This window comes from Anguilla rostrata, chromosome 7 (genome assembly GCF_018555375.3).
Source record: "Anguilla rostrata isolate EN2019 chromosome 7, ASM1855537v3, whole genome shotgun sequence".
Lineage (NCBI taxonomy): Eukaryota > Metazoa > Chordata > Actinopteri > Anguilliformes > Anguillidae > Anguilla > Anguilla rostrata.
Window position 1 is genome coordinate 53980443 of NC_057939.1, and position 72089 is coordinate 54052531.

Consider the following 72089-nt stretch of genomic DNA (forward strand, 5'->3'; position numbering starts at 1 on the left):
GACAGACGCTCATTTCTCTAAATTGTGGAAAATTGACCAGGAAACCTCTTGAGCAGGGTGCTGACGGGGGTTTACGATCATTCGCACACGTGCAATTACCTTTGACATCACAGGGCTGTCAAAGGCCTCTCGCCATGTACAGTACTCATCTTCGATTCCAAAGACAGTCACGTGAACTTTAATTCTATTCTGAATGTTCCGACGTCTACATGTATGTTCAGTAGTGTCACACTTCATAAAAAAAGCCCCTGTAGTCAATTGTCAGTTATCAGTACCTGACAAACCGCCCTGTTGCTATTTTGTCTGTGCCACATCTTTGTCATTTTTAGCTCCAACCTGAAGTGAGATGATATTTCAGGAATAGCTGGGGCCCTTTCCATATGAGATCAGGCATTTACATTTTTAAATCAGGTCCTTGTGACTTGACATATTATTCTGGATTTATGGACTATTCCAGGCTTTGACGCAATCAGGCATAGTGGCAGCTCATACTGTTCTGACATCATATATAAATCAGCTACCAATTCAGAAGTAGAATGTGCAGTTTCATTGAGACAAACTTACATGTACAGTATGTGTGTGTGTGTGTGTGTGTGTGTGTGAACACCGATCTATAAAGTCCTATATCAGCTGTGTGTCAGGAGCACAATTGCATCTTTGTCAGGGTCTGTCAATACATTTCATTATAATTCTTTGTGGTAGAGAACCCCAATCCAATTCTAATTACTTGGCTGATAATAGGAACTGAAAGATACGCTAATCAAGACTGCCACCTTGTTATTATCCTCTCTCCCGTTCACCAGTTAGCGAAAAACAGATATTAATACCCAGAGTGACAGAGGGATTGAATTCCTCAAAAATGCGTAAAATTCACAGAAATAAAATGACTGCTGTCATTAAAAAAAAAAAAAAAAAAATCTAATATGGCCCATTCATATTTCACAAGCATGCTATGAGATGTGACATTGGTAATATGTTTCAGATAACAGCCAGGTTGGATGGAAATATATTCTTAGATAAAAGCATATTCATAAATATTGCAACAGGCTAGCTATCTATTCGCACTAATAAGAAACGCACATCAAACTGAATGGTAATTTCATGCCAAATATCCTTGTCCAACCAGTTTTACTCAGCAAGTGAAATAGCAGTAAAGAAATTTGATTGATAAATATTCAATAAATTAATTTTAGAAGTAGTCCAACTACTGACAATGCAGCATTGCTCTGAAATATTGAATATGACAGATCAATTTTACATTAGTGATCTAATATTAGAGTGGCATATGAGAACATTGAATGTTTATTTTAATTGCATGTCTTTTATTCAGTCGGTGGATGGGGAGTGGGGGTCAAAAAAAAATGTCAGACGGTTCATGCTGGTTTCATAATTATCTCCCGATAGCATTTTGTACCTGAATTCCTTGTCTTGCGTTGGTTCAAGTGGAAGTGATCGCATGCACACGCAATGTGTGAATGTAATGTAGACAGTGTCTTTCTGCATAAGAGCTGTCAACATCTGTTTCGAAGAGTGTTTGCAAGAGGTTATATGCAGTAGAATTCAATTATTTATTTCTGCGTTTAGTGTGATATGGTTGTTGGCGCTTGAGGTGAACGTTGGATGTTCTCAGATCGCTGGGCGATTCATCTGAGCTCATCTGGCAAGTTCCAGTACTTCAATAATTCAACCGGGACAGTAATTAATTGGCAATTAATGGAATTTTGGTAATTAAGCGGACAAATGAACAAAATGACAATGGGTAGGCCGCGAAGAGGGATGCGGAAACGTTCTGTTTTAATAACTCCACATGAATGCAGTTTGAGGCTTAATGGATGGTCCATGGATTGTGTGCCCTCGAATTAGAATACAAATGAATCAGCGTGGAATACGTTATTCATCAAAGACAAGCTCGAGAAAATCAATTTACGGCAACCATTGTTCTGTGACCAAGCCACAAAGTAGACACCAGGCACTTTCATAATTACCCATATTTGCATAACTTAAATGCACACACACACACACACACACATCACTTGATGGCACATCGGAACTTATGATAGCTGTATATGAAGTTTCCCCTTAGTTCTCAAACATTTTAATTAAATTGTAATCTAACAGCAAATTTAAAATTATATAACATAATGTGTTTATAAATATAAACTCCCTTGATAGAATTTTAGATCATCAACATGTTTGATTACCCCTTGCTTTCCTGTCTTGCCTTGTGGTTTCAATTAATGAAAGACATTCACATTAATGCATTCCTGGGACCTATTCCACAAGTAGAAAACTACAGTTTTACTACAGTAGATTGCTGCTTTGTCCTTCATCACCTATGTTGCTCTCAACTTAAAAAAAAAAAACAATAATGAGTTTGATGCCACATATTATTTATCCTTATTTATTTTTCTTATATTCTTACTGCTAACCTACAGCTCACATTTCTACATATCAGCAAATTTTACAGCAGTAAATACATTTGAGAGGATTATTTTTATCGACCCGCTGCAATATTTTGGAAGGAGAAATAAAGTCTTGTGGCGTGCATGTAATTCAGTTGTTTGGCACCAATCACTTTTCATGCCATTGGTGAAGTGTATACTGTCTGAAACGAAGAACAGTGCCTCATGAGTAGACAAAACCTGTTAAATGAATTACAGCACATAAAAGTATTGTCTGGCTCTTATTTGAATTTCCTTCCTCCCAGAAGTGTAATTAAGAGTCCATTTTTTTTAATTGCATTGTTGCTGTAGAGAATACTGTACCATTAATTTTCCATTCCTCCAATACACTGGGATACCCACCTGGATTAAGAGTAAACAGCCTAAGATTGTACAGGATGTGTGTGTGTGTGATATTATTAAAAATCAATTAGCTTTTCTGCAAGAGTAGTGAAGATGGCTAGTTCCACTCATCCACTGTTATCACAGGTAGTAATCTGCATTTGCAAAAAGATGGGCCTGTTTGGTTGCTAGGTGACCTCTTTCATCTCTTTTGAGTGGCGTCATACAGCATGCAGCACATTGACTCTTAAAGATATTTCTGTCATCTTTCCTGCCAGGCTATTTCATTCACTCTCCCACTTATTTTTAATAGGAGCTGCAGGCACTCATACATTAAGGTACGTGCATTTAAAAAACTATCTTTCTTCTTTTTTTTTTTTTACAATGAGATGCTCGTTACCCTACATCTATCGTAGAACCAATGGCATGCTGCTCATTTCTATAGCCCATTACTAAGGAGAGGTCGACAAGCAACAACAAAGGAAGATTTGGGGTCATTACCCCGGCAACGTGATAGGATGACGTGGTTGTCTCTCAGAGATAGCGTCATCGGCGTGGCCTACTGACCTGGTTCCAGGGAGGCTCCACCAGAGAAGAACAAACAAGGAGATAGTGAAGGATATGGAATCAGACGTGAAATTCAGAACACAAGGTAAAGGGAGAAGAGGCATTGGTGTTTGATAAGACTAGGTAGCATATATTAAAATAATATGCGAGCTGTGCCAGAAAAAAAAATGGACATAAGTTCCATTCAATTATTAAATTATAATAATGGAATTAGAAAGTACTACTAATCATTATTCTTTTACTGATTATATTTCTGAATTACAAATTATGAATTCAACAGCCTATATATTAGTTGATATAATAATTTTTTAGCTCAACAGCATTAATTAAATTAATAATTCCATTTAAACTGTACCACAAGAATGCCAATACCACAGACTTGTATGAGACACTGACCCCACTTTAGAATGCAAGTTGTTTGGCACACACACTCCAGGATAGTTGTTTATGCAGCAGGTGCGTCAAGAAACGGCTCAGAGGCAGGAAGAGGACCCTGAGAATACATTTTAAATATTCCAGAACTATCTATTTGGTCCCCAGGTTCATCATGCAGTTTAATAAGCAAAATGTCTTGGTACTCACTGGAGGTCACGATTCACCTGACCTTCGGTAGCCCCAGGGCTAGTAGATGCAAAACAACCCCATCAAATATCCACCATATTTCACTCAGGTACGGTGTCCTCTTCAACACAACTGTCCTTCACCTTAACGCCAAACCCGCCGCTAGTGTCGTTTTCAGAAAGCGCAATTTTAACCTGAGCACAGCAACCAGTTCCAATCAGATGCAATACCAGGTAGAACACTTTTATTGATAATACACACACACACGCACACACTCACACCCCATATATAACAGAGTACATGTGAGTTCAATAGGAACCATATGTGTATTCTGTTGAAGTTTATTTCACGCTGAACATTTGACTTTGTTTGCAAGTATGTTTCGTTAGTTATTTTTGTTGTTGTTGATGTCTTAATACCTGAAGACTGAATATGTCCCCTTAATCAGAATATTTCATTCACGAACAGCGTGATCTTTCCCTCTGATTATACATTTCAGGAGTTATTTATTTCCCAATGTGATTATAATTATGACGCATTCATTCAATTTTTTTTTTCACAAAACAACAAGCCAATGTATCTATTCTTGATTGAAAGGCAGCGGGAAATCTTCCCACATACTGATGTGTTGTGGTCTCAAAGGAAGCATGGAAACTGGAAGTGTCAATGTGAAAAACACGCTGAGGTATTCGCAAGCCAAATAGTTGAATGTATTTAACAAGGCTTTATTCATTAAAAGGTTTCACCCTAGATAATAGCGCCTTTTCAAACTCGGGTGTGATTCATCAAACAGAAAAGACAGGGAGAAAACTCAAGTCAAACCTTCGCTATACAAATGTTTAAAATGGCCGTAAACCATACTATAAAGATGGCACTCAATCAATTATGTGGAGCAATAAAATGCATTAAATATTATTTTTTAATTTCTCCCACCAGAATATTTGATGGAGCAGATCTTCCCAGAGTGTCTGTTGTGCTTCAGACTATAATATTTGCTTTGTTTTCCTGAAACACTAGGACATCCTTTTTCAATGAAGTGCATGAAAAATCTTTTCTGAAGGGACCTTTTTGAATTTCAGATTTCTTTTTTTAACAGTCATCCAGTCTTAGCAATTTTATTTTTTTTAAGTTACGAAAGTGGAGAAATTATAAAGAAAGTAAAATTGCTAGCGATTACAACTACCTGACGTAAGACAAAATTGCAGCACTAAAAAGCAATCCGGAGCAACCTTTATGTGCGAAGTTCCATCTAATCTACCGTGTGTCAGGCCACTTCTCAAAGGGCAAGAGTGAAATGATGAATGAAAGTGCTTTCATTTTAATTTACAGCAGCTTTATCTCAAGTTCCTCAAAGAAAAGGTTTTTTTTTTTTTGCTCTGTCTTAACATTTTTAAAAAAAATGTTCAGGATGTACAATTTTACCATGACTTTCAGGCAGCGAATGCATCGGTGTATTTAATCATTGGTAGTGCACACACAGCAAGTGCATGTTCAGATCTGCAGGGGAATGGAACGCGTTGTGGGTGTACACCTTTGACAAGATTTGTCTTTATGGAGAGTGAAAATATATGATTTTAATGCTGGCCTACTCATTAAAAAAATAAGCACACCAATGCCTCATTAAAGAAAACGTAAAGAAAATAAAGTTGTTGATTGTTGGGGCATCTCCTGTTCAGAATACTCATAATGGTTCACACTTGCCAATGTGGAGAGGGCCACCTAGTGGTGAAGACTGCACATAAACAACATTATAAGCTCATATGATCCACTGCATTGCATTGACATTTACTAATCTCAGTGATGAAATGGCATAGTATTGATTCGCTCTTGTATTGTCATATCTTTGGTTTTGTGTTGCTGTGTCTGTCTTGATTTTCCACTTTCCCACCACACCATAACATGCTGACTGATTCTCACGCACAAACTGCAGTCACTTCCTCTGTCTAGTGTCTGAATTCAAGGAGAACACATGGCAAAAAAGGGAACTCAAATAACTGAGGATTGGTGTAAGTCTATTTTAAGCCTTTTTGCACACACACACACGCACGCAAGCACGCACGCAAGCACGCACGCCCGCACGCACACACACACAAACTGAAAGAAGGCCTGCAATAATTAATCTTAAACTTCTTTCTGATGACCAGTTTAAAATCAATTCTGACACATGGATTGTTATGTTTAGTCATGTATGAACTTATGGCTAAATTAATAGCTTAAGTCTAGTTTAAAATAACAGACAAAAGATGCAGTCATCTCCTCAAACCGACCTTCACCACCTGTTCATGAAGTCACCGTTTGCATTGACTGTGATTTTTAGAGTCGCTGCTGCCCTACAAAATTGAAAGTGAAGCATAAAAAAAAAAATCCTCTCATGGCAAGCGGAACATTTCAGGTTGCGGTCTTTTAAGTCCATCGCCTTTTAAGGGCCCGGGGACGGCACTGAATCGCGGCTTTCGCTGGGCCGCGATACCCACAGATTCAGACACGTATTCAGCTGGGAGCTGCACTTTAATGTCGAGAGCAGAGACAGCTGGTGTCCTGATCCATAAAATCCACTCTTTTCATGTCCCCCCCCCCCTCAGGTGAGGTGAGCTGATGGTCCGTGTTGAACTTCAAAGGCCGTAGGTAGCGGCAGCGCGCTCTCCAAATCCGAATCGGCGGCTGCGAATTTCATTCAGCGAGACGTACGCCACAGGGGACGAAAAAAAAGATAAAATGTGAACGTCCTGGGCAGGCCCATAATGCCTGTGATAAAGTCACTGTATTTTAAGCTGAGCTACATTACCTTGTCTGGCAGTGTGTGACCTAACCCCATCCACTGCTGCAGCTGCTTGGAGTACCAACAGCTGCATTTTACTTCCTATCATTTTCTTTTTTTTTTTTTGGGTGGCTAAAACGTATCAATAACATCTGTCGCAAAATGAACAGGTGGTTTAGAACAATCTACTTAAAACCTAATGCATTAAATTATGGAGATGTCTCAAAACAATTATCCAAAACTCAGTAAAGAAAACGACCAGTCATTTCCAGATTCTGGATAGAAATGAGACGGCAATGTTTGGCATTGCCGAGATCTTAATATCACGTTCACACTCACTTTTACTTTTTAAACGGTATAATCTGTGTCTGTACCCGTCTTTCTCAGACCATAGACTTCTATTTTCAGCCCTGACACCGCGCAGCAAGATTGGATTTGCAGGGAACGGTCCTCACCAAACCTAACGCAGACTTCTGCTGAGTCGGCAACGGAACATAGCAGTTTTCTGACAGATCCTCAGCAAAATCACTCGAGGCCAATTGGAAAACAGTTATGTCATAGACCAGAATCACAGGGATTATCAGACAGCTGGAGCAGTTTCCCTTTTTAATTGTAGTATACACCTGCATGTGGTAAATTAGTATGTGTACCCAACATGCTAGTAATTTGTTATATTTACCACATTTGGTAAATTGCTATTTTCTCTTTAATCTGGTAATTGTATAAAAATAAAATAAAATAAATAAATAAAAACTCTCCCAGAAAGGAAAATCAGGCTCAATGATATTAAAATTTCAGCTTTTTGAGCCATGGGACAGTGAATGCATTCAGCTGCTGGTCTTCCCTACAGGTGACTGCCTTCGAGCTGGCCACAGCCAAGAACCACGTCACCTCTTTTTTTTTTCTGAGGGAAATGAATAAACAGTACTTAAACGCCGCAACACAGAAGCTTCAATTACGATGCAGAACTCGAAACGTGTCGTGGCTTAAACGGATCCAGGTGAATTATTGTTTTTTTTGGCACAAAGGCCTATGATGCACTGCCTTACGCTCACGACGATGACAGCAACTGGTGAGCTGTTGTTGTTGCGCAGTCTCCCCTAGCACTGCGTCGGCGACCTGGCCGGAGACAGCAGTCTGTATAAGCACGTAGGAGACCGAGGAGTCTGGGAGTACCGCGTACAGCGCCACCGCCATCATTTTGCGGCCGCGCGTTATTGAGAGAGAGATTTGACCGTTTATCGTCCCACAATGCAGTGTGCCACGATGAGGACCTTCAGGCACAAGGGAGTGACCGCGTGGGACTCCAGCACGGTGAGGAAAGTGCGGGTGGCAGTGAGCGTCATCCTTTGTGATGGCGGTATTGTCACCTGAACATTTGGGTTATGAATGGGAATACCTGAACATTTACCTGTGTGCAAATTACAAACTGAGCGCGAGAGATGTAACTACCGACACAGATCAGCCCTGCGAGGACGAGTCGAGGATTATTCCTAATTACAGGCGTTCATCTTGTTCATTTAATGGTGCACAGATATATGAAATTACATTCAATGCAATACAATGCGAATAAGATATCATGTTTACAAAAAAATGTAAAAATTTAATCACTGTATATGAATAAACATCCTGCATCCAAGATGTAAGAGAACTACTGTACCTTGTATAGTACAGAGCTGTAAGGGCTGATGGTGGTTTGGGCGAGCATATTCCTGTTAGTGTAGCTGATACATAAAATTTGCCAAACTCCACAAATCTTTTCCTATATTATAAATAGGTAGACGTGTCTGTCATAATGCAAGTTCCCTTTTAGATGGAGTGGTCAGAGTCAGCAGACTCATAGCTGAAGCTCATGAGTCTGTTGTTACAGTAGAGAGCTTAAGCTTGGTTTGTCATATTTCTTTAGCTTTGAGAAAGGCTAAAGAAAGGTGATCAGGCCCTCTTCCTAATTCAGGAAAACCAGAACTCGTCCTTCAGGATTACATTATTATTTGATTTCGTCAGGAAGAATTGCACAAACTGTAAGGTATTTGAATCCTCTAATAACTGGAATAGTTAGGATAATTAACATTTTTGTCTTTTATAACCGCTGTGCAACGTCATCCATATTTTTAATTGGTAATGGAGCTCAATCAAGTAAGAACAGTGAATGTCGATAAAGTTTATTCAAACCTCAGCTTTTACAGTGTCAATGTACAGTACAGCATGTGCGGTTGCAGTGTTAGACACCGTAGGTGTGCGGCACACAAAAGTATTATTAGTCTGTGGTGTGTTTGACTGCATGTCACACGTGTAAACTATAATAAAGTGGTTAATACTAGGGTTTTACAGGAGCGACCTTTGCATAGTCAGGTTTTAATACTGTATTTTCTGATGCCAACAATCTTACAGGGTGGCACAGCTGTCTGTGACAGGGCTTATGCTTTGATTTTTCAATAGCCAGTTATTACAATCATATACATTGCGTAGCTGACTTAGTCACGAAAAAGTGCAGCTTCTATGACACTGACGGACAGCGTCTTAGTTAAACAAAATCCGCCTCCCCGTTTGGGACATGGGCCACCTTGCCCAAATCAACTCCAGTGTTTCTGTGACTTTTACAGAGCCTAGTTTCCGCTGAGGGACTGACGAAGAGGGCAGGAGAACTGAAGAGAGGAACCATGAAAGGCGATGCCAAACCTTGGGATCCGACGGAGGAGAACGAGGCTGAGCCAAAGGTATAAATTCAGAGCTCAAATTTGTGTTACGGTGTTTGAACATTTGAGAAGATTGTGGGCACTTTTTGTGGAATTTAGGAATTAATTTTTTTGAAAAGTTTATTTTGTTTAACAAGGGTTTGGATTGTTAAATTGAGTCTAAAAAAGGTACACATCTGTCTATGAACAGCAATGCATTTCAAACACTCAGGGAACAGGTAGTGTTTTGTAAACATTGCTTCAGAAGCATGATTTCTTTATTTTTATAAGCATGTAATTGTTGAGGGTTGGTACAATATCTTTCCTAAGACTCATATTCTGATAAAGTTATCCAGGAAGAATTTAATCGAATAGACAGTTTATTGGTTCACTGGCTCTGTATTTTTAACAGCACATGGAGGAGAAGCAGGTTGAAATAGCAGAAAAGACATCAGGGAGGCCCAGTATGGTCAAGGAGAACTGCGACCTGGAAAGAAACACTCAGGGTACACAGACCAGCACTGAACACAGCACAGGTTGTGCCAAACTCCATGAGTCCTGCCTTTGTCCACCAAGGGGCCTACTTGCCTCCATCATAACCAAAGGTAATGTACCAGGTTCAGGGGAGTTTGAATAGTTGGGAAATACTGTTCTTGATAAAAACAAATATTATCATGTTTTGTGTGGGAATATGGTGAGAGCACCTAGTGCATGCTCAGTGTAATAGGTTTCATTGTCAATAAAGAACATATTATGAAGGAAGATGTCGCCATCTTGTGGTCAGGTGGTACAACATTTAAGTCTCTGTGGGGACCTTATGATTATTTTAAAAGACTGTATTAATTATAGCACCAATAATAATAATAATAATAATAATAATCATCATCATCATCATCATCATCATCAACTCATAATCAACTCTATGGTGATTGTACATTCTCCCTGTGTCCACTTGGGTTTCCTCCCACAGTTCAAAGACTCTAAATTGCCCATAGGTGTGTGTCCTGTAATAAATTGGCAACCTGTCCAGGGCGTATTCTTGCCTCTCTTCCAATGCATGCTGGGATAGGCTCCAGCACCCCCTCATGACCATGACCAGGAATAAGCGGGTGTAGATAATGGCTATTATTTTCATTAATCATAAAAATAATATCAGCGCATGTCCTTGACATATTGTGTTCCTCGCAGTGACAATGGGTGTGGTGCTCTTCGGGGTGGTCTGGTCGGTCACGGAGAAGGAGTGCCTGCCCGGGGGGAACATGTTCGGCATCGTGGTGCTGTTCATCTGTGCCGTGTGCGGGGGGAAGCTGGTGGGGCTGATCCAGTTCCCCACGCTGCCCCCCTTCCCTCCCCTCCTTGGTAAGAACCTTACCCGCCTATTAGAAATGATCTGATAATGAAAGGCCTATCTTCACTTTAATAATATAAAACTAATAAAATAATAACATGATAATAATTCTTACCAACAAATAATTGTTGGTAACAAAAAACATTAAATGTGAACTGAAACAATTATCTATGATTACTTTGACCTTTATTTCCACATAATTTCTATTGGTAAAAAAATCCCTTTTTTTTTCTCCATGACCAAGTTTCCATTTCTAAATTTCCATTGTAAAACTAATCTCTTGAATTGAGCTGATAGTGGCTGTTCTCAAAATGAGCATGCACATGATGTACACTGTGGTACAGTACATTTACATTTCATATTTATCACGATGATTATGGCCTTCACTACGGCTCAAAGTCCTCCTCGCTGTTTGTTGTACTGTATATGCCTGCTGCTGCCTCTCTGATCCGACTGACACTGGAACTTTGTACCTGCCCGGGCACAGCTGCCCGGCTTTGCCACCCCCGGTGCCATTCTCACCCCCCCATGTAAACACCTCTGCCTCTGCCATGGGGGTTTCAACCAGGGCTGGCCATGTGACAAAATGAGACTTAAACAAAATGACACAAAGATGAGACCAAAAATTTGTAATGTATAAGTGTGCTGGGTTCAAAAAAGTATTTCATGTATAAATATTACGATATGCCCCTCATATATTTATGAGCCTGTAACTCTCCCTGATGATTCAGTTATCAGCACACATGGTCTTTTACTATGTGCTGTATGTGATAACTTCATGTTTAGTTCCCTTTTCCTTTTTTTGTTTTATGTAATGGGCACACTGGCATAGGTTGGCAGCATGCCACGCACATTTTAAAAAATGTTGACCATCTCCTGAAATTGCTTTTATTCATATAAGAAACAACATCAATACTGATGAGAGAGCATTTGACTTGAGGTGATCAGTGAACTCACTACCCAGAATGCTGAAATACAGTGGATTATGTGAAAAATAAGTATACTAATATTTAGTGCACTTTTAGTAGACAGAAGCATAACATCCCTTTCTACCTGCATTCCCAATATGTCCTGTCCAGCCACAAAACAGACGGATTGTATGGGGATTCCATTTCAAAGCCTATTAGCATATATTAATGTCTATCTAAACCACAGTATTGCTACATAAATACAATTATGCTATTTATTAAATACAATTAACAGTAATACAGACTAACAGAAACAGTGAAATATTATTGGATTTAAACCTACCCAGATGTCCTGGTGAGGATCTTCTAGATTTTTTCCCAAAAGGCACTTCATCGTTCTACCTACATCGTTCGACACAACCAAACAAGAAATGCTATCAGTATTTTTTTTTTTTTTGGAAACACCCTGTCATGCGCAGATTAACAGATAAGTGGGGGAAGCGCTCTGTGTTCAGGTGATGTCATATGTGCTCGCAGGAATGCTATTGGCCGGGATTCTCCTGCGCAACATCCCCGTGGTCACCGACGCCGTCCACATCGATGTCCGATGGTCGTCGGCCCTGCGGAACATCGCCCTCGCCATCATCCTGACCAGAGCTGGACTGGGCCTCAACGCCTCGGTACCATGCGCGCTTTTATCAGTGGAGCATCTTGATTGCGTTTCCACTATCTTTACTCTATATGCGCGCAATAGCATTTATATCAAACGATGCATAGCCGACATCAGTATACACCAGATATGAGGTTCATCAAAGTGTCTGTCAAATCTGTCTGTAAAATCCAAGGCTAATGTCGGCTCATTTTAACGGAACACTGCAGTTAAAATTTCCACTTGTGGTAGCCTGGAGACTTACAGCGTGTCTTGCTCATGACGTGGAGCTCGTAGGAACTGAGCCTTTTTTCCCCACAGGCTCTGAAGAAGCTGAAAGCCGTCTGTCTGCGCGTGGCGGTCGGGCCGTGCTCCTTAGAAGCCTGCACCGTGGCGGTTCTGTCCCACCTCATGATGGGCCTCCCCTGGATCTGGAGCTTCATCCTCGGGTAAACAGGGGGCCTTTTTGAAGGAAGTTAGAAGCAATGTTTTTAAATACATGTATGACTGCGCTGCGCTGTTGCCAGGTGGAAATAATATTCAGGAACTGAATCTGTTATGACACATTATTTTCCATGTGAGCACATATGACAAATAACCATAAGTAGAATTATATATTTTTTAACGTAGAACATCCTAGTGCTGGTTTGGACAATGCAATTCAACCTAGAACATCACATTTCTAGGAAAAAGACCCTTTTGGGTGCAACATAAATACTAGCAAGCACTGGGATTTAGAGCCATAATGTTCATCTAGAACAGCATCATTTTGACAGAGCTCAGCATGTCCTGTCCTCCAGGTTTGTGCTGAGCGCAGTGTCCCCTGCCGTGGTGGTCCCCTCCATGCTTCTCCTGCAGAAGGACGGGTACGGGGTGGACAAGGGCATCCCTACCCTGCTAATGGCTGCTGGGAGCTTCGACGACATCCTGGCCATTACCGGCTTCGCCACCTGCCTGGGAATGGCATTTGCCACAGGTAATGCTGTCCTTCTTCTTCTTCTTCTTCTTCTGCATCTTCTTCTACTTATTATTCTTTTTCTTCTTATGATTATTATTGCAAAACAGTTAAACTTCCTATAATTCATTGTGGTGCACTATTCTCTAAGTACGCCCTCTAGTGGCAGTATGTATAGAAAGTCAGTAAATTGCAATCTAGACATAAAGATTAACTGTTAAAATAATGGAGGAACAGCCAACTGATATAATTTACACCGGTTTTAAAATGTACTGCTTTAATTAATGTAATTCCATCCTTAGACAGCCATGTTAAACTTACGTATAAAGGACAAAAATAAGACGTCACAATCTACATGAATTCCCATGTAACGTATTACTGTTAAGACGCATTAATGACAGTTTTGTTTCACTAAATGTAAATAGAAATATATGTAAAAAGAACAGGGTGAGTCTGATAAAGTTAATGCAATGTACATAAATCATCCAAGTTCCTCTTTTATATATATGGCTCTACTGTAGACAGTGACTACGTGATGTGCAGTCTTGTTGAACTTGTCAGATTGAAAATTATTTGCCTCCAAGAAGATTGTCGTCATATTTATATTACTGTCTGTACTTAATGTGTAATGAATCCCATGTTCATCAGTCCATCCGTCCAGTTCATTCAGTCATTCATTTAGTGCAGCTACTGTAAAGGACAAAATCAGTAATGTTATGCTTAAGTGTCATGCCACTACGATGTACTACAAAGTTAATTAGAAACACTCATACCATAAAGAGGATTCAATAAGCTTTCATGCAGCATGTGAACTTATATTAGAATTCCCCTCATGTGCTTTTTTCTTGTGTAATGAGTACTTTCTTTCGCACAGGGTCCACCTGGTATAACCTGGGAAAGGGCGTTCTGGAGGTGGTTGGGGGGATGGCTGCAGGGGCGGTCCTTGGGATATTTATGAGATTCTTCCCCAGTAAAGACCAAGTAAGAGAATAATCAATCAATCAATCAATCAGTCATTCAACCAGTCACTCTGTCAATCGCTAATAGTGCTGGTATGACCTGTAACACGTTAGATCTGCCACGGATACTCCCTTGCATGTGTCTCCTTTATCTTGTTTACACATGAAGTGTGAAGATTTTTAAACCGATTGTCACAAAGTGAATCGAGGTATTCCTTGTCTTGATTGCTATGCAATAAAATTCAAATATGCTTTTTATGGATTCTTTTCATGGCTCTCTCTCTAACAATAATAATAGTAAACATATTCGCAAGAAAGAAACAATTAACGTTAATTAAGGTGTGAAGAACATAACAAAAAATACATTACATTTATTCTGATATAAACAAATATGTATAGTACCGGTTTTTAAAAAAAGACTAATTATAGAAAATGACCTTTTTAAACAAAAAAAAGGAAAAAATATATTACATTTATTCTGATATCAACAAATATGTATAGTACCGGTTTTTAAAAAAAGACTAATTATAGAAAATGACCTTTTTAAACAAAAAAAGGAAAAAACTAAATATGTATTTTCTCTCTCTCTCTAGGAAGACCTGGTGATGAAAAGGTGCGGGCTGCTCCTGGGCCTGTCTATCTTCGCCGTGTTCGGAAGCCGTGTTGCTGGTCTCTCCGGGGCGGGGGGGCTGTCCACCCTGGTAATGGCCTTCCTAGCGGGCCTGGCCTGGGGAGAGTTAAAGGTCAGTCTGTCTTTTTCAGCAGGATGCGGGATTCACCGTCATAATTCTGAGGCAATATTTCCTTTGGTTTGGTCTAGTCGGACTTCGACAGGGGTGGGAGAGGAAAGGCGTATATGTTTCTGGCTTTCAACTTCTGCTCTTATTTATTATACCAGTCCTGTGTTCCAACTGAAACATCATTATTGTTGTATAATCTATGGTTAAACTAGCATAAGGGTGTTCAGCTAATTAGCTAAGTTGGCCTGTCTGTAATTGGTGGCAATGAAAATGTGCATACACACTGGACCCTGCTGGAAAAAAATCCCCGCCCCTTGGTTTTGAAAGGTCTTCCAGAGGCCTTCTCTCAAAACCCATGAATAAAACGGAAACGTAGTGTAGCCCTTCTCCCCATGCCTGTTATTGGCCTTCTCAGGCTCCTGTGGCAGCGGTCGTTGGGTTATCCTGGGAAATCTTCCAGCCGCTGCTCTTCGGCCTTATCGGAGCTGAAATCACAGTGTCCACACTGGACCCCAGTACCGTGTGTGAGTACCCATAAACCCCAAAAAATCTTACATTGTTCCAATGACCTGTTATGAAAACACACATAATTATTTTTATAAATAAACTTTAATATTATTTTAACATTCAGTCACTTGAGTTAAAATGGATGCATATGGTGTATATGGCCTTTAAATGGTGTCTAGCTAAGCACCATGCATTCTAACCTCATAATGTATGGAGCTTTGTATGGAGCTTTCTGAATCTCTCATTATAATTTTTAAATTTATTTTTACTTTATTAATTTTCCTTTTTTTCTATTCTTGAAAAAATATATGTGATTTAAATAAATAAATAAATACTAACAGTGACTTTGAGCCACAATCATGCTTCTTAAACTTACTTTCATATTAATGTTCTTGATGTGGTTCCAGTAATAATATATTGCTTATATCAATGATCTCAGATATAAATAATATATGTTATTAATGACTGTATCATAATGTAAATACTGCATATTGTAGATGGTCAGACAGCATTTGAAAAGGTGAATAAATGGGTTCCTCTTTTATAGGATTTGTGTATTCTTTTTATATCTCTCCTTTAATGATTATAGACTTCGGTGTAATTTCGTAGTCTAAAGTCTGAGTCTTTAAGGATTTATAATACAGTTGTAATATGCTTTCTTAAGCCCCAATAACCATACCATATTCCACAAATAGCCACAGTAATCAGTAGCCTCAGTACATTAGCCTCAGCATGATTGCTTGTCCTGCATCCTTCTCTCTCAGGGCTGGGTCTGGCTGCTCTGGGCATTGGCTTGGTCGTGCGCATTCTCTTCACCTACTGCATGGTGCTGTTTGCAGGATTTAATTTAAAGGAGAAAATCTTCATCGCCCTGGCTTGGCTGCCTAAGGCCACTGTACAGGTACAAACTGTTGAAATACGCTGCCCACTTTATTCATTTGTATCACACACATCAAAAATAAGTAAACAACCTGGGTGGAAGGGGGGTATATAAAAACAGCAATAAAAAATAATAAAATAGAAATGAAAACATTAAGACATAATGAATGAATCAAACATTAATACTCAATGAAAAGGCCCAGAACATAACTTGGTAGTCACTTGGGTATACTGATTAGTGCTTTTTAAATACTACCGGATAGCCAGTGATGACATTGAGCTGACCTTTTCATTATGAAAAAGATAGCTGCCACTGATATTAAACACTGTCCTCCAGTTTTAAAGGCTCATGACTTTTTCTGAACGTGGGTAATGTCCCATGGCCAGTTTGCTTTGGGACATTTACAGTAGGTGACCTTCTTTGTCCAGGCAGCCATAGGATCAACAGCGCTGGACATGGCCCGGAGCAAAGGGGACCCCGTCCTGGAGAAGTACGGCATGACGGTGCTAACGGTGGCGGTCCTGGCCATACTGGTGACCGCGCCCATCGGGGCCCTGGGCATCGGGCTGGCGGGGTCCAGACTGCTGCAGAAACACAAAGACCGCGCCTCGGGAACCGCCCAGACCGAGGGTGAGCAGCCACGCCCAGTTACCTCCTCTCTCACAGTATCCCAGACCAAAAAGCTATGTTTTAAACTGAGAGTAAGAATGCTGACAAAAAAGGGTGGATATAATATCACGGAAGCAATTTCCAACCCGCAAATTTGCTAAATCCTACTGTAGGCTCAACCTGCCAAAATGTAAATGTTACTTGGGTATTGTACATGTAATTGTACACTACTATTTCGTTTTTTAACCATATTTATTCAATTTATCCAAGAGAAGGGTATTATAGCCGTCAGCATGGAAAAATGTAGTGCTTAAAAAAATTCTACTTCCTTGTTGTTGTTTTCTTAGTACTTAAGTGCTTTTTTTCTGTTTTGAAAGGTAGAGCAGCTGGAGTGGTGTTGGAGTCGGGGCCCGAGCCCGTCACAGAGCCCTCCGTCACACGCGAGAGCTCGATATAGCCCAGGGGAAAAGCCGCGGATGGCGGACGTCGGGCGCTGAGCGGCCTGAGGAGCTGAAGCGCGACGCTAAGTACAGCCCTCAGACGGGGGGGGGGGGAGGGAGGAGGGAGGAGGGGGGAGGGGGGAGGGGGGAGGGGGGACCCACGGCGTTTTCCACTGGCTTTTATGCATCACCACCCCCTGACTCCTGCTTCCTCTAATCCAACGGCCGCTCTTTTATTCTACGCACAGTGCCAGTTACACCGCCCCCTCCCCGCTGGAATTTGCTGCCGTTTGTATCGAATCACAGCTGGGTTTCCATTTAACGAGAGGGAAGCCAGGTCTGGGGGAACGGCCACAGGTCTGTCCCTACCTGCAACGTGTGATTGAGTTCCATTAATAACTGTAAAAAAAAGTTTTTTTTTTTTTTTGTTGTTGTTTGTTTTTTTTGTATGTTGCTTTTGTTATGATGAATGACAGTTTAGCCTCAGGAAATTGAAATCATTACACCTTTGTGAAATGTCCTTGCAAAATATTAACAGCTTAAATATAATGAGGCGATTCACGTTGAGCCTGAATGACTGCTGCAATGCTATTTGCTTTCAAAATAGCTTTAGTGCCAATAGGTAATATCTATCCCAGCTTGAGTTTGTGTTTTCAGTTGTGACAATGAGCAAATATAATTGGGCCTCATTCACGAAACGGGTACTATCACATTTGATTGTTGCTGCGTGTAAGAACATTTCAGCATTCATCTATTTTTTTTCTTATCTGTATTTTTTCATGAGTGTTTCCTTGTGCTAATCACATGAACAGTATTGCACATAAAATTTAGATTTAAAACAAAGATGTCATAAATCCCACATTTGGTTTTTCTCAGGAACAGAAGTAAGAAAACTTTAAGAAAGGTTTTGTGAATGAGGCCCATTGTCTTTATATTTCCACATATTTATCTGTTAGCTAAATGTGCATTAGGCTACATCTTATCTCCTTATGGTAGCTTTGCATGAAATTGTTTATGGCAGTAAATAAGTATTTATTGCTAAAATGCTTTATTATTTGTATTATTTGTATTTTTATGCTTGTTTTGAGCATTTATGTTTTTTTTCTTCTTTTTTGCAATAAATAAGAGTGCCAGTCAGCTACACAAACAAAGTATATAAATATATAAATGTATCAATGCAAAGGAAAATGCTCAGTTTGTTAATCAAACGCTAACAGTGTCCAAGAGGGATCACTGTCAATCTAACTAAAATGTAATCTCAGAGTTGATTAAGCCCCAAACAGTTTACTGTGCGGTTATTATTATATAATATTATATTATCATATTGTATTAAATTATTATACTAACTAATAGTGGTGGCTGGTGATAAATGATACAGTGTTAATATAACCCTATTTATAGAGCATGAAAGGGAATTTTTTGTTGTTGTTGGTTGAGGAGGAAGTGGGTTAAAGGTTTTCAGAGAAGGAAACTGAGAAATTATAAAATTACAATGAAACTAGTGTATGAAAAACATACCCTTCAGTGCAATAAACTTTTTGTGGCCGACAATTCTTTTAAAAAACAAAAACATTTATATTGACGTTTCATTTAACAATTAAATGTCCTGTTTTTCCAATTTTGATGTAAAATCTTATGACTACAGCTTATATGAAAAACTTTATTCAGTTCACTCAGATGGATAGCAAAATAAAATGTAGATGTTTCAAATGGCTATCTCTGTGATTTAAACTATCATGACACAAACACAAAAAAATTAAATGTATAATACCCCAGTCGTTAATGCGACAATACATGTTACTGATAAAATAATTTGCTTGCCAGATATTGTATATGAACTGTGCTTGCTTTTTACCTTGCGTCCTGCTACACTGAAAGCACCACAAACACCCCACTAATATATCAATAATTAACTTGCCCTGTAATAAAGGTAAAATGAACGCCTCAGAACTCAACTTTTTGCTTTCTCCATCTCACTCTGTCTATCCGCGACGTACAAATAGAGTGGCCATTCATCTCTGCATTGAAGCTGAAAATGAAGTGCGCCACTGCTGCTCTCGGTACAAAGTTCTTTTACGAACAACTACAGACAATAAAAGTGTGACTAAAGTCCGATGCAGTCAACTGTGTAAGACGGAGAACCTGAGGAAGGATTCGACAATAGAGTAGAAACCACAGAAGAAGGGACGTCTGTGAGTATTGACAGCATTCTGAGAACGTGTGGTTGCCCATCTTTTTCTCGGTTGAAATGTCAGGATCTGGATGAATGTTTAACATGTTGTTTGATTTAGTTACTTTTTTATTGTGGCACAGAGACAAGAGAATGATTTTTACTGTATTATTTGGTCAAGTACGCAAGACTGTTTCACTTCATTTAATTAGTTATTATTTCTAGCAGTCATATTTCATAACACACACTTCTGCACAGACTGATGTACTAGACAACAATACAAATCATTGCAACACTACAAATAGGTCTTTATTTATTTATGTATTCATTCATTCATTCAATCACTTATTTGTTAGGGATGATGCACATTAATCAACATTTAATCAATAGACATTAATCAACATTGTTTCTACAAAAACAAACAGCCTGTCTTTAATAATTCATAATCTCATTTGTCGCCTGTAGAATTAATACACATATCTTGGTCTGTGTACCCATTCTGTGTTGGAAGAGGAAAATATATGATTTATGTGAACTGAGCATGGGGGTGATATGTTGGGAAAAACGCACTGGAATTCTCTGGTCATTTAGCTTTCCCGGTCAATACATTTTGTACATAAGGCCAATATGATTCCTTAATCATAACTTTAAAGTAAAACCTCCGGATGGATAGAAAGAAACTTGTGCTTGATGCATTCTGGATGCATTAGGCACTTCCTGGGCTTTTATCAATGTTTTTTGTGCTTTCCTGTTTGCTGTCTGTAAATGCATTAATACGACCCGGGCTGTTGCTTTTTGAAAATGACACCGAAGTTAATTTCATTTTACAAAAGTTCTTATTGGCAGGCTTGGTTTCTTTTTTTTCTTTTTTTTTTTTTAATCAATAGACAAGTGCTGGTCATATTTGCACTTTATTTAAAATCAATTTTGCCATTTTGATTTCCTTGATATCTTAGTGTAGAAGAGGCCAGTAGCAGTTTTGCACAAAAAATTGTTGTGCTACACACATCACGCTCTGCCTTATTTGTAATACCCCCACCCCAACACCGATCCCCATCGATATGAAACTGTAAGCACTGTCAGGGACTTTGTAGAGAGGGTGGGAAAAACACGGTAATAGTGAAAACACTCCAGAAAAAAGTGTAATGAGAGCTTAGTGTTTCCCCTTCAAGCAGAAATACTATACTTGCTTAGAGTTCATTTTTGCTTGCCAAGTGAAATAGTTTTTTCCCCATCGGCAAATTTTGAAATGAGCCATATTGTCTCACCTCATTGTCGATCCATTTGCCTCATTTAGCAAAAAAAGCATAAGATTTTAAGTCTAAATATAAGACAAAAAATACTTGTTAAGATTTACTATTTTTTTGGTTTCTGCAGAGTGCTCCAGAACCAGTCTGTTTACCACCAGACTGGGGATTGCTCTTAAAGCTGAGTTTCCAATAAGCTTTTAAGTCTAAATATAAGACAAAAATACTTGTTAAGACTGGCTTATTTTTTTGGGTCACTGCAGAGTGCTCCTGGACCAGTCTGTTTATCACCAGCCTGTGGGCTGCTCTTCAGGCTGAGGTTCCTGCCCTGTATGCCCAGGAAGAATGACCAGCTCCAGGGTCCAAACATGCTGCGACAGGCTAAAGGCCTCCTGCCCTGATCCCCCAACAGGCCTGCTGGCTACCGTCATAACCAAAGGTACCCTCACCCACCGACTGACCATACACCCTACACCCTGAGCCGACCAGAGGAGGATGGGTTCCCCCCCCCCCAGGTTTCTTCCTGTGTGTTTTGGGTGGGCAAACTGAGCGTCTGTATCTGAGGGTACAAGCTAACATGTGGCCAGTCTGACTGAAAAAAAATCTGATGCTAGGAGACGAGAAAATAATAATGCAGTGTGCACCAGGAGTGAAAGTGTAAAACGGCTTCAGGCTGGTTGAGTTGTTGACACAGTCACATTCCTCGCAGTGACGATGGGTGCGGTTCTCTTCGCGGTGGTCTGGTCGGTCACGGAGAAGGAGTGCCTGCCCGGGGGGAACATGTTCGGCATCGTGATGCTGTTCATCTGTGCCGTGTGCGGGGGGAAGCTGGTGGGGCTGATCCAGTTCCCCACGCTGCCCCCCTTCCCTCCCCTCCTCGGTAAGAGCTGCACCCTGCTGAGAAATAAAACTCCTGCTGAAAGCAGATTTAACTGCCTTGTCCTTGCCTGAAGCTCTCTGAGCACGTCTTTTATAGCATTTCCAACATTTATTTGCAGCACATTGTTTTTCTTTATAAATTATGTTTTATTTATTGCTAGATTAGACTCCTCAGTATGAAGTTCTAAATTAGTGTGACTGAGTGTGGATGCTTTCCCATGCATTGTGTCTGGTTATTGCACTTTTAAGTGAAAAAGAATATTATTTATTTATTTACTTATTTATTTATTTATTTAACACAATATATGTGTCTTGGGTTATTTTATTTTTTATTGAATGTCCCTTGTAGTGTAGGTTTCAGCATAATAAACAATATGGTTCTTGAGCTTAAAACTGGAGACTCATGGCCAATTTAATTGGCAGTTCCTTGGAGGATATACCTTTTTTATTTGTTTTCCATGACGATCAGAAAGGATAATTATTAGATGATATCTTCATTGTGCTGCTTATGGTTATCGCTGCAGTCCAAAGTCCTACAGGCTGACCTTGAACTGGTACACTTCTGGTACATTGCAGTTTTTTTATTTATAATTTATTTTTTTTAATTTTTTACCATGTGTTGCTCACATTCGTTTTTAATTTGTTCCTTTGGTTTTCTTCACAAAGTTACGCACAGTTATGATTGCAACTGAGCATGTTGAACTTGTTGTTAAATTGCTTTATAGGGAAGTAGAGCGGGTCGTGCAGGTTTAAATCCCGTTTAAATTCCTGCACTGGCAGGAATGCTGTTGACTGGCCTGGTGCTTCGGAACGTCCCCTACGTCACCAACGGCATCTACATCCACCAATCATGGTCGGCCGCGCTGAGGAACGTCGCACTTGCGGTTATCCTGACCAGAGCCGGCCTGGGGTTGGACGGCTCTGTGCGTGAGAACGGCAGGAGTATAAATTAGTGGGCTCTTTGTTTTTTTCAGCTGAGCTGCCAAAGTAATAAATCTTACAACTATCAACTTAATATGGAACCACAATTTGCGAACATTACACTGTAAAATGTCCAGTGTTCGTTCAACTCTAACAGAGTACACATGAGTCTAACAGGGAAGTTGATTTAACGCTGAACATGTTACCCTGTATAAGGACAGTGTTTAATAGCTGCACTCCATATATAAGTACTGTATATATAAATCCATATATTAGCACATATAAATCCATATATGCTATTTGTTTTAAATCAGGCGCTGAAGAAACTCAAGGCGGTCTGTCTCCGGGTGGCGGCGGGTCCCTGCACTATAGAAGCGTCCACAGTTGCCGTGGTTTCACACTTCCTGATGGGGCTGCCCTGGATGTGGAGCTTCATCCTGGGGTAAAGCGAACAGACTTTCTCCCTTCTCTTACTCTGTCCCTTTCTCCCTTCTCTTACTCTGTCCCTTTCTCAATCTCTAATATGCAGCAAATAAAAAAAGTGCAGAAACTGTGATGGAGTGAAGGATGCTAATATTTTTTTATTTATGTATTTTGTTTGTGTCCTGTCCTCTAGGTTTGTGCTGAGCGCAGTGTCCCCTGCCGTGGTGGTCCCCTCCATGCTTCTCCTGCAGAAGGACGGGTACGGGGTGGACAAGGGCATCCCTACCCTGCTAATGGCTGCTGGGAGCTTCGACGACATCCTGGCCATTACCGGCTTCTCCACCTGCCTGGGGATGGCCTTCTCCACAGGTACTGCCACACAAAGGGAAGATTGCGGGTGTCTGGAAACAGTTACCTGCTAAGGGGCGGGGAAAGTGGAATCATACATCATACAATGTGAGCCCATCATTCCTTACTGAAAGTCTTGTATATCTTCTTTTTTTCCAACAGCAAGAATAGCAGAGAGTGAATTAGTCTTCTGTCTCCCTCTAGTGGTGAAGTTATGTGACGACGGCTTGGTGGCACAGCCGTTCCTGCAGTAGATTCTTGCAGTTGTGGTTTATGTGCAGAGGGACTAAAATAGCAGAAGCACTAATATATGTATGTTTGTGTACCAGGTACACCAGTGGCTTCCAGTGGCCTGGGTCAGGTACATATAGAGTCACAGAGTGAAATTTCAGCAAACCCAGGGTAACGAAAATATTCTCTGGAATAGGGAAACATCTAAATAATAAATAAAAAAAACATCTAAGTACCCTTAAAAATGAAAAGAATTAAGGGAACAAGAGTGGAACAATGGCATAAAAAATACAATGCTCCAGGTTCTTTAAATATTTTGTACACATTAACTTTTTTATTGCTTTTTTATGATCGCGGTGCGTTCTAATGAAACATAATAAACTGAATAGGACTACTACAAACCGTGTTTCTACTCCGTCACGCTACAATATCATACGCTAGTAAGCTGAATATAAAGCTTCATGTTACTGTCTGTGGGACAGAAGATTGTTGTCGTATCTTCATTTAGCACCTCCCAAAACAATGGTGTCACTGATCGTGTCAGACGTCCCATTTCAGATACGTTACTGGTTAGAACGTCTGTTGTTGACATTGTGAGGGATAGATGCAGGAAGTCTTGACTTCACATGACTGAACAATCCCTCTCGCTTCACTGGCATAAGATCCCCACTCAGGTGACCCACTCAGATGACGTATGGGCGTGTCTCACAGGGTCCACCTGGTACAACCTGGGAAAGGGGGTCCTGGAGGTGATCGGGGGAATGATCGCAGGGATGGTCCTCGGGTTTCTCATCAAATTCTTTCCCAGTCAAGACGAAGTAAGACGAAGTTTCTACTTTGGCAATGTTCTGCTTTCTTATGATTATGTGTCTGTGTTTCATTACCTTCTCAATAACATTGTGCAAGAATGTGTGCATTTTGAATATTATACTTGTGCGCATACATTGTTCATGCAACTAACTTCATGACATTAATACTTAAGTTTGTGTACCTGACTGAATAATTGTGTTTATGCCACACTTTCTCTCTCTCTCTCCCCGTCTCTCTCTCTCTCACTCTCCCCTCATCCCCCCCTCTCTCCCCCTCTCTCTCCCCCTCTCCCCCTCCTCTCTCCCCTCTCTCCCCTCTCCACCCCCCCCCCCCCTCTTTAGAAACACGTACTGAGGAAGCGATGCTTCCTGCTCCTTGGCCTGTCTGTGTTTGCTGTGTTCGTGAGTCACATTGCCAATTTCTCCGGCGCAGGTGGACTGTGCGCCTTGGTAATGTCCTTCATGGCGGGACTAGCCTGGGGCGGGGCAAAGGTTGGTCAGTTATTCAGTCCCTATGATATGGTGTCTGTGTCTCATTCTCTCAGTCACCATTCTATGGCGTATCTCACCAAAACGCCTCCGGGCTATTTTACCTGTACATTTCTCAACACTTGTACGTTTATGAATGCGTCAGCCACTAACCCTGTTTCTGGAGGTCGACCATACTGTAGGCTTTCACTTCAACCCTAATTTGGCACACCTGAGTCTACTAATTAGCAGCTCAACAAGATCTCTCGCTGTTGAAGGAGATGTGCTTTGTTAGGTTTGGAGTGAAAACCTACAGGATGGCAGATCTCCAGGAACAGGGTTGGTTAACACTGGTTTAGCCAAATAAATTGCTGGATGATAGAATGGCCAAACTGGGAAAATAAAATTGGGAACAGTGGCAGGGCTTCGGGGAACACTGTACACGATTCGCTGAGGAGCCACAGCTATATGAGGTCATCCAAGGCACTATATATGGTCCCAAACTTCGCAGGCTCCTGTGGCAGCGGTCGTTGGGTTATCCTGGGAAATCTTCCAGCCGCTGCTCTTTGGGCTAATCGGAGCTGAAATCACAGTGTCTACACTGGAGCTCAGTACTGTGGGTGAGTACTCACACGCCCCACAGCCAGCCGTGGCCGTCCAATCATCTACAGAATACATGGATCACATGGCTCAAACGACCACCCAGGTGAGACTTAAATAGAGTGAGTAAGTGAAGTAAGCGAGAGATGTGAAGTTGAGCTGCTGTACCCGTTTTAATACTGTGTGTACTGAGAAGACCTCTGTATGTTTAGGGAGTAGAGGAGGGGTGGGGAACAGAGAGGAGAGGTATTTTTGTGGGACGTAAGACAGCTAGCCTTCCAGGGAGTTTCATAAGCGATTGCTAAGCAGTGCTGTATTGTAAGTTATAGTAATAGCCCAGGGAATAAACAAGTTGAAGGCCAAGGCCTTTTGTTGGGCTGGCTGTATTCAGACATCTGCCTACGCCACAGAAACACTGCAAAGACGGAGCACTTACCCACGGCCTTGCAATACGCTTTAAAATAGAAACACAGCTCTCAGAATTATTCCCGACCAAATGCTGAAGGCCTCAAACATAGAACGACCAATGTCAAATTAAATTCTATTTTTAAATGTGAAGAAGCACATGACGTCACTTGAGATAAAATCACCTTTGAATTGTAATGCCCACACAAATGTTTATTAATGATTGATAAATATGTGACAATTCATATCTTGCTTCAAGCTTTGGGTAATAGACACTACATACGGTGTAGTGTTCATTGTACAACGATTGCCATAACGCATGATGTGTAATTCTGCAGACAGCTTTTGTGACATTTCATAGCTTTGTACAATAAAGGCCAAACACAAATAATATTCTGGCTCAACCTCGCCATTCTGCCAAGGTACAGGAAATAAAAAGACAAATTGCCGAATGAAAGAGTTCAGCCACCCTTAAAGAGAAAAAAGGAACTGCATTTGAGCCGTTAGCTTTCACTGAAGCAATGTTGGTAAGGAAAAAAAAGTTGCTGCAGTCCTCTTCTCCTTTACATTAGTAGTGTGGGTAGCCTTGTACTTATGGTAATCAAAAAAAGCTGGCAGCACTATACATTTTATTTGTTTACCTAATGCCCTACCCAGGGATGATTGCCAAGGTTGCATTTGATATATGACCCACTAATGCAGCTGTAGAATTCCTGAAGCAGCGCAGGTGGACTACTGTGCTTAAAGGTGCCCTACAGCCCTGCCACAACTGGGAAATGCACCTCACAATGCGATAGCCCTACCCCACCTGGGTACCGCACCTGCAACCTTACAATGACTAATTCATCTTCACCTGCTAAATCTGTGTGCAGTGTATCACTGTCCTTGTGCAAATTATTATAATAAGAATGTTTTGAGAATAAAATTGAGAATTCAGTGAGGATTTCAGAAAATTCAGAAATCCCTAGATTTTGGAATTAATTTTCAATGTGTCCATTGACATTTGACAAAATATTTTTTTATTGACATTTGGCTGGGTGATATAGTCAGTAAATATGCTTTATTTATTTTGCCTCACCTGTAAGAGGCACAGCTTCTAAAAGCCTAGATATCGAATGCGGTGATGAAGCTTAACGTGATTAAAAATGGCCTTGCACATTTGTGTTAAAACAATATTATAGCAGCTCGCTGTGCAGTGTGGCACGCAGTATTCTTCCGGATACTTGTTGTTCACCTGGAACAAAATCCGAATGTACCCTTGTTTCTCAGGGCTGGGTATGGCTGCTATAACCATTGGCTTGGCTGTGCGCGTTCTCTTCACCTACTGCATGGTACTGTTTGCCGGATTTAACGTAAAGGAGAAAGTGTTCGTCACCCTGGCTTGGCTCCCAAAAGCAACTGTGCAGGTAACATTAAGCGCTATCACGCCAGAATGCAAGATGTCCATCTGTATTTCTTTTACACAGAGAACATACTAAATTAATCGGGCGGTAAGCTAATGAGATAAAATCAAATGCATACATTTCTATTTATTTGTAAAGTGTTTTCCTGTTAAACTGTGATTCATTCATTCCTCCCACACTTGTGAATATCGCCTGGCTTTATTCAACAGAAATTAATTATTACCAGAATTTGGATGTTACCCATATCAGGTGTCACAATGCATGCAGAGCAACAAAAAATAATTTCCATATGCAAAAGCACCAGATAGGCCCCTTAGAAAGAGTTACTAACCCAAAGATATAACCATGAAATCCTGTCTTCGTTGTGTTCTGCATTCTCAAGCCAGATATGCTAAAAACAATGCATAAAGTGTCATTTTTAAATGCACCTCCATGTCTAGTCGAGGATGACACATTTTGTGTTACTTTCAGCAGATTCTGTCTCCCATTGTAACACTTTGTATATTTGTAATACAAAAGTAGTGACTTATGCACAAAATCTGTCGAAAGTAACACAAAGGTACTAACACAAGGAAGTGTTTTTTTGTATATTAAGACATGCTTTCTGGGAGTTCCAGTGGCTTGGTTTTTTATTTTTATTCATTTATTATTATTATTATTTTTTTTTTTTGGGTTTGATCTTTCATTTTGGTTCAGGCTGCCATTGGCTCCAAGGCGCTGGACATGGCCCGGAGCAAAGGGGACCCCGTCCTGGAGAAGTACGGCATGACGGTGCTAACGGTGGCGGTCCTGGCCATACTGGTGACCGCGCCCATCGGGGCCCTGAGCATCGGGCTGGCGGGGCCCAGACTGCTGCAGAAGCGCACAGACCCCGCCGCAGGTAAACTGGAAGGAGAGGGTGAGCAGCTACGCCCTATTCCCTGTCAATCAGAAACTCCATCAAGCGAGGGGAGTGAGTTTATTGTATAGCCGCACTAACCCCTTCACGCGAATGCCAAATCTGCCCAATCCTTGCCCATTTAGGGGGTACCCTAATTAAAGCTTCGTAACTCCAGGTGCGCGTATCACAGAGACTTGAAAAATGGCTTAAACGAAGCAAGGCATGCGTACGATTTACAGTATTAACTTAGATTCGTTTATTTTTATAATTTATGAAGTGACACAAATGCAATTGTCGTGGCAAAAATGAAGTTCATTTTTACTTTGCAATGAAGTACTGAGAGATACCATATATAAAACAGGTTAAATTATGCATGTCCTGGATTCAAATTCCTTGACCACAAGTGTGAAATATCTAAGGGTGATATGGAGAACCACTAAAGATCTATTAAGCAAAATGAAAGCAGAGTATCGTGGTGTCCGTTAGTGTCTCCAAATCTATCAAAAATGTTTAAATTGTGCATTTCTGTAAATCATAACATAATCAATATTTCGCCTACAAATCAACTATTTTGTCTTAAGAAACTAACTTTTGCATCACTTTCAAATGGGAATAACTATCTTTCCATCAGTACAGGGGCCAAGATATCTCGAGATTCAAAAATGAATAAAATGCTTTTTGTCTATTATAATACATGTAAATTTGCCCCTTAAGATTTAACATTAATATCAGATTTAAAATAATGCTAAAATATTGACACACTGTGGCACACATACCTAAATGTGTAATCATTAACTCTCGTATGTTTTTCTGTACTCTACAGTATGTAATTTTTCTTGCATGGGGATGGGACGACATTAAAACAATATTCCACCGTTTACCGAACAGTTTTGTCGATGTTCCAGCTTCATATAAATTTGGTGCATGAAACATAAGCATGACTGAGCTACAAACAAGCACTTACACTACAGTGTGAAATATCTTCCTTAAAAAATAGCGCAAACCTATTTAAAGACACTCAACTAAAAAAAAAAATTATTAAAAAAACGTATGTAACCGAAATATTTTGAACAGTAACACTTAGACATCAAGGATGAAATCTTATCTGTGTTCATAGGCATTCACCTCCTCCAGAGAACCAATTCTGCCGTTCTCCTCTTCTGACTTAGTCCAGAAAACAATATCAGCTAGGTCTATTAGCAACACATGACTTAGCCATGTTCTCAAGAATAATAACATTTTCCAAAAAATGATGGAACTCAACGATTACGATGACGGGTGCATGTCTTTTACTGTTACCACAGGGTGAATGCGTAAGGCAGCACTGATGTGGCAAAACTTTTGGTAATGCTGAGCTATGTATATTAGTGTGTGTTTCAGTGTATATAGTATATTTCACATGCGAATTGTCCAAGATGATATATGCCCACTCAATCTTGAAAGGGACATCTCTATGCATAAAACCAATGGTAAGGTTGTATATTTATTCCATATTTAGTCGCAGATATTGACAATATTTAACTATTCAGTGAGCAGCAGTTTTCATGGCTGTACTGATATACCTTTGGGCTATTGTTGGCTTTATCTTGTTGCTATGATGGAATACAAGCTTTGTATTGGTGAAAACATATTTTCTTGACCTCTCAGATAGATGCTATTGTCCAGTGTGTCACACTTGGGGTGTATAGTTTCAGATGATACTGTAGGAAGGGGGTGCTTGTGAAATGGATGACCTATGCTACAATGGTGGCACCTAGAAAGGCTGTATTTAATATAGTTGCCCTGTATTGTCTTCTAATAAAGGTAGAATTCAGAGCTTGTTGTCGCCACTTATAGTTTGATTAAAGGGGCATTGAATGTCTGAGTTTAGCAATCTTATGTTGCCGCCATTCTGGCCACTAGGGGGCTTGTGCACAGAGGTTGAAAAAAGGAACAATAAACATTAACGAGTGCCTGGACCATAGACTGTAGAAAAATATGGACAAAGTCACTGTGATGTCACCCATTGACTTTCCATGGGTTTGGCAAAAAAGCATTTTTGAAGCCCAGGAAGTGTAGTTTGTGGGTGCTGCCATGTTGTACAAATTGGAGCCGGAGACTGAGCAGTAGGGACAGGAAGTCCAGTCATCCAGTAAGCGTGTGAGATACAGTGACTCGGTAGTGATGCAAACTGTCCCTGATTCGTCCACATATTACTGTCTTGTCCAAATAGCACAATAACTTAACAAATCGGCATATAGGGAGACATTAGACAAAGAAAAAACAGCTATTGCAACTACTTTTCCTTGTGGAAAAAATTTTTTGGCTTCATATTTTAACCATATTGTTACCATTTGCTTACATTAAAACGGGTGGCTGAAACACCTATACTGGAGCCAAGCACAGTTTTGTTCACTTGGCCTGGACCCAGTTAGACTTGGTATTTTTGCATTGTCTCCCAAAATGGAATTATGATGTCTTTGTGGCTTAGCTTATGATGTCTCTATCATCTGCTATAGTTAAGTAACTTTGCTTGGATGTGAAGCTAATATATTTTCTCTGAGGATGTGTTGACAATTGTGACTTAGTAATTATCAACCATTTATTCAGTTCTGCTCTGAAACTGAATATGTGTTGTTGTTGTACTTCTATATAATGTGAGTTTAGTGCAAGTATAATGCATGAAGGCCTAGATTAGACATACTGCATGAATAGAAGTTCTACTCTCAAGTTTCTAGCCCATTACCTGTTTCAACTTAAACTTAATGTATCACTCTTTGTTCTATCACATCGATAAATAAACATATATTTTTTTACTATTAAAGGTAATCCTGAAAGCAGTAACGATTTGGTGTTCATGACGGAAGCATCTGTAACTTATGAGAGTAAGTTGTGATGCCGAAGACTCCACAGTGAAGACCTCACAATGAAGACTCCACAGTGGAGACCCCACAGTGAAGACCCCATAGTGAAGACCTCACAATGAAGACTCCACAGTGGAGACCCCACAGTGAAGACCTCACAATGAAGACTCCACAGTGGAGACCCCACAGTGAAGACCCCATAGTGAAGACCTCACAATGAAGACTCCACAGTGAAGACCCCACAGTGAAGACCCTACAGTGAAGACCGCACAATGAAGACTCCACAGTGAAGACCCCACAGTGAAGACCCTACAGTGAAGACCGCACAATGAAGACTCCACAGTGAAGACCCCACAGTGACGACACCACAGTGAAGAACCCTATAGTGAAGACCACATACCCACAGTGTAGACCCCACGGTAAAGACCCTAAAGTGAAGACCTTGCAGTGAAGAACCCTATAGTGAAGACCTTCCAGTGAAGGAAAGTATAGTGAAGACTCCACACCCACAGTGAAGACCCTACAGTAAAGACCCTAAAGTGAAGACCCCACAGTGTAGAATCTACAGTAAAGACCCTACAGTGAAGACCCCACAGTCAAAACCCAACAGTGAAGACCACACAGTGTAGATCCTACAGTGAAGACCCCGCAGTGTAGAACCCAACAGTGAACACCTCACAGATAAGATGCTACAGCGTAGACCCACAGTGAAGACCTCACAGCAAAGACCCCCCAGTGATGGCCCCACAATGGAGACCCCACAGTGTAGACACTACAGTGAAGACACCGCACCCACAGTGTAGACCCCACAGTAAAGACCTCACAGTAAAAACCTCACAGAGTAGACCACACAGAAAAGACCTCACAGTAAAGACCTCACAGTAAAGACCTTACAGTAAAGACTCTCAGTGTAGACCAAACCGTAAAGACCTTACAGTAAAGACTCTCAGTGTAGGCCACACAGTAAAGACTAAAAAGTGAAGACCTCCGAGTCAGACGTAGACAGAAAGGTGACCTGAGGGACGACAAGGACTTGCCGAAAACAACGACTATCAAAGCAGTTTTGTGTATTAAAAATGTATTATTTGCAATATTCATGCTGATCATATATCATGACTAAACTTCATCACACATTGGTAGCTAGAGAATGGATGATATCATAGAAAGAATGACACAAATGCATTTAATGTACACACACACACACCATTTAAACAAGTAGAGTTGATTTTCTATGAAAAAGCATTACCATTCATGCAGCAGTCATTATTATTATTATTATTATTATTGTGATTGTTAGTAGTATTAGCAGTAGTAGTAGTATCTTTTTTATGAACAATACTACAGTGAAGTTTGTATATATTTTTTGCTTATCACAATATTTCATGTTACTCTCTATATGCATATGACCTAATAAATATGACTGGAAAGTCATATCAAAGCACTTATCCAGTAAATCATATAGTAGGCTAGCTATGCTAGATATATTAAAGTAAAATATTCATTAGAAAGAGAGCATCTCCAGGTCACTAATGTTTAGTGTGTTAAAACATATATGTTGCTTAAATGTAAAAAAGATTTACTATTAAAAAAGAGTGGACACACACCCACACCATCATTTAATTGAATTTCAAATCAAGCTTCCTTATGACAGCTATTCAATTATGAATAATCTTTTAGGATTCTCAGAGATGTCAGACATGTAATTGACCATTTGGCTGTTGTAGTCAAAGGAAGCTTCAAAAGTAGACGTGGGAATTGTAATACATCCCACTTCCCATTTTCATCATGGTCAAGTGGGAGTGATTGACAGAAGATACCCCTTTCCAGGTGTTAGGGACCGCCTTCCCTCCACTTCCAGAGAACCAGAGAACAGCTGACAGCCGTTTCTCTTGGAGGAAAAACCGGCAGCACTTCTGATCACCACCATCAGATTACCCACAGGAACTAAGTCCATCAAGTTTTGTTTCCATCTGAATGTAGTGCTGTGTCAAGGAGTCAGCCTAAATGCATAACCCTGTCTTTTGTACCTGTTTGAATAAAGGTGGTGAACAGTATGCTCGTTAGGACGTTCTCTGTATGGACCTATCTGTTTGTTGTTTGCTGAGGGTGTGCTTACGGATGATTGCTAGAGTCTAAGTCTGGAATAGTCTGACGAGTGATGACAAGGTCCGAATGTTATTTTTCATGAGTGGGACACTCGGTGATCGAACATGCAGCATATCCACCACCCCCCCCTCCCCCCCCCGACCAGATCACGGGCCCGACAGCGAAGAATCCAACAGGGTAACAGAATGTACAAAGGGACTGCAGCATTGATGCTACGCTGCACATACACGACACCCCTGCGGCTCCCCTAGACAGGAGACTGGCTCTAAAGGACTGTCTGCTGATATAAAAAAAAAAAAAAAACCGGACACCACAGAGCTCTAACATTGCCCTTGACATAACACAAATGTCCAGAGAATCTCCTCATCACTGGTGAAAAAACAGTACAAAAAGGAAACTTTCAGTTAAATGACCTCATACATATTATTTTGTATTTGTATTATTGTATTCATGATATTTACCTTGTTTTCCATCAATTTTAAATGGGCTTTCTGATGTTTTCATAGATACCAATGGCTTCAATTAGGATTTAGGGCTCAAATTAGGGTTCAGCTAGGGTTAGGGTTAGGAAAACGGTAAGTCTCAGGGTTGAGGCAAGTTTACGGTTGTGTTCAGCAGCTTGAAGAAAGGTTGGGACATGAGTTTTATTGATTTTGAATGAACCAAAAAAAATGTCTAGTAGCATGTGTACCCATGACCATACAAAATGTCTAATACATGCATGTTTTTCTTAGGGAGAACATTTTTCTTTTTTAAATGACCTCATACATATGATTTTGCATTTAAATTATAGTATTCATGATATTTACCTTGTTTTCCATCCATTTTAAATGGGTTTTCAGGTGTTTTCAATGGTACCAATGGCTTCAAATTAGAGTTTAGGGCTCAAATTAGGGTTCAGCTAGGGTTAGGGTTAGGAAAACGGTAAGTCTGAGGGTTGAGGCAAGTTTACGGTTGTGTTCAGCAGCTTGAAGAAAGGTTGGGACATGAGTTTTATTGATTTTGAATGAACCAAAAAAAATGTCTAGTAGCATGTGTACCCATGACCATACAAAATGTCTAATACATGCATGTTTTTCTTAGGGAGAACATCTTTTTTTTAAATGACCTCATACATATGATTTTGCATTTAAATTATAGTATTCATGATATTTACCTTGTTTTCCATCCATTTTAAATGGGGTTTCAGGTGTTTTCAATGGTACCAATGGCTTCAAATTAGAGTTTAGGGCTCAAATTAGGGTTCAGCTAGGGTTAGGGTTAGGAAAACGGTAAGTCTGAGGGTTGAGGCAAGTTTACGGTTGTGTTCAGCAGCTTGAAGAAAGGTTGGGACATGAGTTTTATTGATTTTGAATGAACCAAAAAAAATGTCTAGTAGCATGTCTACCCATGACCATACAAATGTCTAATACATGCATGTTTTTCTTAGGGAGAACATTTTTCTTTTTTAAATGACCTCATACATATGATTTTGCATTTAAATTATAGTATTCATGATATTTACCTTGTTTCCATCCATTTTAAATGGGTTTTCAGGTGTTTTCAATGGTACCAATGGCTTCAAATTAGAGTTTAGGGCTCAAATTAGGGTTCAGCTAGGGTTAGGGTTAGGAAAACGGTAAGTCTGAGGGTTGAGGCAAGTTTACGGTTGTGTTCAGCAGCTTGAAGAAAGGTTGGGACATGAGTTTTATTGATTTTGAATGAACCAAAAAAAATGTCTAGTAGCATGTCTACCCATGACCATACAAATGTCTAATACATGCATGTTTTTCTTAGGGAGAACATTTTTCTTTTTAAATGACCTCATACATATGATTTTGCATTTAAATTATAGTATTCATGATATTTACCTTGTTTTCCATCCATTTTAAATGGGTTTTCAGGTGTTTTCAATGGTACCAATGGCTTCAAATTAGAGTTTAGGGCTCAAATTAGGGTTCAGCTAGGGTTAGGGTTAGGAAAACGGTAAGTCTGAGGGTTGAGGCAAGTTTACGGTTGTGTTCAGCAGCTTGAAGAAAGGTTGGGACATGAGTTTTATTGATTTTGAATGAACCAAAAAAAATGTCTAGTAGCATGTCTACCCATGACCATACAAAATGTCTAATACATGCATGTTTTTCTTAGGGAGAACATTTTTCTTTTTTAAATGACCTCATACATATGATTTTGCATTTAAATTATAGTATTCATGATATTTACCTTGTTTTCCATCCATTTTAAATGGGTTTTCAGGTGTTTTCAATGGTACCAATGGCTTCAAATGAGAGTTTAGGGCTCAAATTAGGGTTCAGCTAGGGTTAGGGTTAGGAAAACGGTAAGTCTGAGGGTTGAGGCAAGTTTACGGTTGTGTTCAGCAGCTTGAAGAAAGGTTGGGACATGAGTTTTATTGATTTTGAATCAACCAAAAAAATGTCTAGTAGCGTGTTTACCCATGACCATACAAAATGTCTAATACATGCATGTTTTTCTTAGGGAGAACATTTTTCTTTTTTAAATGACCTCATACATATGATTTGCATTAAATTATAGTATTCATGATATTTATCTTGTTTTCCATCCATTTTAAATGGGTTTTCAGGTGTTTTCAATGGTACCAATGGCTTCAAATTAGAGTTTAGGGCTCAAATTAGGGTTCAGCTAGGGTTAGGGTTAGGAAAACGGTAAGTCTGAGGGTTGAGGCAAGTTTACGGTTGTGTTCAGCAGCTTGAAGAAAGGTTGGGACATGAGTTTATTGATTTTGAATGAACCAAAAAAAATGTCTAGTAGCATGTCTACCCATGACCATACAAATGTCTAATACATGCATGTTTTTCTTAGGGAGAACATTTTCTTTTTTAAATGACCTCATACATATGATTTTGCATTTAAATTATAGTATTCATGATATTTACCTTGTTTTCCATCCATTTTAAATGGGTTTTCAGGTGTTTTCAATGGTACCAATGGCTTCAAATTAGAGTTTAGGGCTCAAATTAGGGTTCAGCTAGGGTTAGGGTTAGGGAAACGGTAAGTCTGAGGGTTGAGGCAAGTTTACGGTTGTGTTCAGCAGCTTGAAGAAAGGTTGGGACATGAGTTTTATTGATTTTGTGAATGAACCAAAAAAAATGTCTAGTAGCATGTGTACCCATGACCATACAAAATGTCTAATACATGCATGTTTTTCTTAGGGAGAACATTTTTCTTTTTTAAATGACCTCATACATATGATTTTGCATTTAAATTATAGTATTCATGGTATTTACCTTGTTTTCCATCCATTTTAAATGGGTTTTCAGGTGTTTTCAATGGTACCAATGGCTTCAAATTAGAGTTTAGGGCTCAAATTAGGGTTCAGCTAGGGTTAGGGTTAGGAAAACGGTAAGTCTGAGGGTTGAGGCAAGTTTACGGTTGTGTTCAGCAGCTTGAAGAAAGGTTGGGACATGAGTTTTATTGATTTTGAATGAACCAAAAAAAATGTCTAGTAGCATGTATACCCATGACCATACAAAATGTCTAATACATGCATGTTTTTCTTAGGGAGAACATTTTTCTTTTTAAATGACCTCATACATAGATTTTGCATTTAAATTATAGTATTCATGATATTTACCTTGTTTTCCATCCATTTTAAATGGGTTTTTCAGGTGTTTTCAATGGTACCAATGGCTTCAAATTAGAGTTTAGGGCTCAAATTAGGGTTCAGCTAGGGTTAGGGTTAGGAAACGGTAAGTCTGAGGGTTGAGGCAAGTTTACGGTTGTGTTTCAGCAGCTTGAAGAAAGGTTGGGACATGAGTTTTATTGATTTTGAATGAACCAAAAAAATGTCTAGTAGCATGTCTACCCATGACCATACAAAATGTCTAATACATGCATGTTTTTCTTAGGGAGAACATTTTCTTTTTTAAATGACCTCATACATATGATTTTGCATTTAAATTATAGTATTCATGATATTTACCTTGTTTTCCATCCATTTTAAATGGGTTTTCAGGTGTTTTCAATGGTACCAATGGCTTCAAATGAGTTTAGGGCTCAAATTAGGGTTCAGCTAGGTTAGGGTTAGGAAAACGTAAGTCTGAGGGTTGAGGCAAGTTTACGGTTGTGTTCAGCAGCTTGAAGAAAGGTTGGGACATGGTTTTATTGATTTTGAATGAACCAAAAAAAATGTCTAGTAGCATGTCTACCCATGACCATACAAAATGTCTAATACATGCATGTTTTTCTTAGGGAGAACATTTTTCTTTTTTAAATGACCTCATACATATGATTTTGCATTTAAATTATAGTATTCATGATATTTAACTTGTTTTCCATCCATTTTAAATGGGTTTTCAGGTGTTTTCAATGGTACCAATGGCTTCAAATTAGAGTTTAGGGCTCAAATTAGGGTTCAGCTAGGGTTAGGGTTAGGAAAACGGTAAGTCTGAGGGTTGAGGCAAGTTTACGGTTGTGTTCAGCAGCTTGAAGAAAGGTTGGGACATGAGTTTTATTGATTTTGAATGAACCAAAAAAATGTCTAGTAGCATGTCTACCCATGACCATACAAAATGTCTAATACATGCATGTTTTTCTTAGGGAGAACATTATTCTTTTTTAAATGACCTCATACATATGATTTTGCATTTAAATTATAGTATTCATGATATTTACCTTGTTTTCCATCCATTTTAAATGGGTTTTCAGGTGTTTTCAATGGTACCAATGGCTTCAAATTAGAGTTTAGGGCTCAAATTAGGGTTCAGCTAGGGTTAGGGTTAGGAAAACGGTAAGTCTGAGGATTGAGGCAAGTTTACGGTTGTGTTCAGCAGCTTGAAGAAAGGTTGGGACATGGGTTTGTTAATGATTTTGAATGAACCAAAAAATTTCTCTACTAGCATGTCTACCTATGACGATATAAAATGTGTAATAAATGCATGCTTTTTTAGGGAGAACATTTTTGTTTTTTAAATTACCTCATACATATTATTTTGCATTTGTATTATAATATTCATGATATTTACCTTGTTTTCCATCAATTTTAAATGGGTTTTCTGATTTTTTCATAGGTACCAATGGCTTCAATTAGGGTTTAGGGCTCAAACTAGGGTTCAGCTAGGGTTAGGGTTAGGGTTAGGGTTAGGAAAACCGTAAGTCTGAGGGTTGAGACAAGTTTACGGTTGTGTTTAGCAGCTTGAAGAAAGGTTAGGACATGGGTTTGTTAATGATTTTGAATGAACCAAAAAATTTTTTTACTAGCATATCTACCTTTGACGATATAATGTGTAATAAATGCATGCTTTTTTAGGGATAACATTTTTGTTTTTTAAATGACCTCATACATATTATTTTGTATTTGTATTATAATTTTCGTGATATTTACCTTGTTTTCCATCAATTTTAAATGGATTTTCTGATGTTTTCAATGGTACCAATGGCTTCAATTAGGGTTTAGGGCTCAAACTAGGGTTCAGCTAGGGTTAGGGTTAGGAAAACGATAAGTCTGAGGGTTGAGGCAAGTTTACGGTTGTGTTTAGCAGCTTGAAGAAAGGTTAGGACATGGGTTTGTTAATGATTTTGAATGAACCAAAAAAAAATTCTACTAGCATGTGTACCTATGACCATAAAAATTGTGTAATAAATGCATGCTTTTTTAGGGAGAACATTTTTGTTTTTTAACACAATGACTGGACACATCTGTTGTTGGACACTGCAGAATGCATGGAGATGTCTCCACTACTACAACTAGAATACCAGCACAGACTGCTGGATCTCCTTCACGAAGATGGACTATGGTTTCAGGACAGCAATCAAAGGTGGACATTGATCAGAAGAATTGAAGCAAGAACTTGTCAATTAATTGAATGTCAATGTCTTGTCTGTGTCACATTCCCTTTTCTTTCTTACTTCTCTGTAAAGTGTAGCTTCCTCTTAGATAAATATTGGTGTACAGGATTTATCATCTACAAGGGTGGTAATAAACCCTTCGGAGAAAAGGAGTGTCAGACGTGTAATTCACCATTTGGCCATTCTTAGTCATAGGAAGCCTCAAAGCGCTCGACCAGCATAGCCCGGAGATGAGACAGAGCAGGAACTGGGGGGTGGCCATTGGAGGTGTGAATGTGCATGTCAGTGTGTGAGTGTGTGTGTGTGTGTGTGTGTGTCAGTATCTACATAAAATATGCAGCTTTCTTTTAGTTGGTCAGTCAGTTTTGGGCAACCTGAGAATAAGTTGGTAACAGTTAGTTCGAAGTGGGCACCTGAGTCTTGCATCTAGGGCTGGTGTTCCACATTTAATCTCTAGTTCTTTTGGAATATTCTTCTGTCTTTTGGTCTTTGCGTTTTGGATTACTTTGGGACAAATAGGTGGTGGTTTGGTATCTGCTTTCCTTTATTTCAGGTGTGAATGCCCATGTCTGTAACGTTTGTTAGTTGTTTTACAGTAGGCCAATAAGACATTCAGTTTGAAGATTAAAAAGAACCCGTACGCAGGAAACAGGATTTATTTTGAGAACAGAGGCGGCCAGCATTCAGACTGCTCCATAGGATCATACCCCCGAAGTATTTTTTATTCAGAATGTGCTCACATGCTAACATAAAAAAAACGTATTTCCACAAATTTAAAAGAATGATTCCACTTCGTCTGGGATCAACCAATTCAATTACAGAGTCACAATCAATAAGCACTCCAAAGGACGGCGAATGTGCCCTTAAAACTGTATTCAATGATAGATGGCTAATTACTCTAAAGGAGATGTGTGGCAAAGGCCTGTCTGGGTCTCGTGTGTGTGCATATTCTCATCTATTGCAATGTCCGTGGTACGCTGTGCTGGAATCTGCCTTTGTGTCTTTGATCTTTTCAGTGTGACTACGCCGTTAAATCTTTCCTTTATATTTACGGAGAAAAAATAAAGTACTCTCTCCAGCCATTTTATGCATTTATAAAGTAAATGTAAGTGCTTTTTGCAAAGGTCAGTGAGATATATGCTCCCTTTCGAACTCATTAATAACTGATATGGTGAGATTCTAGCCTGGCTCACTCAGGCCACTATTTCTTAATAGAAAATCAATAAAATTAATTTTGAACACAGCCAATACAATTTAGAGAACTAGTTAGAAAAGGGGGGGAAAAAATCTATTTGTATGAATGGCTTTAAATCACAACCAGTAGTTTCAAAATTAATCGGTTACTTCTGAAGATAGTCAATGAGTTGTTTTACGGTGTTGTTGTAATGTTACACAATTTAGATTCAACATTAAATGCATTTCTGTCTAGGTTCCTCGCTATACCCTGGTGTAGAAGTGAGCCTTGTTGCACTTTCTGTTTCACAATTAAAGTAATAGGCTCATTCCCATTGGAAAGGAGAACAGGAATAAGCATTTGCATGGTAATTAATGAGCTGAGTGAACCTTGGCGTATGTTAATTAATTGCTTAATTCTGCTGTAAATTTGGGTAGATACATTTAGTGTCTGGAGGGCATTGTGTAAATTACCCTGCTGTATTCCTGTGATGTTTCAAGGAAGTTGCACATCTGTTGCTGCCAGTTTTGTTGTGTTTTCTCCGCACGGAGAAACGATGCGAGTAAAGTTGCTCGGCAAAAAGGAAGCAAAATATTTTAAAGAAAGCATTGCACACGCATCCTCAGTAGAGGTCTGTACAAGAACCCGAGGGCCACTCCCAACAGATGCGTAATCCCACTGCTGCCAGGTTCAACATGATAGTTTTCTCCACAGTGTGGTTTCCAGATGAAAACAATTGCATGTTCAGTGGCTGTAACAAACTAGGTAGACTAACTGGGCTATGGAGAGTTATTTTCGTGGGGAATAAGTGGTTAGCTAGGACACTCTGTTCCCTCTGTTTACCACAGTGGTTGCTTTGTAATATCAGAAGAAACAGAGTAATGTTGCTCAAGATTACCACCCTGCTTGGATGGGGCGGTGAGGCATATTCAGGTGGGACGGCCTCACAGTGTAAAATCAGATTGAAATGTTTATAATAATTTAATTTAGACAACTCATCAACAATTTAGAATGACCACTCAGCTAAGCATGATCGCCCGGCACTCAATTACCTTTGATTAGTTACAAAATGAGATTGAACCTGTAGACTGGAATGCCGTGTTCAGGCGCACAGCACAGACACAGCATATGCAATTAAATGTTTAGATAGGCACAGATATATATATATATATATATTTCAGTCCAGCAGATAAACAGATCTCACCAGCTTTCCTTCGACATGTTTATATGAAATATGCAAATAGAAACACGGCAGCATTTCTCTGGGGATTTACACCATGCATATTAAATACCAGGGAGTTACACTGTACTCAGTGTGGGCTGCCGCCATAGGGCTGAACCACCTTGTGAAATTTCTTCTGCTGATTTCCGCTGCACTGCCACCAACTCCTGCCATAGCACAACTTCCTGTGACTTCCTGTATGAGGTCACGTCCTGCAGTAAAAGGGTTAGCTCAATTCCTGTACGGAGGCGAGCCCCTCGAGGCATATACGCGCAGAATGTCAGGCAATTTGTTTTAGCTCATCTCAGGTTTTAACAAATATTTAGGGGTAAATGTTCTGTTAGCCTACTCATTTAAATACATGTAATGAAAAAAAAATTTCAAGTTATCTAGTAAGAGACTGATCATTGCTATGTTCTCACAACAGAGGGCAGTAAAGGACAGTATATGCAAGAGTGTATTATTGGACAAAAAATACTCTTATACAGAACTGAAATGTCAATTTGTCTTTTCAGATGCCTAAAAACTGGTTGAACATATAATTTGGTCTGTTGATTAAAAGGATACAACGGAATATTTTCATAAACAACCATTTTTTTTTGTAAAACCTGAATAACTGGAAGTTTAATTAATAAAAAAACTGTAAACCTGCTCACTGAACAGAGATAATGAAGCAGTCTTAACACTCATTTGCATAATGTTTTCGCACATCTGCTGCGTTTGTTGAATGCGGTACTTTCCGAACATCCCACAATCTCCTTCTTTTTTTTTTCCAGGACTCAAATTAAGAGCACAAAACCCTGCTTTGGCTAGGCCTGACAGCTGTTCCCTGAAACACACTGATCTGAAGCCGGCTTTGAGATTCAAAACAAAAAGCCTGTGCCAATATGCTCTGTTTTTTTTTCTTCTTCTTTTTATTTTTGCGGGGGCCGGGGGGGGGGGGGGGATTCAAGACAAGCAGAGCCAAAACACGCTAAAAAAAAGTTGGTCCAATCCCCAATCCTCACCATCTTGCCAGATAAGTGGGAAGCGTGCACAATCCCACTGCAGAACATATTTAAACTCAACACTCTAATTTTGAAGTATGCGTTTGTTCGTATTTAATATATGTCCGTATGTGTTTGACCGTGACCTGACTGATACAAAAGATGCCTTTGAGTGAGGGAACTAGGGGAGACTGCATTAATAGGGCTGCCATTCCTACAGGGATCAGCCAATATGGATGCAAATACCCTCAAATTAACGCAGGCAACCATGGAAATATACCAGGGGTATGTTACATTACATTACATTACAGGCATTTAGCAGACGCTCTTATCCAGAGCGACTTACACAACTTTTTTGCATAGCATTTTTACATTGTATCCATTTATACAGCTGGATATATATACTGAAGCAATTCCGGTTAAGTACCTTGCTCAAGGGTACAACGGCAGTGTCCTCACCCGGGAATCGAACCTGCGACCTTTCGGTTACAAGCCCAGCTCCTTACCCACTGTGCTACACTCTGTCATATGTCCTATTAGGACTGATAAAAGGGAAATATATTTGGACCAAAAAATAATATTTAACCTTAATATGTCCCAACATGAGCTACTCTGGGGTCTTTTCATGTGGAACAGGTGTTGTCACTTTTGCTTAGAAGTTATTCTAATCACACCCACTACCGCAGTGATTTGTGTCTTCTACCACAACTTTATGCAGGAACTGTCACTTCCTGAATGTAAAATAAGCTAAATAAAATATTAATTTGTTTCCTGTCAAGAAGTGATATATAACCGATATCTCCTGTCTATTGTGTTTATGATTTTCCAATCTCACAAACAAAGGGTCATAAATTCCACGAGTAAATCGGTAGTTCATCGTTTGCATGTCTCGCATTGGAAGTTTCTAGTGAAGCTTTATTCACAAGCTTATTAGTTCACACTGTGAAATTAAGGAGGAAAGACAGTTTATGATACAATTATATTTTTTCCTGGCATAATTACCAAAGGCCTGAAAAGGTTAAAAAATGTTTTATTATTATACAAATATAATCATCAGTCAACATCAGCCTCAGTTTATCTTGTACGTACAAGACAACTCCAACTGCATGTACATAACATAATAACTTTCATGTACGAGATACAATCTTGTACATTTGAGATAAGTCATCCGTACGGGACAAAAAAATAAATAAATAAAAAATAAATTTCCTTATCTTTCAGGGCCTTTACCAGTTGTCATATGTGCGACTTTGGCACTTGCATAGGAACAGGATGTCCATAGCCTGAAACAAATTCACAAAAACAACCCACTTAATTAGGCTGTGCTTATCAGGGGATCTAATTACTGTGGAAATGAGAATGGTATGGAACGCATGGAAAGCCCATTGAACGCTCGACAGAAATCTAAGACTGGCGTAAAACAAAAAGTTCCCTTAACCGTATAATATAATGTATAATATATATTGTCATGGTGCAATGATGGCTACATGGAGAGCTCAAATCTGTCATCATGGGTCAGTTGCAGTGTGCCTTCAAGTTGAAGATTAGCACGGGACTTATTCGAGGTTTTCCAAAATTTCCAGGACATAGATCACGATCAAGACCAAATTGCCCCGGTCCACATTTGTTAGTATAGTCCCATGCTAATCCTGATTGCTGCGTGCTTTAAACGGCACCTGTAGATTACTAAACGTGGCCGGGCATGTGACTTGCATGGGATCAGCTCCAACCACATGCTGCAGTTAAGACCATGCCAAACTTAATATGCAGCAAATCTCTTATCGGATCCCCTTGTGGTTTGTTATTCACAGTGCAACATTTCGACTAAAGAGGTCCTCAAAAATAACAACATGGCCACATGAATTACACAGCAGTCACACACACACACACACACAAAAACCACACACACACAAACTTTTCTTCAAAACACAAATAGTGAGTGTCGACGAGCCTTTATAACACTAAAGCGTGAGCAGAGAGGACTTTGGGCTCTCTCCTCCCTGTTAGTGGAAGACTTTACAGACGATTAAATTCCCCTCACACGGCACAGCCGTAGAAAAAAGCCCACTGATTTCAGGCAGAGTAGCTCCAGCCCTGTGCTGTTCTGAGCAGTTTAATGTGGGGAGCACTGGCTCAAGACTAATTTGTCTCAAAACTCGAGCAGCTGTTTGTATATAAAAAAAAAATAAAAAAATAAAATAAACTCAAGCCCCAGGGCACCTGGCCGTATAAGTTCCCTACTGACGCCCCATCTCTGCGACTTGCAAGATTAAGCAGCTTATAATTAATGCATCTGAGCCTCCCAGAATGATGCTGCTATTCAACCCCAGGCTAACCGCCATACGTTATGTGCAACTAGACACTAGTTATTCCTCCTTTAACAGCATTTTTGGATTTCCTAGATGTTTTTTTTTTTTTTTGGCGAAAATGTAAAATGTAATCAATAAGGCTTAATTTAAATGACTTGAAATCAAGGGACTGTGATTGATGAAATTTTAGTTAAAATGAGAATTTTTACCATATTCATTTTTAACAGCTTGCCTTTAATTCTTATTTAAATATGAATGCAGCAGTGTATCATTTTGTTTATGGATTTTAAGGATGATTCATGCTATATGAAATGAAATGAGTTTAACTTTTCTTTGCAGCTTCCTATTCAAAGAGTTTTACTTTGCAACTTCATATTCAGCTTTCGGAAACTGCATTGTCCCATAATGCATCTATTTTTCTAGTGCCAGCATCCATTCAAAAGAATACTCCTCTCTTTCAAAAGAATGACTCTTCAAAATCCAGCAAGATGGCACTCCTGCCACTACCCATTCTTCTCCGTCACACCAAGCAGTTCCTGTCTGAGGAGATGCTCCTGGGTTGAGAAAAAGGAGTAAGAAAATATGGACCTCTCCTTGTAAAAATGCACCGCAGTACGCCATGGCGAATTCTCCTCATCTGCACTTCCCCTCCCGCCGTTCCTTCTGAACCAAGGACTCAGGCGGGCAGCCGGATTTTAGAGTTTACCCGAGGCCGCACCCCGCCCCACCTGCCCGTCACCCTCCGGATCGTCACTCCGTCTCCGCTCCGATCCCTTCCCCTGGGTCCTACACGCACAGTATCCCTTTCTTCTCGTTCCATTCCACCCACCACATTACATTACAGGAATTTAGCGGACGCTCTTACCCAGAGCTACTTACACAACTCATACACAGCATTTACACTGCATCCATTTATACTGCTGGATATACACTGAAGGATCTACACGGAGGACGGAGTGTAGCACAGTGGGTAAGGAACTGGGCTTGTAACCGAAAGGTCGCAGGTTCGATTCCCGGGTAGGACACTGCCGTTGTACCCTTGAGCAAGGTACTTAACCGGAATTGCTTCAGTATATATCCAGCTGTATAAATGGATGCTACGTAAAAGTTGTGTAAGTCGCTCTGGATAGGAGCGTCTGCTAAATGCCTGTAATGTAATGAAGCAATGTAGGTTAAGTGCCTTGCTCAAGGGTACACCAGCAGTATCCAACCTGAGAATTGAACCTGTGACCTTTAGGTTAAAAGACTAGCTCCTTACCCATTATATTACATTGCCGTCACATGACCTATCCGGCCAGTGCCCACCCCTCCTCCTGACTCATGTTTTTACACCAGGCATCCTAACGCCCGTCCCTTCAATCCAGCACCCTCGACATACTATAAAACAGTGTAAATCTGTGCATGATGAGAGGAAAAGCCTAGCTCTGTGTCGACAGTGACCTCTCACTGCCCTCTACTTATCCCTCTGTTCCTCCCCGACTTCTCCTCTACTTCTCTCTCGCCTGATGTCAAAGAAATTGGGCCAAAAATTGCCCACTACAAAATATGTCACACTTTGGACCCTTTTCCCCTTCCTCCGCCCTTCCTCGGTCCCCCTCCATCTTGCTCGTTTTCTTTCCATCACAAATTCACTTCCCTTCCTGCGAAAATTATTGACGTCCATAAAGCACCCGGCTCCCTGTCCTATTCCCCTCTGGGATGGCTGCCATTTCCATCATATCTTCCTCCAGGCGACTCACTCGTTTGCCATCTTCCCCCGACTGCCAAGTGGCTGGGAAGATGGGCTCCCTTATTGTGAATCCGACATCAATGTTGCCCAGTGATTAAGGATCGGGGGCCTGTAATCAGAGAGGTTGCAGGTTCGGTTTCCCTGTGAGGTACAATGTACACGGCAAATAATCAAGTACTGGAACTGGGAATTATGTCACATTTTCCCAGGATTAAGGTGTCATCTAAAGCATATAATGTCATTTCCATATTCTTTTTGAAACGAGCCCGCTGCTCTATCCCCCAATTATGTACACAAAATGTACACAAAATGTGTCCAATTACCACCAGTGAGCGTTAAGCTAATCCTACGCTAGTAGGTGGCATGTTGCTCTGAGCAACTGGCTGTGAAGCTGACTGCCAAACAAGCCTTGAATCAAAAACGTGTGCTCTTTAGTGTCAGCATAATCATGCTGAGAACTGGTGCAAAGCAGACCAGTGAAGCAAATATGTACAAAAGGTAGGTATAGGAGGTATCCACACACTGAAACAAATGCTCCTTAACATATTTACTGCTGTGACAAGGTTTAAAAAACTATCCACAGATGGGCCCATTATCTCCTCCAGCAAGCTTCCTTGTAGTTGTGTCTTGTGTCTCAAGTGGTAGCCATGCGTCATCAAGATCACTCCAGGTAAAAAAAAAAATTAAAAAAAGAATTCTGTTGTCCCAGTAAACTAGATTTGGGAGCATTCAGGGCAGTGTGTCTTCTCTTACTCACTCAGAACATGTGTTCTGTGGAGCAGGTTGAAGAACCGCGGCACACAGAACGATGCTAAAAAAAAAAGAAAGCGCAGCAACATCCTGCGCTGGAGCGCATGCACTCATGCGCTGATGCGTAATGCGCTCGCAGGAAGCTCGCAGCGGGACAGATGCAGCGCAGTCGCGCATGCAGTGCACATCAGCGGATACCGGCCCAGTGAAGGGAAACCCGAATCTAGATGCAATCTAGACGTCTAGAGGGATGGAAATCTAGAGATGTTTTGACATAAACTGACAAGGTTAGCGCAGGTTAGATGGTATAGTACCATCTAGGCGCTCAGGTGAAAACCGGGCTACGTTTGGTTGAAAAGTGAACGTTGTCTAGCTGACTAGGACACTAGGCCAGGCTGTATCTGGGTAAAACCTGAGCCTAATTGAAGCTAACCTGCATTAGCCTGGCCTGTTTACGTCCAAAACGTTTCTCAGCCTAGATTTCCGCCCCTCTAGACATCAAGATTCGGGCTTGCGCTCACTGGAAGGGGTCCAGGCAGGCACTGCAGGCGGTACATAGGGCAGGTGATGGTGCAGCTGTCAGAGCACTGCAGGGTCCAGGATAGACATGGCAGTGGCCACAGGCCATGACTGATCCGTCTCACGCACGGGGGGTGACGCATCTCCCACCAAGGCCGGTCGAGCTCCTGCTGAAATCGCTGCAGTGTAATCAGCACGGGCTGGGGCGACGCCGGGACGTTTTCACAGAATGCCGGGCGATGCCAGGACGTCCGCACCGTCCACCACGGCGCTATTATTACACGATGGGCCAAAGCCGACAAAACGGGCCGCGGAAACCATCCGCGTCCGGAGAGCACAAACTTAGGCGTGGGCACGGAGGAATTTCATCGTGCGGGAAATGAATATTTATGAGCAGCCACGGTAATGGCTGCTCACTTACTGTTGGAGGGAGACGGTGTTATTAAGATTAGTACGCTTAGGACTGGAATCTGACATCGTTTTATTTATCGGCGGAAGGTCTTTTTAAGCGACCCTCTTAGGCGCTAAACTATTGATGATGGCGCGGGCCTCATTCTGCAGGACCGAATACATTATGCACTTTAGCTATTAGCGTGCAAGCCTGCTGCTGGCTTCCTGTTCATCCCACATAGTGGGGGAAAGAAAACTGTTATTGATTGCACAGAGCTGCGCAACAAGTGTGTTTTGAAAAGCCTTTTTCATTACCTGATGTCCCCATTCTTCGGATTTCCTCTTATTCACTGTGAAAAAGTGGCTATTATTGGTGCTGAAATATGCATTTTGCTAGGCCTTGGAAGGGAACAGCAATGTCCTTCATCCATAGAATTGAATTATTTCCCAACTTTTTCTGTAGCAGTTATTTAGACCTGCACACTCACACGCATGCTAATTTTGGTTACCCTAGGGGTGTAGTTTATGTCTGTCTGTTATTCCACTTAAATACATGAGCTGATTACAAAATGTCTTTTTCACCTATGGATGCCCTCCTATGTGACTGTATTTTCACCATTTTCTTTATTTAAAATTTTATTGAAGGAATCCAATTCAAGTCCAAATATGAAATAAACAAATAAATAAATAGCAAATTTTTTTAGTGCTCTTTCACAAAGCCATTTATGATGTGACAAAGTGACTGTGAAAAAGAGCACCTTTTATTTGTTTACGGAGCCAGAATATTTGAATCGTATATCGTTCCAGTTTATATTAAAATGTTATAAACCCTAGTTTACAACCAAAACTGTGACCCTCGTGGGTTTTGTTTTGTCTTTTGAAAAATAAGCTACAAATTAACTACAAATGGAAATTCTGACCGTCGATCGATCTGAAACGTGTTCTTGCGCTTTGTTAAATGTCATCAGGACTGCAACGGACGGCCGTGAAAATAGCTGAAGCGAAACCACAGTCTAAATAAAATTAATTAATTAATAAATAAAATATGAAACAGGGGGTACTTCAAACCTGTACCTGACGAGCACCTATGTATGTTTATTTCTGCTATTTCCAGTCTTTTGCTCAATTAAGGTTGTTGAAAACACATTTTATTTATTTGTTTTTGATTTGTTTATTTATTTTTTATCAATGTGGGTTGGGTTGATGTCCACTGGCTTTGTCTTCAAAAATGATTTAGTGCCAGTGAAGAAAGTGCCCATAGTTCTACCTATTATGACTCCAACTGATTTCAACTGTCCTTACAAATTATGCTATTAGTTAAAAAGTTCAGTCTTATAAAGTTAATGTTAGTCATATATAGCATACTTACATACAATAAAAGCAAAAATCATTGGATGTGAATATGGGGCATTTCAATTTTTGATGAGATGCGTAGCCATTTTGGACATAATTCGGCCTTAAACGGGTAAACAATCCCTTAATGCACATGAAAGGTGCCTGTTCAAGAAGAGCAAACAACTCAGAACAATTCAAAGGATACCATAAGGGCTGGAAGGAAAACAAGCATTCGCAGCGAATCCCCTGGAACCACATTTTAAAACCCTTGAAGCAGCGGACAGATTTCCAAAGACTGGTTTGCTGGTTGTAAAATTCAGTTAATTAAGTCTAATTTAAATGACATCTTCCCTGTATATGGAAGGAAGGCCTATTTTTACTAGGGTTCTGAACATGTACTGCTGATGTGGCAGGTGGGTACTGTACACTGAAAAATGCAAAATGACATTTATATTATAGGAAAAAGAGAAAATAATATTTTATATACAAGACCGCGAACAGAAGTAAAACCTAATCAGTATTCATAGTGAGGGCAATCGTCTGAGTCTGGCAGTTCTAGACATTTTTACAAGGCCCGAATTTAGTACTAGAGAACAGGTAGGGCTTGTGAATCTTTTTAACGGACAGAGAGGGAAAAAGTTTAAAGAAATAAATATGAATTCAGAATAAATAATTTTTTGCTGCTAGAAGAGGCTGAGAAGGTGCTTCACTGTCCAGGTCTGCTGTAGAGGCCTTCAGATGTAGGTGGGTGCTACATCTGAAGCTACAGCAGAGCTGAGTTTGGTAATAAGATAAGATAAGATAAGATAAGATAAGGAGTGCATCCCATTACTTTCCACTCCTCAACTTCTTTCCTCCACTCCCCCACTACCACTCGTCTCCTACCCAGAAGTGCGTGGAAGAAGGCAGGTGGGGGTTGTAAGTTTCAGGCTGCTTTGCCAATACAGCTCTGTGCGCTTACCGCTTGTCTCCTCCAATATCGGGACATTGGAGGGAGGGAGGGAGGACACAAAGATCGGTCTCTGGAGCACAGAGGTGATGAGGTGGTGGTGGAGGAAAGGAGGATACATTTTTAGAGTAATGGGATGCAGCCAGTAGGCACTTTATTGAACCCCGTGGGGTAATTTGTCCTCTGCAGTTAACTCAAACTGGTTACTTATGAGCAGTGGGCAGCCACAGTGCAGCGCCTGGGGACCAGCTCCAGCTCTGAGGCCAGAGGCTTGGGCAAGGGCAATGGCAGGAGTGTACCTAGTGTACCTGACCTGACATCCATGTCGCACAGTGCAGGAGGAACCGAGAGTAAACCCACTCAGAGATGAGGCTCCCAGTGCAGCCTGTCGGGACGCAAACCCGGAGCCCCTCTTTTCACGAGGCATCATATGCACAGTGGCATCACTAGGGTTGGTGACACCTGGTGCTGTCGACCGTTGGTGTCACCCCGTCGGTGTTACCCAAAGGTGTCGACAGAGGTGGGGGGCAGGGGGGGCTGGCTGGTGTGTGGCCGCAAGCAAGGGATTGTGTGTTACGTATTCAAACAACAAAGCTCTTCTGGTCGCACTAATACCGCTAATTAATTCAACTGGCAGTAAACTGCATCGGAGAAATTAGCTGTTTCAACTCGTCGCCAATTATTTTGGTGTCACCCCACTCTGATGGTGTCACCTGGTGTGCACCCCCCGCACCCCCTAGTGGCGCCTCTGCCTATGCGTCACCTTTGTTAGGCCTGTCTGTAGAGGCACATTTGGTTGGACTTGAATTAAATGCATAAATAACATTACTCCAGCGCTGACATTTAAAGCAAATTAAAGCAGAAGAATAGCTTGGCGTCCTGGCAAGAGTCATTACTAAAAAATCTGTCAAAGTCTGTGCATGTTGTCCGTTAAATCACGCACAAGGTGCACCATACAATTGACGCCGATAAGTGTTTTAGATCATTTAAAGGGTGTGAGCTAATTATGCAAAAAAAAAAAAAAAAAAATGTTAAAAGTAACCTTTTTCATTTTGAATTTCACATTTCTCTAAGTATCCCAAATATGAGGCTGTTGGTATACGCAAAAAAATAAATAGATGTCAATCTGAATGAGATTTACAAAAGGAAATGATGCATTGCTAAAAGCAAGAGGGTTTTCTGCGGTCACAGACAATGTGAAGCTGAATGACAAATTACCAGAGCAGTTCATGCAAATAGAGTAATTATGCAGACTGTAATCTAAAACTCTGCTTTCACACTTAATGGGTGAGGCACGTTGGTAGTGTATTTGTGTATTAGTGACACACAGATGTAATTTATCATCTGAAGGTAATTTTTTTTCGCCTCACTTTGGAATGCTTGATTTGGATCCACGTCATCCGTGCATCGTTCTCAATCAGTTGAGGAGGGCGAGGACTTGAAAATCATTGGCGTTGTGCATAAACCTTCATCTCTACAGGAAAAAAAAAGAAAAGAAAAAAAGTTTTTATTACCCATTTACCAATCAGTCTTTAATACTTGTTGAGTTCCGGAACTCTGACAGTTCATAGCATGCACGAGAACTTAAAAACAATATGTTTTTTATAAACAAATAAACGAATAAATAAATACGTACTATTGCGTGTACTCAGAGTCAAATTAACGCTGGACATTTTGCTGAGTACGAATTGTAGATTGTAATGTCCACATTTTTTCTGCAATATCCCTGATGTTTAAGGGTCTCTCTCCCTTGGTGTCATTTGTTTCTTTTTAAAAATGTATTTTAAAATCCATTTTTATTGACCGATTCCTAACGCCATGCGGCTTGCAGCTGCTCTCTGACTGACCTAGCACTAGATGGAGACATTTTTCTGACGATATGGAGCAGAATAACATCCAAGACAAGAAAGTCAATGCGGTGCTATGGTATTGCATATAAAGCAACAGATCTGTACGTGTTTAGGCATGCCTTATAAAAGGTCCGTGTGGTGAACCGATGTGTAAATTGCACTGGACATGTTCTTACATAATCATTACATGGATTGACTGATGGATTAATTTTAGGCATCTTTTCACAGAAAATGCATAAATTCAGTAGTATGTTCCCCATGTTAGCGCCAGTTCATTTATTTAGCCGTCATTAGCAGTTTGCCGTGACTGTCGCCGCGGAGATGGTAGCACTGTTGTTGTTGCCAGGCAACAGTGGGTCATTTATTGTTGTCGGGGAGTTTTTTTTTTTATTATTAAAGAAATGAAGATAAGAGAGAGAGGGAAGATGCAATGTAATGACGGGGGATTTGACCGAGGGTCTGGAAATTCAGAAAAGGGGATAAGAAAGTGAAACGCTAAAATATTTTCATTCAGGTTGCGTGAAATGATCAAAGGAGCAACAGGTGTAAAATACTAAAAGGTAAGTTTAGAACTTAAAATCAGGAATTATTTATTTATAACAGAGTCTTAATGCAGAAATGGTGGGCCAGGTCATGTGACAGAGACTGGGGATGTTTAAATCTGGACTCGATCCAGCACTGGATGCTCTCCGGACCAGAGAATTGATGAGCCGACTGAAAAGTTCTCATCATTATGTGTTGTTATCTCCTTCGGCTATTATAATATAAACTAAAATATGCCACTGCTATGCATTCCATCTGGCAAATTTAATTCTGAAAGTCTCTCAAACAAAAAAAACTTGCCAGCCCCCCCCCAACCCCCCCCCACCCCAAATTAAATAGATGCAGTAAATTATTATATGAGATGGTTTTCAATAATCAGTGTTCAAGGATTTTTTTAGAATGAACTTGCATGCATAGGCCTAGCACATTGCTTGGATAACTATAAATTAAATTAGAACTTAAATTAAAACAATCAGAAAAGTAATGAGCATGACTGTGCTATGAATGAATTTCCATGCATAACAATCAATGTAAAATTATTGAACTTCATAAGATTAAATGGCTTCATTTTACAAAATACAAAACTGCAAGGCGTTTAACTAGCTGGCTCAATTGCAATAGATAGTGGAAATTGCACATAGGTGCCGTCAATTCTATTTACGTTCAGGATTTATTTTACAGGACAAATGGCATCAATGCTTGCAATATCCGTAAAGTGCACACCAGGCGAACATAAATATGTATGTATATTTGCACAATATATACAAACATCTATGCATTTTCCTAATGATTTCTTTGAGCAATGTATGTTGATTATTTCTTTATTTTTATTTATTTATTTAGTACATTGGACTGATAATACGCATGCGAATGCAAAGTTGAACTGCACATTTTTACAATTGGGCCACTTAGATTTCTATGTCTATACCTTTGTATAAAATGTATTAATTAATCATTTTTTACATTTTCTTTATTTACTGTTTGCAGCTCCAGTTTTGGACAAAGATTTAATCCTGACAGGTAGCCTGCATCTACAGTTGTGAGGCAAGTAAATTGTGCAAGAAGCCGGACAATTCATAACGGCTAACTGCTAATGTCACCGCTAGCAATGTAAATATATGTAAATATATGAAACTGAGCCAAACTTTCTGAAAATTTTATGATCAGGAACTCATTCAGGTATGCCTGTCATGCTGGGCCGGGGCGAGGAGAGACTGAGAAAGACTGAGAACCATAACAGAATCCACGATTGAATTCGGGCTCCAGAGAAGAGGGGAGTCTCGGGGGACAGTAGCCTGAGTCTCTGTATAGAGAAAGAGGAGAAGTTTGGGGTGTTCAGTAAAAGATAAACAGTGCCAATCATCTAGTGTTGGCCTTCCGTTACTCTGTCTACTCCAGACATTAAATTGAGCAGACATAGAATTAATAGAATTGTCAATCGTACAAATGTTTTTAACAACTACATTCTGTATCCCTAGATAAAATGACACAAATTATCGGTGGTGGAGATTTGCAGCACACTGAATACAGTTAAAAAATTTTTTTATATATATATATATATATATATATATATATATAAAAACCTATATATATATTTCATTCTAGTCTAAAGTGCATCAAGCACTTTGGACTGTGGCTTTTGGAGAAGAAAAATGCATGATGGGATAGCATTATGAGATGGCTGTGCGTTACCCCGTGCTTCAGAACATTTCAAGCACAACAGTTATATTTTTTTCTGGCCAGTCTTTCAAAACTGGAGATGATACAAAAATATTTGCGTCCAGTTTATTTTTATTCGGTTAATTATGGTTTTCTATGTCATGATTACAGTTTGCAACACAAATACACCATATATACACACACACGCGTAAGGCACCAACTGTCACAGTGCCATTAATCTGTCACTGATTGAAAATAACAGACAGCAGAGACAGCTCTTTTCGCACCTTTGAGACAATCCCATAACCTTCCAGTCTAAAGGTGAACACATTAAATCTCGGCCCAGAGAAAAAATGGTTCTGCATGCATACACACATTTACATAAATTGGACGCATGTCCTGGCACACCACCCCTCCAATACAAATTTTGCGAGGAAAGTAGGCACTTTCATACAAATGAAAAGATGACGGAGGCGAAGACACAGGTGCGAGCTCTTCCACGGCCGGGTGAAGGTCTGCTGAGGCCTCCATCACAATTACTATAAAAAGGCATATTTTATGTTGCCATAGCGGGGCACAAGGGAACAGGAGCCTCTCCAGACTTATCAGCCCTGCAATGAATCAGTTTCCATCTTCAGATTGCTGTGTCATTTCCCTGGCCCTCCACTCCATGTACGAAGGTAACCTGCTGAAGCCCTTTTTCGCTGTAGGATTGTGCCGTTTTATTTGCTCCTTTATGGATGTTTTCCGTGAAAGCAGGGGCAATAGGCAGGGTGTATTCCAGCCGATTGCCTAGTGCATGCTGGGATAGGCTCCAGCACCTCACGCGACCCTGACTAGGAATAAGCGGGTTAGATAATGGATGGATGGATGGATGGATGGATGGATATATGCACATCCTACTCTGGAACCTAAGATGCAGAAGCATTGGGAAGGAAGAGTTCAATGGTCTTGTCATCTAAAATGGCGGTTAAAATCCCAGGTCATGGTGGTTCATGTGAAGATTTTCTTGAAAAACCGTGTCCACACCGTAGGCGTATCACCCATTCGCCGAGTAGGTTTGAGACTGAATTTCTTCCAAGCAGTGCCAGGTTAAAATAACATCCTAATTAATTTTTGTTACCTGGATCCTTGTTCCATTTCATCAAGGCAAGATGTTATTCATTTACAGTGTATGACCTTTATAACAAATTACTGCAGAAGCTATATTTCCTTAGCAACATCCTCCTGCCAGATGAAAATAATAAGCGGATTCTTCGTCATTTCACTAAGGATCTGACAATTATCTAAAAGTATAATACATCGCCATTCACTGACTGAGAGTCAACATGTATAAATGTATCTAAGAAAGAAGACTTTGTTCTAGAGCGTTAGCATAAGCCACTCTGTAATTAATGCATACTTGATGCTTTAAAACACACATCTCAGTATCCTTTTCACATATTATAACGCACGTATTATATCAACAATCAGATGCTTTCCCCAGGATTGATGGTTTTTTGGATATTTCAGTCAGCTTTACCACAATGCCATGACGTATAGTTTCTCATAAATACCAGCAGTACAAATCCAAAGTGCAGTATGAATATTAAAATATGTTTATGACTTTTCTCATGTCCTGACTTTTTTTTTAGTGTTATAGCCATTACAATAAAGACTTTTTAATTTGTTCGGTTTTTATTTTTTGAAATGCCTAGAGCTCCATCTCAGTTTTGTTTAACTGAAATATGTTTATTTATTTATGAGTCAGCCGAAAGAGAAATTTGAAACTTTGTTTTGAAGGACTGCACGGTTTAAATATCATTCAGCACTATCTCTTTAATGGAACATTATACCGACTAGCCTTAATGCACTGAACCCCCCCTGCGAGTTTATTATAACTTATATGCACCTCTCTTTCTTTTTTCTTTATTGAACTAAATATATATACTTCTCTGCTCTCTGGGTTATCCAAGAGGTATTATGTGGAAACTCCTGGCCAGCATTATTGGCCACAGATCAACTTCTCAGATTCTCAGGACCATAAAATATCGAGGCTGTCCAGTGTATATTTAATAAATGCCTTCAGAATGTACTCACTTTCCGTTAGAATTTACAATCTTATGGATTATTGTTGGCCTCTTGGAGAAAAGGTGACACCTGGTGAGCTTACGCGTTTTCCCTGGTGACTTAAGGAGTTCTTGATATCAAGGTAAGCCATAGTGGAATTACCTCTGTATACCTGTCCTTTCTATATAGAAAATTTCATTAAAAGCTCTTAACCTTCCCAATATCATCACGTTTATAGAAAATGGTATCGATATGCCAGTCACCTCGCAAAAATAGTATCATTTGTAGTATGTCCTATGGTGCAAATGTACTGTGTCAGAATTTCAAAGTAATTTGCTGATTAACAGGCACTCACAGCCTGTGTGTATAGGCATGCAGATAGGAATTAGCTGTAGAAAACCATAATAAATTGTAAAACCTCAAAAGTGCAACACAAATAAAGAATGTCAGTAATCCACGATATGTAGTATCAGATATAATGCAACGTGATTTGAAAAGCTGGCATTCTACAATCATGCATAGACTGAGATTTCCTCGACAGGAGTGATGCTCGCAGTAAGGATTTATAAAGGTGGTAATGCATTGAATGGTTGACTAGGCTAGTGTTTGGTTTAAGCTGCGTGTCTTCATGACGCCCACCAAGCATATATCTGCCACAAGAGGCAGTAATATCCTGACAAGCACTGCACGTCAATCCAGTCTGACAAGAGTCGAGCCTTCAGAAGGCTCTACATCACAGGACTCCACCGGCACCCTCACTCTTAGAACGAAGGGCTCTAAAAGGCTCTAAAAGGCACCTCTGTGCCATCATAGAGAAACCCGGTCTAGTCCAAGGGTTCATCGTCAGGCAAAATGGTTCAATCTGGAAGCTTTCTCACTTATCACACCTGCCATAGAGGGTTCCATAAAGAACTAAAAATGTTCTACTATAAAGACAAGCCAAAGAACCCTTTTTTTTTTGAGAGTGTTCAGCAGAATATTCATATGTTGCTAAACAAAACACTTGCTTGGCCAGCATCAGTTTAAGTTTTGACCGGTCTAGTCTAGAGTGTCAGGAGGACCAATACTTCCCAGCAGCAGACAGGACACATCACTGTGGAAGAGTAGTGCGGATCAGGGTTTGGGTTCCATAGTTTTGGGTTTAACAAATCCAGGTAGGACAAGGATTAGCCCCGTAAATAATGTATGCATATAAAATGAGTCACACTGGGTACATATGCCACAAAATTTATTAAATCACAGTTTAATTGCACTATTTAAGATGTCTTTTATCTGATGTTGTCGTAAACAGTACCTCCAGGGTTCATGCATATTCTCTGCAATATCGAGATTATGGACTCAACCCAGCGGGTCATAATTAGGTTTAAAATGTACACTAATTCTAACCTGTGGTGTGCATAAAATATGTGATATTGCAACAGGTGCGCAGGTTCCTCACATCATTCAATCACGCACATGCTCAGCTGAGATCACAACATTCAGGCAAGATACAGGTCGTTCCACGTTCAGTTCGATCAAAGGTCACCGATTCACAACCTCGTGAAGAGGGCTCAGATCCACAAGTGTGCAGAAATCAATTCTGGTTCAAGTGTATCTGTGACACCACAGAAGATTGATGCTTTCTATATGACGGTGTAAACGCACCCGGCACTTTCGCTTGCATTTATTTACATCCTCGCTGTAAGGTTACACAGATTCTGTTGCAACCTTACAGTTTATTTATATCCTCACTGTAAGGTTCCAGTGTCTTTTGTACTCTTGCCTAACGATTGTGTTCTAGTTAAATGCTCTGACAAAATACATACTTGTGTTTCACAAGCAAGGAAGCATTACACAAGCCATTAATATCCTACTATACTAATATTAGATTTTTCTTTAAACTCTTGCAGGCTGCTTTAATTGGTACTGCCCTCATGTTTGTAATGTTAAAAAAACTGCTCTCTTTAATTAGCTTGGCTGAAGTTTGCGATTGTCACTCCAGGGATCACTGACTGCTGATTTTAAAACATGAGATCTGTCACCTGGGCAAGGACACAATTATTCCCCCTTTGCTCCCTCTCTAAATAAGCCCGTCACTGAAAACTGCCGACAGTCTACGTGATATGCTCAAACGGGGAAACAAACGAGTGCGGCGTTCATTTCGATAATTGTCTTATTTGCTAACCAGATGCTCTGAGGAGCGTTCTCCACGAGCCACTTTAATTGCTTCAGTTGCCGGAAATCCCGTCCTTTTTTGTGATCGGCCGCCACTAGGGGGAGCTGCCTGTCTGCTGAGGTGAGGGCGTCTCTTAAGGACAGTATTTCTGGCATAGCACAGTGTTTACTGAACACACACTAATGACCAGACCCCATAATGCATGCTGTTGATGTCTTACTGTTTGTCCTCAGCTGAATATAAAAATAGAATCTCCTACAATTTTATGTTATTATGATTATTTCCCCATTAACCATATATTTAAGGCCACTCCAGCATATGGGAGTCATTATTATGTACTTAAATCTCACATTTATTTATTTATTTATTTGAAATTATTTACACTTGGGCGATGCAGTGGACAGCACAACGAGAAGGTTCTGGGTTCAAATCCCTTTCTGTGTGGGGGTGTGCATGTTCTCCCCAAAGGTTTCCTCTCACAGTCCAAAGACATGCAGGTTAGGTTAAATTGAGAGTCTAAGTTGCATGCGAGTGAATGGTGTGTGTGCCCTGTGATGGATTGGCAACCTGTCCAGGGTGTATTCCTGCCTCTTGACCAATGCATGCTGGGATAAGCTCCAACCCAACCAGGAATAAGTGGGTTGGACAATAGGTGGATGGATGGGCAATCTAAACTTTATAAAGCTAAGGTGGATGATTTAAACTTCATAAAGCTAATCAGACAGACCAACTCTGCTGTGTTTACACAATCTCCCTCAGGCTGCATTCAGAAATTCTGTATTCAAATCCTGTCCTTCACTCCAAAAAAAACAAAAAAAAACATAAAAAACTCGTATTTAGCTTTTTCAGTCTTTCCTTTTGTTAGCAGAGCTCTTTTGATGTGCTGAGAGGTTTGGATGGCAGGTTGCCTCAATACTGTGCGAATGTCCAATGCAGAGATACTGTGACTGACTGAATGTCTTGCTGTGCTTACGTCTATGTGCACATACACCTTATCAAGGCCCGAGTAAGTAATAAATATACACTCTCGCCTGCAGCCACAATCTGGCCTCAACTGTTGACCAGCTGATTACTGTGCTGAGCGGTGATTGTAATCTATTGTTCCATGACTGGAGTTTCATTTGGCCTGATGATGATGATGACGATGATGATGGTGATCACCTTCTCAGTGGGGGATGATTGCACCAGCACCAGCAATGAGGTGCTGGCGGATCACATTGTCCTTTCTTTCTTTCTTTCTTTCTTTCTTTCCTTCCTTCCTGTTTTCACACGCTCCACCACCAGAGCTCGCCCCCCTAGCAATGCACCCACGGATATTTTCAGCCGCAAAACGCACCAGAAACGCGTGAGAAGCATGCGGCCGCATGTGAGTCAACCACAGTAGTGCAGCTTGCTTCAGACGCACCAGGCCCTGAGCCTCACGGTGCACACAGCTGCAGGTTTTTTGCTCACTTGTTCAAGATGACCCAGGACGATTTTCCAGGGACACCAAAAGGAGCGAATGATCAGCTCTCCCTGTGGCTTTGGTGCGAAGAATACTTTACCAAAGAAAAAAAAAGCGCTTCTAAAGAGCAAAGTGAGCCCATGCATTAATCTCATGAAGGAGAGAATGCAATCTTTACAAATGAACCAATGGACCATTTAACACAAGCACGCACTTGCTGGAAAGTAAATGGCCAGCCTTGTACCTACTACTCCTTAAATATAGCAATATGAAGCTCTTGTATTGTTACAAGAGAAGGAATTTTGAGATACAAAGGTGAGAACTAAGACTCCAACTTCAGTTCTTTCTTGGTGCCACTATAGCCTTCGCAGTTATTATACTGTTGTCTGGGTTGCTTAGATGGAATAAAAGTAAGTATTGTGAGCACATCCAGGAGAGAAAAAACATTTGATAAAATGTGCTTTATATACATGATCACACAAAGCATGGTATAGGCAATTTAGTACTACAAATATTTATCTAACACTACTTCAAAAGGCATGAAAATGGACCCTGCATTCTTTGAATTCATGCTATAGGTAGAACTTAGCTACCGTGTGCATTTGATGGCAATCACTTCAATAGTCTGAGATTCTTTGTATTCCCTTTCTCTGGTGAATAACTCATCTGAACACATGCCACAGTCCCTGCTGTTTCATGTTTTGAATTTGTTCCCTGTCTTTTTTTTTAAAGAGGATAATGTGGAAAAAAAAAGCAAAAATGTTAAATTAAATTCTCAGCTGCGTGTTGGCCTTGTGTCAGAATCGCTGTCTGTTTATTTTGTCATCTTTGGAGACAAAATCTTTGTCATCTTTGAAGTCTTTCAACTTCCTCTGGTGGATTGTAGCACATGACCTGTGCAATGCAGTCTGGGAGCTTGGATGCAGTGCAATGCAGTCTGGGAGCTTGGATGCAGAATACTGCCGTCTGTTCCGCACTTCAAAAAGCTTCACATTGTCAGATGTACTTACCATTTTCTAATTCTGTACTGGGACCACTGTGGAGTCTGAAACAGAGGCTGAGAGGAGGCCTGTCTCTTTCTATGGCCAAATCCTCTCACTTCATTTACTTATTTATTTATTTACTGTGGTAGGATTCAGAATTCTCCAACTAACTGTTGGCTAGTAGTGATGAAGCAAAGTTAATGATGCCATTATAACAGAATAAGACCTGCTTTTAATCTAATTTCATGGAAAAGACCCATCGGCTAAATACTGGGAACGTTCAATTATTCTGGGATTCTTTTTTAGTAGACTTCACTACCTCATTTGTCTGTAATATTACGTCACTGCACTTTGGTGACAAGTAGACTGTATTTAGTTTGCCCGCTCAACAACAAGCTGCTTCTTTAAATTGATAAAATGATTTTGAAATGTGTGTTTTATTGTACATGAAATGATACCATTGTTTTTGTTTCTGTTTCATTAACCACCACTTCCAGCACACAGTTGTAGAGGGAGAGGCATTTTTTTTTTTTTTTTTTTATCAATGTAAAGTGTGACATGCAAGCTTTATTTTTCTTCCAGTAACACATAACATAATTCATTGATCATGAACTGTTGTACAGGTAGAGTATAAATACTGTACAAGTACAGGACATGCTATTGAATGAATCCTGAAGGTACTTAGCCTACTGACATTTCCAAAACAAAAGTTTACTGAAAATCTTCTTCTCTGGTTTGCAGTGTCTATGAAAATAAAGCTGATTTTTGTGATTTTTTATTTAAAAGAGAAACTCATAATTTACCTGAAAGTTAATTTAACCCCGGCGAGTTCCCTTCGTGGTAATTTAATAAGGCAGTAACAAATTACTTGCTTTGCCATCTGGACCTGAGCAGGTTATTGAAATATGTAATGCAATACAAGGCCCATTTATTATTCTTCTGTGCCAAGGAGCAAAATGAAAGTCGGTCAATGTTCATTACTGTTAAGTCAAACTAGGCTTTTCTGTGATCATTTTAAAAATCCATAAAGACCAAAAAGATGTAAGGTGTTGATTACACATGCCTTCTTTTGAAAGGGAAATCAGCTGCATACTATTTAATGAGCAAGTAAAAAAGTGTGAGGTAGAGTTTGATATGTAGCTTAACCTTGTTTTTTGCCTCAGGCATAGGCATGTACACCCACTGGCAATAGATTGCATAAAAATGTGTGCATAGAATTATGTGGACTGATTTTATTTTTTCTGGTAGTCTACAGGTAGTAGCAGCCCAAGGTAACTGCAGACAATATCATTTCATGAGTACATGCCTTGACAGGGTGAGTTGCTTGACTGAGCATCGGCTGTTTTTTTACTATATTTGTGTTCTAGAAATAACCAACGCACACATATATAGCTTATGCATTATGCACGAGCATAACAATGCATTCTATTTGAAGAATTGCAAGACCGGTCAGATACCTGTTGCTTGTATCCAAACAGAGAGAGGAGTTCAAATTGCAACCAGTGAGAGTCAATAGATTTTTACATGATGAAAAGCCTTGCCATCTATGATAAAATGCTCAAAAAGGAAAACAAAACACAGAAGGTGGAAACTGAACACATCCTGTACGTCCATTCAGGTATGCACAAGGCCTACGCTAAATAAACGGACAATTGACACACACACACACACACACACACACATGTTCTGTTTTGTATCCTACCAGGCTCTACCTATTAATTAAAATGCTATCCATAATCTCATCACAAGGTCTATACTTCAAACTCGGCGTATTATTGATAAATGCAGCTGGGACGTAATCAAAGCATCATGGAAAGTCAAAGCACATGGCACTGTGTTATGAAATACAGAGACCGGTACACTAGTCTAGTCTATTTGTGTAATCTAGAGGAACAATACAGGAAATAGGGAAAGAAAATATCAAATTCAATACATGGTGGACTGAAATCGCTGTCTTGAAGTACAGCCTCCCAAGGAAGAAACACCAGCAGGTATTCTGCAGTCCTGTTTGCTTGCCTCAAAGTGATGCCGCGTGAGATTTACTCTTGATTGGCCAGTCTTATTAATTTGCACATCATGTAAAATTGAGTGGGGACTGTCTAACTTATTAGGTTTTTTAAAAACACATTCTCCCATGTGCACAACTGTAATTTATTTACTTAAAAAAAATTATTTCAGGTTCATCTGCACATCTCTAAAATATACCATTGCAGTGCGTTCATCTGACATTTAATGAATATTGACGTAAGAGAGGACCGCAGCTACGATATTAACGATACGGCGGCTAAATTGAGAGAATATTTTAATCAGTTCAGCGCGGTCCTCGAATCTTGTGCTCCGCCAAACTAACTGAGCTGGAAGGCTCAAATTATCTTCTCATTAAACACTTCTCCGATGGCACCGAAAAGCGTTTTTAATTTCACCTGAATCCCCGTAATAGACGGACCGGTGGGAGAGCCACCGCCATTCCAACAGACCCGCTCAGCGAAGGAATAAGCGGGAAAAGTAATGGCTTTGTTCGTGATGAATTACGAGGCGATGATGGGACCTCGGGAGGTCCAACAATGATAATAAAGCTTTGTTAATCCAGAACTTTGTAAAGAGAATGCTTCCTGACAGTTTTGAGAGATGCCCTTGTTTGTTTCCTCCGATCTTGTGGCCACATTCGCCCGTAACACTTATGGAATACCTGGGCAATGTAAAAGAAATGCCTGTCAATCAGAATTTGTATTCCATGTGAGACCACTAATATAATTAGGTGCACTGTTGTAAAATTGAATTTTTTTTTCTTTCTGCACGACTACGGAATACCAAATATGAATTCCCATGCACGTAAGGCAAAGCAAGGAGGTGAATGGATTTAACAAGTGATTCATCTCAGCACAACCAGTAGTGTGTATAAGTCGACTAGTACAACGTATGTTTTGTTGAAATTTGACAATTCTTAGAATGTTAGCGTGTGATATGTGTTTGTGTGTGCGCATGTGTGCATGCAACTGTATATCTAGTTGGCACGAACGACCCTCAAAGGACCAGTCCATCCCCTTTCTACTAAGCTAAGCACTCAAAAGCAGGGAAGCAATAGAGCCACAAAGCCTCTCTTCTGAGTCACCGACAGTTATTTCACAATCCAAAATTATTTGTTATGTTGCAGAGTGAACAGACAATTATTTTTTGCTACACACCCTCCCCTTGGTAATTTGTACACTTTTTTTGGGGGGGGGTGGTGGGGGGGGGGGTAAATATGGCATTGTTTGCCATTATTTACCATAATTCATACCACTGATGGGAGTGACTGGAAAAACAAAAAGAAAACAAACAATATGCACATCTTTAATGTTTGCAGAGGCGGTAGATTTTCCAACGGGCTTCATACATATTGATGCCCACCTGATAATCCAGATGGCCTACAGCTATGGAAGTCGTAGCCTGCTGTTGACTATTCAAAGCATGTAATGTGGAATTCAGGGTCAATTTTCAGTCAGAGCGTAGAGAAATAGCACAACTCCGGACTCCCGAAAGAGGAGACACCTGAAATAGAGCTGAAATGGTATTAAATGATGTCCCTATTGCTTATTTGGAACCATGTGAACCAGCCTGAAACAGAAGACTAAATTCACCATCACATGATAGATACAAAGACAAATAGCGTATCTCAAATTTGATATCTTGGCTGTTTGCAGCTAAGATGGTAAAACACCCGACGACAAAGGGGAGTTCATTCAGCCCATTGCTTATTCATTGTCTCTCCGTCTTCCCTAATTTGCCCTTCCCTGCTTACAGTGCATTGCTATTTCGGAGGTGCGGTGCCGGCAAACGAACCGAAAAGAGGCAGGTGCATTCATGAACCTCGGTCACTTTCATCCGCAAAAACAAAACAAAAAAAAAAGGTAAGTTATTGCCCATTTGAATAAATGGTAAATGGTGTGTGGATGAGAATGTGTGACGTAAGTATTGATGAGCGCATGAGACGGAGCACGTGCAGGTCAGTATGCTGTACAGGTGAGAACACCATACAGGTGAGTATGTCAGGTGAGTACACCATGAAGGTGAGTACGCTGTGCAGGTGAGTATGCCATACAGGTGAGTATGTCAGGTGAGTACACTGTGCAGGTGAGTATGTCGTGCAGGTGAGTACGCCAGGGAGTGTAAGCACATTTCACTTGCATTGGGAGATGTATTATCATGTAGGTGTAAGGATTGTGTCTTATTTGTTTCTGTGCCTTTTCCCTTAATTTTGAAAGCACAAGAAAGCCTTGACTATGTCTATAGACTTCAAAAAGTGCAGACGCTAAGCCGGTGAATAATCAACACGACTGTGACTGATCTGTAGCAATATTTTACAGCACATGTACGGCCATCTCTATTACATCGCCAGTTGCCGAGCAGCTGAAAAATCAGCATATTATTCCCAGGGAGTTCCGCACACACAGGCCTTGGGTCAGTATATTTATGAGATGCAGATATCGTACGCCTTGAGAACTGGCAACAACAGAGAAAAGCCCCCTAGTACGATTACCAGTTCCAAAGAAAGATTGTATGTTGGTGGGGTTCAAAAGCTTCAAAAGGAATATTCATGTGACTTATTTGATTACTTCTGTATTTATGTACAGTATGATACAAATTACACTATAAAACATTCCATTTTATTCCAAGTAAACAAATATCTGGCTCACAGGGGCCCTGGAAATTCCCTCTGTAACATAATTTTAACGAGAAGGCCCAGTTGACAACTTGCTCTTTTTTGCTTCGAGCGCAAGTGAAAACAAGCAAGAAATCCCGATGTAGTCACAGTAAACATTGTGTACAATCACAGGATCAGAAACTTTAATGATGCAAAACACGCAATCCAGAAATGTTAGAATGGTTTCAGGGAGATCTGGCAGAAAACAAGGTGAGCTAGGCCATTTAGGCTAAATACTAAATATTGTGTTCGAAGGTTTGATAGGGCTTTTTGTACAATGTATACCAACAATATGGCATGACCAGAGTCACCAATCCTAAAGGCTAAGAAACTTAAAATAACTGGACCACTGTTTCAAAGCGTACTAGACATAACATGGACTATTTGCAACTCCATATCTGCATGATGGAGAGATTTGAAGAAAGGACTATTAGAAACATTTGAGAAACAGGACTATTACAAAAAGCAAAATTCTAAAAAAATGACCGTAGCATGTTTTTTTTAAATGTCATTTTTCTATTTGCATTTAAATGCAATATACGCTTTTTGGTATCATGAACAAATGCACATTTTTATTTTTTATTTTACTCCATTACGGAACGTAGCCCAATATCTCTTCTGTGGCGACTTCATTTTGATATATTTCCCCTTTCAATCTGATCCACCGTAACCCAGTTCTCCGACGATACCGAAGGCAATTCGTCTGAAAAGCTACGCGTGACATTTAACGCACTCCATTCACGCGCCCGAGAATCGATGACGTCCGCGCCCGGCTCGCATCCACACGGAAATTCCGTCTTAAGTAGCCTGTCAGATGGAGCACAGCTTCTTTGGGGCGCGCGTCAGTGCTAGAGTAATGTGACACAAAGGCTGCTGCCAACGCAGAGCTTTCTTCACTCGTCATGATTTCACAGCGACAGGCTCCATCGCAAGCTCTTTGATTTTACACGTGTGTGTGTGTGTGTGTGTGTGTGCATATATCAGGCTCCTAGTTGGGTCATCTTGTTACACCAGTAACATTACAGTGTGTGACTTGCTCCACAGTATGGCGTTCAGACACGCCAGCGCACGCTCTTGCTGAAAAATCGACGACGCATCGCAAAGCGGACCATAAGGACGGACTTGGAGGGAGGACTATACTGTAGTCAGTGGATCCGTCCTTCTCTTCATCTCTACACAACAGAAATCAACAGAGTTTCCTCCAGGACCAACTGTTTTTGGCTTTAGTATGGGATGTCCCAGTAAATATGGAGCTGTTGGCAACCCTAGTTGTGAGAGACATTAGTACCGCCTTCAAGAATGTGCATTCACTCTAAATTCCAGGAAGCTAGTAATTTCAGTTTATTTTATGACATATGTGATGAAGAAAACTTGCCTCAGATGAAGTCAGAGGCTTTTTAAAAGCTGGGAGTTGTGGGATTGCTTACCTGTTTTATTATTACACTGATATAGTTCATAACTTAAAATAGATATGTGCTTAAGAAAGTTCTGCTCACAAACGTAGCCATGTTGGTAATGAACACTTTTAGATGTCTCTTTCTGGGTACTCAAAACAGCCCACAGCATCCTGACTCCTGAAAGGCATACAAAGCCAAAAGAATGTGGTGAAATTAAGGGCAAATTGAATGTTTGCCGATGAATGGTAGCGATGTTGCTGACTCTGATTTGGATATACAAGGTGGTGCTAAGTGCATTTGATATCCTGACCCACACAGGAAGCAATTAGTCGGAGATGCCATTGCATCTTGTCACATAATTAACAACTGATTTGCATATTAATTAACAATAATCCCAGAAACACAACCAAATAAGTTCCTCTGTAAGTATAGCACTGAGAGACCCATTGTCTTGTTCACCCTTGATAAACCAACAGCGATACACTCATAATGGCTTTTTGCTACAATGGTTTTCATAATGTCGTTGTCGTTCTGTCAAATATTATGTGATAAATAGAAAGCCAATTTCAGTTATAATCGACTTCATAAAAACAGACAAATGTTCTGATGCGGATCTTCAAAGGTACACATCTACCTGTCTAACTCAGCTAATTTTTTGGAGAAAAAAACAGTCAATAGAAGGCTATTTTGATCAGACAGATGATAAAAAGGCTACACACTGGCACAAGTACATGGAGAGCATTATGAAATCACATTGGCAAATTTGCTCAGTGACAATATTGTAAGGATTTAACTGATTCTATTACCTGTTGGAGAGAGACTGTGGCTGCATAAGTCAGACTCCCTCTTCTCATCATAAAAATTAATGAATAAAATAATAACTGTCTCTGGGCAAACCATGAGAGAATGATACAGACAATAATCCCAGGAAGAGATGGACATTCCATGAAGAAAATATTCTCAATGTGATGTAATCAACACATACTGTAATAACATGACAGCATGAACAGAAGGTAAGCTTTAAATGCATAGAATTTTCTGAAATTCAACACATTTTGAGTGTAAGTATGCACAACTTTGAGAGTGTAAAAAAATGCAGTACTTACATACAGCCCTCTGTATTGATGATGATAATGACACTGCTTTTGTGGAGGTTAAAAATAACAACATGCCATTGCGTGCCATTAGGTAACATTTATTGATAATCTTACTGCAATGTCTAACCGAAGGTGATATTTTGGATGGGGATTACTTGAAGTTATGCAGTGAAAAATTGCCAGAAAAGACCAACTGTCGAAGTCGCGCTGGGTGAAGTTGTTTTGCTTCACTGAATGTCAGTCTGTCACTGAATACACAACATTTAACCGAAGGCAAGGTGAAGTATCATTGAAAGAATCAGTGTTGACACTTGTGGGAGGTTCCACAGTAATTAAATTTTGGCTTCAGATCAACAGTGAGCTGAGGACATCACAGGATCAGCATTAAAAATATGCCACACCAAGGAGACATTAAAACTCCATTACAAAAACAAACAAACAAACAAGGAAACAATTCAGCCTAGTCCACCCTTCACCATGTCTCTTTATGTCATATATTCTGGAGAGAATTTTAAGGTGCATTACAGAATGTATCCAACAGTATTTCTCAGTTTTGTTCAAAAGTCACATGTCTGAAATGATTTGAAAGACAATGTGACAGCTGTGGGCATCATAAATGAATTGCATTTCGTTTTTTTTTTTTTTTTTTGAATAGACGTGTAAGTCGAGAGATCTTCAAAGTGACAACCAATCTGTGTTTTGTTAACAGAACTGTCACAGAGTTTAGATCCGTGCTTGAATATCACAGACAAATCGAATGTCATAGATTGTGTCATTGAAACGTCCCTCACAGAAAAAAGGTGTGCATTTCTAAATAAAATGTGTTTCTGGGTCTGTGCAAGTTAAATGATGACTTATGTTTTCTAAACCTAGAGTTTGATGGAGATGAGCATTTTACATTAGTCATATTAGGGTTTATTAATCATATTAGGGTTTATGAATGAATAGTACACATCCCCTCACCCTTGACATCTTGTTGGATTTTTTTGCTATAGTACATCTTTGTGAAGATTTTTGGTTGAATGTACCTAAAAAAATCTCAAACATAAAATATAATTTAGACATCACATTGCTTCAAAGAGTACACAACAGGTCTCATGCTTGAACTGTGGCTTGTGCCCGTAAAAAGTTATTTAAGTAGGCAGCTCATTACAGAGACAGACCATTACATACACACTTGTGAGCCAAACACAGTCCAGTGACTCACTCCTGACATCAGACTTCACAGTCAGTTTTCACAGGTTTTCTTCTGTGAAGCTCCAGCCTCAATACGGTTCTCAGGTGACAGTGCTTCACACTCAGAACACCTGAACACTGACAGGCTGTCATTTCACCCAAATCCACAGGAACCCAGATGGCACTCCTTCTCGACTTGACCTTTTTACCTTTACCAAACAGCTTTATCGAAATATCAACACATCAAGCTCTTGTCATATATGCATATTGGTACAATTTTATTACTCAACAATATATTATTTAAGTTTATTGTTAACTTTCAGACACATTTAATCACTGTTTTTGAGACTTAGGAAGCTAATAACACAGATTACAGCGCTGGTTGTGACATTAACCTTAATGAGTTTTGTAATTTATATATATATATATATACAGTATGTACCGTTCAAAAGCTGGCAATCAAGTTTGCCATTTATTAAAAACTCATGATTAGTTTTTGAAATTTGGTTGCTTTACGCTGTATTCTCATCTATACATTGGTCTTCTATGTGTTTAGTTTATAAATAGTTGTACAATAAATGATCAATTCCATTATTTCAATCTGTGCCCTGTCTGCATTACTTCTGACTGATGATGTAAATTCTGACTCAAATGGTGAATAAAGTCTCAAATAATCTAAATAAATAAATAAACGCACAAGCAAACCCTCGATGAGTGTGTGTTTCAGTGATTGCTGTGCCGGTGTAGGTGTGGATGCCAAACACAAGGCAAGGGCTGAGCTCCCTTTACTTCCAGCATTAAGCATCTAAAATGGCCCCCAGTGCCATTCCGGTTTTCCATTTGCATGACAGTGCCATTCCTTTTTATTTCGAACCCCAATCGGCTTTCCCTCACACACTGATGCACTCGCATAATCCGCACGCGCAGCCGAAGGAAGATGGAAAAATTTCCGGCAGTGTGTGTGTGAGTCAGATGTTCCTCTGAGGGCCTTTGTATCTGAACAATATGTGCATTTTTCCAGACAATGCGCTATTTCCTCCAACCCAACCACCCATATGAAAACGATCTAAATGTAACGTCCCTAGAATAGCTAAAACGTATGATGGATTGGTTGTGTTGCAATTAACATCATTAGCATGCCAATGATTTTTGCCATGTGCAATCCAAAAATTCTCTTGATTCGTACGCAGTGAAATTTCTTATTCATTTCATTGACAGCCAAGCCTGCCAGGGTGCATGTGTATTGAAACCCTATAACCCATAAAATTGCTCATTAGGCCTGTGTACAAAGCACCATAGTTAAATAGATACATTAAAAGTACTCATAAATCATGCAAAGTATTAAAGAACTGCGACAAACGTGTGTGTGTGGACGAGGATCTACATCCATGCCATTGACGGGTACTCACACCTTATCTCTTTCTCCTCAAGTTTTTTTTTTCTGTCACACGGGGGGATTTCACTGCTCGTCTGATTTCTCCTTTTACAAAATAACAATTCCATATCCCATTTCAGTCTCCTTTTCCTTTTTTCTCTCTCTCTACTTATCTGTCCTAGTTCAATGCCCACTAATAACTTCTTTCTGAAATTAATTTTTTACTGCTCCCTCTGTGGACACAGGCTGATGAAAAAAATACCCATTTGGAACATATTTCATTTCCTTTCTTTCAATTAATCCTTCACTCTCCATTCAAACCAAACAAATGAATTAACTTCTGATCTGCTCCATCACCTCAGGAGACTTAAGCAGAACGTATGGCCCCCTCCCCTCCTTTAATACACTCAGCTATTTCCTGTCTATCATGGAAACAGCCAGATATTTCAGAGGAAAAAGAAAACATGTCAACGTATAGTTAACACTACTCAAATTAAGTATTTGACATACAGATATATGGAATCTGATTGTTTTTGCTAAATCAGTCAAATCTGCGTTGGTTATAATTTAAAAAAATAAATAAATGTAAAATTCTTCATCTCTTGCTCTAATGCAGGCCTCACAAGCCACACAGGGACCTAATAAACCAGCATAACTAGAGAAATCTGGGGGAGTTCTGCAGGCACAGAGCCAGGTCTGAATCCCAGTCATTTCAGGCTGTGGGATTCATTTGCATATTTCAAAATTTCAGCCAATGGGGTGGGGGGAGAGACTCAGTTTTATGATTGCAAGTAATTTTCACCTGGGCAACAGATTTTCTCTCCAAGACTTCATAGAAAGCAAGACGGTGACATTGCAAAGCAACCAGGATGCATTCCGAAACTGTGAAGCCACTCGTCCCGTATTGCCCGACCACAGGTGCGGACGTAGCTGGCTCACGCTGCAAATCCAGCAGGGGGGAACAGTTGTTGTTTTTCCACGTCATTTCTTCTTTAAAAGACCCGAGAGCAGAAGTGAAGAATTAGCCGGCTGGCGTGCTGTTTGTCTGCCACCTTTAGACTATTTGTGGAGCGTGTCATCCATTTTGTGGAAGGCGACGCGAGCGTCACGTAATCTGTCCTGTGACGGATCAAATGGAAAGTGACAGTCTTAAGTTATGTATCACTGCGAGATGATGTTTCAGACGTTGACACATAAGCTACATCTATCCTCCTGAAGGGTATGAATGGCTTTTAGTACGCACCTCGAACATCATTAGGGCCTTATGTTGCTTACAGCTCACTATAAATGAACCCGCTGTTCATTACGGACAGTTTTCGTTGAGACGGGCGATCAATTTCGCACAGGGCTGCCTCCACTCTGTTTTTCGTCTGGCTGAGGAGTGATTATTCACAGGAGGAGCAGGAGTGCATCCAAGATATAACTCAATCCCAGGAAATT

The 72089-nt window shown here is 40.1% G+C and overlaps 2 protein-coding genes across 3 annotated transcripts; both read left to right on the forward strand.

Annotated features, from left to right (window-relative positions):
- The first annotated feature begins 9708 nt into the window (after positions 1-9708).
- On the forward strand, positions 9709-17356 carry LOC135258657 (sodium/hydrogen exchanger 9B2-like). The gene is made up of 11 exons (XM_064342099.1): positions 9709-9949; positions 10533-10703; positions 12138-12280; positions 12571-12698; positions 13050-13225; positions 14079-14185; positions 14757-14906; positions 15319-15427; positions 16175-16311; positions 16719-16920; positions 17277-17356. The coding sequence occupies exons 1-11, from the start codon at positions 9760-9762 to the stop codon at positions 17354-17356; spliced, it is 1593 nt and encodes a 530-aa protein (XP_064198169.1). The 5' UTR covers positions 9709-9759.
- A 1957-nt stretch (positions 17357-19313) lies between these two features.
- On the forward strand, positions 19314-33020 carry LOC135260068 (sodium/hydrogen exchanger 9B2-like). 2 transcript variants are annotated; one of them, XM_064345214.1, is made up of 12 exons: positions 19314-19531; positions 21020-21195; positions 21466-21636; positions 22416-22558; positions 22871-22998; positions 23173-23348; positions 24270-24376; positions 24710-24859; positions 25347-25455; positions 27110-27246; positions 27940-28141; positions 30928-33020. In XM_064345214.1, exons 2-12 carry the CDS (start codon positions 21102-21104, stop codon positions 30996-30998), a joined length of 1488 nt encoding a protein of 495 aa, XP_064201284.1. In that variant the 5' UTR covers positions 19314-19531; positions 21020-21101; the 3' UTR covers positions 30999-33020. The 2 variants fall into 2 exon arrangements, with proteins under 2 accessions (XP_064201284.1, XP_064201285.1); XM_064345215.1 differs by having other exon boundaries at positions 27940-28123.
- The last annotated feature ends 39069 nt before the right edge of the window (positions 33021-72089 follow it).

Bases quoted from the DNA above. Each gene is read 5' to 3' on its own strand.
- LOC135258657 (XM_064342099.1), top strand. From the start codon at position 9,760: ATGGAGGAGAAGCAGGTTGAAATAGCAGAAAAGACATCAGGGAGGCCC. The intron at 12,699-13,049 runs GTAAACAGGGGG...CCTGTCCTCCAG, and splicing joins ATCTGGAGCTTCATCCTCGG to GTTTGTGCTGAGCGCAGTGT. The intron at 13,226-14,078 runs GTAATGCTGTCC...TCTTTCGCACAG, and splicing joins GGGAATGGCATTTGCCACAG to GGTCCACCTGGTATAACCTG.
- LOC135260068 (XM_064345214.1), top strand. From the start codon at position 21,102: ATGACCAGCTCCAGGGTCCAAACATGCTGCGACAGGCTAAAGGCCTCC. The intron at 21,196-21,465 runs GTACCCTCACCC...CATTCCTCGCAG, and splicing joins GGCTACCGTCATAACCAAAG to TGACGATGGGTGCGGTTCTC. The intron at 25,456-27,109 runs GTGAGTACTCAC...CTTGTTTCTCAG, and splicing joins ACTGGAGCTCAGTACTGTGG to GGCTGGGTATGGCTGCTATA.